Source organism: Trachurus trachurus, assembly GCF_905171665.1.
Source record: "Trachurus trachurus genome assembly, chromosome: 21".
Taxonomy (NCBI): Eukaryota; Metazoa; Chordata; class Actinopteri; order Carangiformes; family Carangidae; genus Trachurus; species Trachurus trachurus.
The window spans coordinates 5,238,739-5,310,827 of NC_139899.1; the positions used below are offsets into that span (position 1 = coordinate 5,238,739).

General features: G+C 44.1%; 2 protein-coding genes across 2 annotated transcripts; both read right to left on the reverse strand.

The window, feature by feature from the left end:
* Positions 1-12,612: 12,612 nt before the first annotated feature.
* On the reverse strand, positions 12,613-37,944 carry efnb2a (ephrin-B2a). The gene is made up of 5 exons (XM_083996347.1): positions 37,775-37,944; positions 26,759-27,042; positions 17,414-17,506; positions 15,575-15,682; positions 12,613-13,132 (listed from the first exon to the last, which is right to left on the reverse strand). Exons 1-5 carry the CDS (start codon positions 37,885-37,887, stop codon positions 12,726-12,728), a joined length of 1,005 nt encoding a protein of 334 aa, XP_083852473.1. The 5' UTR covers positions 37,888-37,944; the 3' UTR covers positions 12,613-12,725.
* A 5,693-nt stretch (positions 37,945-43,637) lies between these two features.
* arglu1a (arginine and glutamate rich 1a) lies at positions 43,638-53,916 on the reverse strand. The gene is made up of 4 exons (XM_083997503.1): positions 53,332-53,916; positions 48,665-48,890; positions 45,821-45,904; positions 43,638-44,544 (listed from the first exon to the last, which is right to left on the reverse strand). The coding sequence occupies exons 1-4, from the start codon at positions 53,661-53,663 to the stop codon at positions 44,380-44,382; spliced, it is 807 nt and encodes a 268-aa protein (XP_083853629.1). The 5' UTR covers positions 53,664-53,916; the 3' UTR covers positions 43,638-44,379.
* Between the last annotated feature and the right edge of the window lie 18,173 nt (positions 53,917-72,089).

A 72,089-nucleotide genomic window follows, 5' to 3' on the forward strand; every position in this document is an offset into this window, starting at 1 on the left:
GGCATAGTGAGTCATACGTAATCAATAGTGCGTTGATAGCACATTTTGATGATAGTGTTGAGAAGCGATGTCACAGTGATCAGTGCTGCATCACCCAGGTCTTAATAAGGGCTCTCTTCTTTCTCCTTCGCATTAAAATGTAAACAGTAGGGGTGCACGGGGGTCGAGTGGTAGAGCACATCCCATGTTGGAATATGCCTAAAGTGCTGATTGCTGATTAGACTGCCAACCGAGTACCCCAGTCTCCCTCCACATGCTGTCATTCCGACATCCCACCACTCTGACCTACCACCATTCCGACATACCGCTATTCTGACAAGACTTTCATTATAAGGAAAAGTGTGTTAGTCAACAGGTGACTCCCTCCTACTTATCTGGACACGCTCTATCTATCTGGCCTGTCTAGCCTCTACCTGGTCTTTTTACTAAACTTAACCAACTCCTTTCTTCATTGCCTAAACTCAACCAGTGCAAAATCTTTGGGGGGGGGGGGGGGGGGGGGGGGTACGCTATTAAAGGAATTGTTGGAAAGGCAGGATGTTTAAAAAAAGAAAAGAAAAAAATACCGTCATTCCAACCATAAGACGCAAGAATTGTCGGAATGATGGGACACTTGATAGAAAATGAAGTGTTGCCATTTAGACAATTAGAGACCTATGTCGGACTGGTGGGATGTCGGAATGGCGGTTGCCCCCCCCCCCCCCCCACCTCCTGCTTCCCCATCTCTCTACACTGTCCTATCAGAAAAGGCAAAAAATGCGGGAAAAAATATTATAAATTAAAATGATGTATAATAATAACTGTAATTTTTTAGTGCTTTTCAAAGAACCCAAGGTTACGTCACAGTGTAACAAACAGATGTTATAAGAAAGTCCATTTCTTCAGCGTCCATGTTGTTTACCTGTGTAGTTCACAGGCTTATTTCCTTTTCTGCGTTGCTAGCCAAACCGCGTTAGCGCTTGTGGGTTGTTTTCACGCAGACAGAGCAGGTGTCAATGCAGATATCAGATACGAGTCTCTTCTAATAGAACATATAAACAGACAGTCAAGAAAAATCTGATATAGGCAACAAATCAGAACTGGGCATCATGACCTAGTAGTGTAAAGACAATAAAGTGTCCACTGAGTGTGTTAATATGAATAAAACTGCTCCGTCGCTGCTCCACGATGAGGTCTGCTGTCATGTGAATGTGACAAATGCTGCCTGTCCCATGTGAGGAGGTTGAGGAGTCTCTGTCTGGATTATCTTCTTACTTTAACATGTTGACACATCCTCATGATTATTTGTTTACTCCCTCCACACAACAGAAACCCGGGATGGATGGAATCCCACACACACTCACACAACACAACTGTACACATGACTGACTGCTTAACTGACTCAGTGGAGCTTATCTGTGCAGATGAGTCCAGCTCCTGTCTGTCTGTCTGCAGACTGCAGCAGCAGGAGCCGTGGATCACACAAGGAGCCGTCTAGCAGTGATCGACACCGGCGCTTAACTGTTTTGAAGTTGTTCTGTTGGTATGCAAAATGTGTGCACTTGCAATTTCCCTTTATTTTACACCCTTAAAACAAGATTTGAAAAAAATATGCGGCTTGCACACAAGCAGCCTCCAGAGAGATTTCATCCTACTCAAACAAACTCGGAGCAAAGTCCCTGAGTTGTCTTCCTACCACACACGTAATCACCGCTGACACAGGAGCCTCGGGGGCATTTAAGACACCGGCCCTTGGGTTGTGAACAATGCTAAATTACAGATATGTGGGGAGAGGTTAAGGGCCTCAAAAAAAAAAAAAAACCCTGACTAGTCCCACGATGATAAACTCCTCAGCCTCCTCAAAAACGAAAAACCCATTACACACCCGCAACGCCTCGTCGCCTCTCTCCACAGCGCCAGGCATAAAAGCAGGAAAGATAAAACGGAAACGTTAAATAGGAAAAACACGAGGACCCCGCCCCCTCCCCATCCCCCCTCCCTCCTCCCTCCCGTCCCCATCCACTCTGATCGAGAGAAAGCGAGTGATGGAAGCTTCACAATTTGTTTTTCTCTCTTTCTTTCTTTCTTTTTTTTTTTTGATTCCTGCTCTTTCCCTGATAAACATTCGCAGAGAGTCTCAAAACAGAGCCGAGCTCCGGCGCCGCAGAAAGATTTTTTCATTTTCTGCCGCCGCCTCATAAACAGAGAGCTGTGAGACAATGTGGTTAGAAATGATGAATATATAACCAGTGGCTTTAATATCTTTAATACTTGCTGTGGATGTGGCAGAGAGAAGGGGGGCGGTGTACGAGACAATGATGAAAAAGAAGAGGGAAAAGATGGCAGGCTCTGCAGCTCTGAGGTTTCTGTGCTCCATTAGGATCAGTTATATTGCATGGGTTCAGTCCCAATGCTTCTCTCAGGGCTAACAAGGCAGCTTTTATTACACTTACTGCCACATTGTTTCCAGGAGCTGAATGTCACATAGTGGAGTCGCCACGGTGACAGAGGAGCTGCAGTCAGTATGGTGCAGATGTTAAAGCCTCTGGAGTTGTACATGTGGGGGAATGCATGTTGTCTCTGTGTGGGGGAGAGTTACACACCTCATGTGTGTGTGTGAGCTACATGTTTACCACAGTTCAGCTGCTCGGATTAAATAAACAAGATCTAGTGTGTTTACTTGGGAGTTTTTCAATTTCCTGTGCGCAAATGTTGTTACAGACTTAAAGGGACATTGTGTAACTTCTCCTGTTATCTATTCACGAAAATCGATCATTTTGTTCAAAAGTCTGTTTTTCATTAATCAGTAATCCCCCCCATCAACAAAGTGAAGTGTTCCTTTCAGGTCTGAATGAGCCGTTCATATCATTCATATCTCCATGGAGCGGGTAAGCTCGGTGCTGGCTGCCATGTGGTGTCTCCATGTTTTTACGTTCAGTGGCAGCGTGACGGTAGGAAACCACGGAAACTCAGCGGAGACACCGGAGCTGTCGGCTCAGGTCGAGGTGGCGTCTGTGAAAAGTCACCGTGGTAACGCAGTGAGGAGGAATGGAGCGTTACACTGATGCTGCATTCACCTGCAGTCGGGCAGACAGCCGTCGGTAACAAACCAGATGTCATTTTAGTCACAGAAGTCCGAGAAAGACGGTAAAACGTGGGTCAGGTAAACAATACGACATCGCCATGACAACATATTGTCACATGTATTGTTTTGCCTCGTGCTGACGGACCACTTGTTTACATAGAGGCTTGTTTATGCCGTTACGTGCAGCGGCTGTCTGCCGTCTGCCCAATTTCATGTGAATGCAGCATGAAACATACCATTGAGTTGCTTGCTGTGAATTCTTGCCGTGTCCTGGTCGAGACTACAAGTCTCACCTCGACCAGTCCTCATCAGGTCCATGCGCGGGTTCAGACGTTGTCAGGGAGGTGGATCGCTGATCTTAGATCATGTCACACTACACCAGGTAAAGACAGATGTCTGGTCCCGACCCGCAATGACAGTGAACGTTTGTCTGCGATGTGTCTCTCGGGCCAAAATCGGGCTGAACTTGTGTTTGTGTAACCAAGACATAAGATATGACAAATAGTTCACTTGTCATATAAGATGTGATAAGTTGAATATGTAGAGAACTGTAAATTCTCTATACTATAAGTTGTGTTGACTTAATTTCTACTGTTTTCCTGTATACTTAATTTCATAAAGTTGTTCCAATCTAATATTAGCAAGTAACGGCTGTGGACTGCCTTTTGATCTTGGGTGCTGCCTGGTCAGCACACGTTTCATTGATTGTTTCCATGGCAACACTGGCCTGGGGCTGGTTTCCCACAGATATGTCAGACTGGTCTGTAGTGTTGGTCCAGTCTTAGTTTTTTTTCATTTTCATTTTCATTTTTGTTTTACATTGGTAATATGTTTTGCATATTCCACTGTTTTCTTGTCTGTAACAACATCCTATGTCACGTCTGTCCGTCCTGGGTGAGGGATCCCACAGATCAAAATGCCTTGTCTTTTATATAAACATGGTTCATTCAACGACAAAGTGCAAACCTGCCACAACTGGTAAATAGTGATGTGTGGTGACAGCAGACGTAAGCTAAATAAAAGGTTTCTACAGCCCATGCAGTTGTTACTGACTCATGAAACCAGTCACTGTGGTTCAAGCACAAAAGGTCAGTTCACCACCAGAGCCAGACAGCAGAGTCACAGACGCTGCCATGACCAGACAACACACAAAAGCTGATCCCAGGTCAGGGGCTGCTTCCTTTTTGTGGGTTTTGTGGGTTTTTGTATGTTCAATATTTACAACTTAACATAAAAGTAAACAAACAAAAGATGCAAACCACTTAAACATCTATTTACAAAAAATGGAAAGGATATTGTGGGGCATCAGTTCAAATGTATCTAACCCACTTTCAGCATCTTTCAGCCTGAATATAGTTGCACATTTCTATTTTAAAGTCTTGTATCCTTGGTTTCCGTTGTGAACATAACATTTTCCATACAAATTAAAAAAGTTACAAAACAAAGTTTTCTTCGCTGTTGAGTCCTTTCGCATCATACAGAATATGTCTTTTCTCCAGTCTGGACCTTTAATCCAGCTAAAGTTTACAAAACGGTTGTTCCACTTCTACCTAAAATGACATTACATAGTGACACTGACAGTCACAAAATAAATGGTTGGTATTTTCCACCTCTTGCTTACAGAAGGTAGCCTATAGTTTCTATCCACATTTTTGAATTGTGATGATTAACAGGGTAATTAACCGGGTGGTTTTGTTATAGTGACACAATATCTGCTGTTTGAGTTCCAGTATTAGTTTTACTCATAGACCGGTCTGACGTTAGTCACACTTTCAGTTTCACTTTGTTACCATGGGAACAATCAATGACACCTGTACTTCCCAGTGACACCCACAGAGCAGGAGAACATGGCTCCTAATTAGTGGTTTAGAGCAGAGAGAGAAGGAGTTCTTCAAGACAAAAATCAGGCAGGTCATTTTTTTTCTTTAACTCTAATGTTTCTGAATTTTTAAAGTAAAACTTCCTTGTAACTGTGGAATTTTCTGCTGACGTCAACAGAACTCAGTGATTAAATCTGGTTCCTTAGTTGGCCTTTTTATTTTTTTTTGTTAACTTTGATTATAGTCATAATTTCAATCCAGCAAGAACTGAAGTGTTTGGTGCAACAGATGAATTTACTCTGACTGTTCAGTCTAAAAGACACAGTCAGAGTCTGTGATACAAAGTAGCTGTTTCCATCCACACGTTTTTATGCACATTAAGTTATATTGAACTAAACAGGTAGGTAAAAAGGTGTACTGTCGATCTCATCAGGTTTTCTCCTGATCGATAAAAAGCTAATGTAATAAATGCTGATGGATCAGTTCTTTGCCAGATAAATGTCCATTCTGCTTCATAATTCCGCTTTTCAAAGACATGGTTTTGTGATTCAGTGCTAAAATGAATGGAAACACCTCGAAATGCAAGAAATGTGTGGCATCATTACGCATGGATATTTATCCCGTTTAAAACTGTGAAAAGTGCACTTTAGCGATCTTCAGATAATTCAATTGTCAAGTCAGGACCATCATCAAGACTGCAGCAGGTGGCTCCAAGTGCTGCTGTCAGAAGGGACTGTGTTATATTGTCTCTACATTTAAAACACACAATCACTGATTGAAGTATCTGGACAGAGGAGCACTGGTCTGTGGACGAGAAGAGACAGCTAAGAGCTCACTGACAGGTGTATGTGACCTCAGTCTGAAAAGACAGGCAGGTTCAACAGAAAGTAGGAGAATGAGAGGGGTCAACTGGCCTTTATAAATGGGTTTAAAAACTCTGATTAGACCTGCTGATGTCATTGAAGGGATAGTTCACCCAAAATTGAAATTTCACTCATTATCTACTCACCCTCATGTGGACTAAGGGCTGGGAGAAGTTTCAGAGTCCTCCGTGGCTTCTCTGAGGTACAGGGGGTCTCGGCGTAGCAGTGCATGTCAATATAGCGGTTGCAAATGGATACCAACTGTCTTTGTAACAAAAAGACACACCAAAAAACATCCAAATACCTCCATGCTGCTGGTATGTAATGTCCCTCTTGTCTGTCCTCTTCCCAGTTCGTCCACATTTGACGAACCGGGAAGAGGAGCTTCGAGAAGCTTCTGCTACAAAACAAGCTTGAAATATAGACTTATTTAATTTTTTTGGGGACAATTTCGCATTTCGGGGCTTCAATACAAGACGGACATTACATATGAGCAGCATGGAGGTATTTGGATGTTTTTTGGTGTGTCTTTTTGTTACGAAGACAGTTGGTATCCATTTGCAACCGTCATATGGACATGCACTGCTACGCCGAGACCCCCTGTAACTCAGAGAAGCCACGGAGGACTCTGAAACTTCTCCCAGCCCTTAGTCCACATGAGGGTGAGTAGATAATGAGTGAAATTTCAATTTTGGGTGAACTATCCCTTTAACTCTTAGTCCAACCACGGCAGCCAGATGAGCAGGTACCAGAGGAGTGCTGATAACAACTCCAATGGGGAAAGCTAAAATACTCCCTCAACATTTAAGGAAGCTCCTCTGACAGCTCGACACCTCCAACCCTGCTGCCAGGTTTTCGTCTCTTGGTGCTGGTGCTAAAATAAAAGCCAAGAATCTGAGCACCCTAATCTGGACTTGGCCGAGACATTTTGGCGAGCCGGGCGCTTTGGCCGTGGCAGCTATACAATCTTGCCTGTTGCTTGAAAACCCTGGCCTGCAGGCTGCAGGGCTGCAGTGGCCAGCTGATGGGCTACATGAGCTGATCTGGGGGCTGACTGGCTGGTATTAGCCAGATATAGTGGAGGCTGTCTAGCTGGCTTTGGCTCTGTGTCAGCCCCGGCTCTCCTCCTGACTCACTGACTGGCAGCCTGGCTGACTGGATATGTTGGCCAACCCAAAACAACAGAGCTGACTCACTCAGCTTAGTGACTGTTTGACTCTGTACTGGTTGAGTTTCAGAGAGCAGCCGTCGTCCCGCCGACAGGAAACAGGATTCTTAATCTCTGTGTGCCGTGGATGTTACGCCCACACACACAGCAGACACACCTGTGCAACTCAGCACACATTACACTCAACGTCTTGTGTTGTACAATATACAGTAGGCCCTATAGCCAAAACTATGTGGACACGAACATCCCCTCCCTCTAGTCTGAGGCTGTTTGTCATTGTTTGGGCTCGCCCCCGCCCCCTGTTTTGAATCAAGCACCACTCAGTCTGTGAAAACACAATGATGATTATCTTGGAGACTATACAAGGCATTGTTATGAATTTTCTGTCACTGGGTTGACAGGAAATGACAAGGAGTGGACCAGATCCGGTAGCCCGTTGCACAAAAGCAATCACCAGCATCACTCACATGGAGATCATAAATTCTGCCTGAGTGCTGCTTCACTCAGGTTTGAGCTCTACAGAGAGTTTTGGAGTTTAACAACTGTAAATCTGTGCATGCAGCTTCAAAATGCGTTAATTTGACTTTGGAAATACCAATACTATTCTGAGTCATCAGTAAAGGGCAATTAAGGAAAAAATGGATGATGTGATTATTATTGTCTTTAGAAAAGTAAAGTAGACTAAATTATTCAATGTGCTTAGAAATCATTTTAATGAATTAGGTCCTGCACCTCTTATTCTCTCATGCATATGAATGAGTAACTGATGTCATGTTATAAGACGTAACCCACCCACCCCCAGTCCACTGGACACTAGGCATCTACACATTCATCAAACTTGTGACTGACATTTCTTAGTTTTATTGAACCTTTCACATGAGCCTGAAGTGTTATGCAAGACATACTCAAATGTCCTGCCTCACGGATGATTGACAGGTACAGAAGAATTAGTATGTCCTCTTGCTCAGACATGAGTTGTAAGTTGGCAAATAGAGTCAAACTATACTTTAGTGCGAACGACATCACGTTGTAGGTCACAGTTTGTTGGGAGCAGCAGAACTCAATCCTACAACTTTACACTTTCTGATGCTGCTGTGTTGTGATTATGTGTTATAGTGCCACACATTGACAATAAAGACTATCTATCTATCTATCTATCTATCTATCTATCTATCGGTCTGTCTCTTTCCTTATTTTTCTCTTTCTTTATTTCTACCCCTCTCTATCTCTGTCTCTTTCTACCGATCCATCCCCCTCTCTTTCTTTATTACTTTCTACCCTCTTCGTCTTTTTACTTCTCTCTTTCTTTTTTTCTACCTCTTATCTCTGTCTTTTTACTTCTTTCTTTCATTCTGTCTTTCTTTCTACCCCATTTCTCTGTCTTTTTCCTTCTTTCTTTCTCTGTATTTCTTTCTATCTACCCCTCTATCTATATTGATGTTTTTTCTTCTGCACTTAGATACATAACCAACTAAAACAGGGGTGTCAAACGTGCAGCCCGCGGGCCAAAACCGACCCACCGGAGGGTCCAATCCGGCCAATGGGATGAATTTGCCAAGTTGGAAAATTACACAGAAGACAGAAGAGGAATAATATTGTTGGAGTTGCACTTCTTTTTTTCAATAAACTGCAGGTTGTTTAATATGTTTTGTAAAAGGATAGTTCATTAACTGTAAACATCTTCATACTTGTTTGCACTAAAACAAATGGAAGAATCTAGAGTTCTTGTTTTTTATAGGTAATCATGCTGTTATTCCACTAGTCCAGACCACTGGAGATCAAATCACGCTGAACTAAAATGAGTTTGACAGCCCAATAAGTGAATTATCAACTTTCATGAAATAATAAAGCATCAGTGTTGTTTCTTCATACTGTACGGAAGCAGAGAAACAAAGTAACGCAGACAGACAGCGCGTCCATAGGAAAAACATTTTATTGAAAAACATTTTCAGTTTGTAACAGACTGGTGGAATGTGTGTCATTTATCCTCACTTTGAACTTTGTTTTAAATTTTTGAAAGTTAAAACCATTTTTCACAGCCTGGCCATCTCATACTGCAAGGAAGGGAGGAGGAGGGCTACAGCCACCCAGTAACCATGACGTAACTAACCAAAAACCAGGTGTGGACGAACAAACAATGTAAATATAATACTGTGTTACTTACAAACTGGACTGAAATTAAATCATAAACTGAACAAAGAAGAAAAAAAAAAGAAACTAATTCAATAAATATTTATGGTACACACTTATGGCACAAATATGCAGCAGTCGGTTTGGCAACTTTTCTCTCTTTTTTCTTTTTTTAAACCAAATTACCATGGAAACAGTGCAAAAGGGGAGGGAGTGGGGAGGACATGGGCTTTCCATAGCGCGCTAGCTAAAATACATAGCAAAAATTCAAATTTTATACAAAACATCTTACTTTAAGAGTTTATAAAAAAATGTTTTTATTGGGTTGTGGTCAATATTTACATAAGCTATTTACCAAAAAAGTAGTATGCTCTGCTTTTACTGAAGTGTATTCTGTTTTTTTCTGGACTTTTTTTTTTACCCCCCCATTTACTTCCCTAAAAAGGTGAATAAGGCTATTGTAACAACCCAGGATCCATATACAATACAAACATTAATGTATTTACAGTTTCTTACCTACAGAAGTACGGTGCAAAATTACTGTGTCAAGTGACCAAGGGCTGACCATACGAGCAAGGCATTTACAGTAGCCTGAGGTGCTTCTCCTAGCCCCCGGGCGCTAAGACTCCCACAGCATCACTGGGATGTTTTCCTGACCGGCTGAAACCGGTCCCGGTCACGGCACGGGGGAGGGGGGGGGGAGGAGTGTGAGAGCGTTAGACCAGCGGCTGCTAAGAAAAGGACGCCAGATTCAAAGAAACTAATAAGATTGTCATATTCTGCCGCAGACAGACAGCAACTAAACGGACATTTCTTTGTTGTATAAGTGTGTCTCTTTTAACCTTTTTCTTAAATACCTGTTCAGATGTGATATACGTATATATATGATTTGTAATGGTTTCATTTTTCACAGTTTACCTTTGTACTACGGCACATAGTTCAAAACAGAAAAAAGGTTCAAATAATACTACAAATAATGCAGGAAAGAAAAAAAAACTAACAGCAGGCTTATGTGAAGTACTTTGCTAGTTTTGTGTCATTTCTTTGTTGTTACGTCTTTCAGTGGTTAAGAACACTTTTCCATAGGTGTTTTTTTTTTCTCATCATTGATTAAAAAAATAAATAAGAATTGCATATTTGCAGATTTTGTAGCCTCTTGGAGGCACAAACCTCAGATCATACAAGGCTTGGCTTTTTCGGTGAAATTCCATGTTCACGTTTCATGAACACAATGATGTCGTCGATGATGCTGGCCTGATAAATGCAAACGTGACCGGCCCCAGTCACAGATCGTGATCGTGTAAAGCCGAAGATATTAATGGATGTGGAAATCGCTGAAATATGGACTTTGCTCAACACACGCACGCACACGCACGCACACGCACATGCACAGAGAGAATATGAAAAATGTTTTATGAGGAGGATAAAATGAGGTGCACTGGGTGTTCATGGGAAATATCCTTTGGGAGATGCTACACAGAGTGAGTGTGGGAGACACAGCCAGTCCGCCCTTTGTGTACACCAATGTGAGCTATTTTGGGATCAGATAACTCTACTTCCCCCTCGGGGCGGGAGGGGGAGAGGGGGGGCGGGTCCCAGGATTCCCAGGACCGAGCCCCGCGTCCGTGGATTTGATGAGAGCTCATGAAAAATATGGTATCAGTGGGTTGAGAGATATCAAATAATCAAAAAACCTAGATTGCATAATGTGCACTTATACCATAATATATTAACATTACTTCTTCTTCCTCTCCATACCGCCTGACAACACCTGTGCTCTATGTGTCTATCATAAATAAATTCTGCTTATTTTATTTTTATTTTATTTTTTTATTATTTTTCATCTTTGCAATGTCCTTTTTTTTTTAAATGTACATCTATTCCGTAACAAAAAAAAAAAAAAAAAGAAGTAAATCAAAACCTCACAATATGGAAATGCTAATGGAGACTGAGAAACAGTGAAAATGTAAGTAAGTCCCTGTGCTTTTTTTTTTTTTCTAACGAGAATAGGAGAGCACCAGTCACACTGATTTTTTTTTTTTTTGGGCAACCTTTATCATTAATGTACTCCTACATTACAGTACCTGAAGCTGTTTCAGCCAGCCGCGCTAACCTCAACTAGATCTCGGGCCTCTTCTTCTTCACCTGATGCGAAACAATGGCAGTAAGGCGAATTGGATTTTTTTTTTTCTTTTTCTTTTTCTTTTATTGCCCCTAACACTTTCCTGTGTGAAAAGCTCAGATTCCAGACACATTGAGGTGAGCTCTTTGCTACTAAAGCTGACAGGATACAGCTGCTCTCCCATCTCCAGCATTGACCGCCTGTCTCCCTGTGGATCTCTGTGAGGAGTGGAGGTACCAAAAAAAGGAGGGGTTAAAAGTGCTGCTCTATGTTTTTGAAAGTCCTCCACTCTTCCCAGGAGCCACCTGGACAGATGGTTTTTGCACCCTCGCAGGGGGGTAAGGGTGCAAAATTACCCAAAAAAAACAAAACATCATCACTCTTTCTTTTCATGCTCTCACCACTGCTAACCCCCCCTCATGGGTAACTTGTGTTTGAATCCTCACACATGACATGTCACAGAAGGAAAAGAAAAAAAAAATCACGTATTAAAACCAGACATGACCAAAAAAAAAATAAGATTAAAGGTAAATGTTGACAAAAAAAAAAACAGTTTGTTTCTGTCTTTTAAAACCTTCAAGTAACATTACATGAGGTTTTCAGCCGAGCTCAGCTGGAAACATCTGGGAATGAGGAGGAACGTCGTCGCGATTCCACACTTTCGACCCGAAGCGTCCACATTGACCTGGTCAGTGTGTCTCTATGTGTGTGTGTGTGTGTGGGGGGGTGAATGTGTGTATGTGTGTGACGGTGAGCGTGTCGGGGTGAGCGGGGGTTGATCTCAGAGAGTCAGTCAGGAGAGTCCTCCTTCCTCTTCCTCATCCGCCGGGTAAATCCATACAGTTCCAGGTAGAGTGAGCGCCGAGGGAGGGAGGGAGGGAGGGAGTCCACAGTCAGCCCGTTACCTCTCCCGCTCCTCACTCCTTTATTGTCTCTTTCCCTCTTTTCCAAAGCAGTATAGTCTCTCTTTAAGGTCGGGTCAAAAACAAACTAAAAAAAAAAAATGAAAAAATCTTTTTCCTCCTTTCTAGTCCCAGGAAAACCTTCACATCCGTTTGTCCTTCCCAAAAGAAAACGCCACGCTGTGCATCTTTGTCTGACTTTCTGGTTCCACAACACTCAGTCCCTCCCTCTCACCCCCCTCCCCCGTTCCAAAAAAAAAACACACAAAAAAAAACAAAACCAGGTATAGCGACACCGGGGGGGGGGAGAGAATTGAGAGATTGTTCTCTCTACTTCCCAGAACTCCCAGAGAGCAGCAGCAGCAGCAGCAGCAGCAGCAGTTAGGAGCGGCGGGCTCGACTGCCCCAATCCGCGCCAACTGTGACCACACCAGACGGCAAGGTTATCAGCACGACTTTGAGAAAAGACAGGAATAGTGACACAACATCAGAGAAGAGGAGGAAGAGTCGACAGAGTGAGAGAGAGAGATAGAGACAGAGAGAAAGAGAAAGAGAGAGTGTTTGTTCGCGGGCGTGCCAGAACCAAAAAAACCTGCTCTGCCCCGTTTTTTGGGCTGATCCAGTTCCAGTTTTTTGTCTCTTTTTTTTTTTTTGCCTCAGACCTTGTAATAGATGTTGGCCGGGCTCTGAGGAGGCATCTCCTGGACGATGTAGACCGGGTGGCCGTAATCGCCGCTGACCTTCTCGTAGTGCGGGCAGAAGACGCTGTCAGCAGTCCTGAGCGGGATGATGATGTCGCTGGGCTCCGAGCCGTTGTTGTTGCCGCCGCCGCCGCTCCGCTTGGGCGTGGCCAGGGTGCTGAGCGACAGCGTGGCGGCGTGCTGCGGCGAGTGCTTGCGGTGCCGCCGCCGGTACTTGAGCAGCAGCAGCACCAGCATGATGATGATGATGATGAAGATGACGCTGCCCGAGGCGATGCCCACGAAGATGGCCACGTCCGAGCCGATGATGCTGGACGACTTGCCGCCGTTGTTGTCGTTGCTCTCGGCTCTCGACGCTACATCTGAAAAGACGGAGGAAAACAAGGTTAAAGGGATAGTTCAACATTTTGACATTTGACCCATTGCCATAATCCCTATAGTCATAGCAGTAGGTTTGTTACCCTTAATTGTCGGTGCAAGCTGTTTTTTAGAACGGCGGAGCAGAGCCGTGAGCTGCTCAGAGCTACGCTACGGAGGCTAATGGGATTTCTCCGTTTCCCTCATCAAACTCATCAAATACACAATCCAACAACTCTACAACGCTCTGGTGGACAAGTTGTGACCTGCACATTCACCACGCTATGAGGTTTTGGAGGTAAATTCATGCATCGCTGATGCGCGTTCCCATCGGGGGCAGTTTTTCATCAAGCAGTCTCTGAATTTAGCCTACCTCTAAAACAACTCTGTGTGGTAACATTGTGTTATTATCTCATAGCGTGGTGAATGTGCAGGTCACAACAACTGGATTTGTTGGATTGTGTATTTGATTTGTGTCTGAATTTTTCTGAATTTTCTATTTTTTGTCATGCTTGTTGTTGTGCAGCTCTTTGGTCAACGCTGTTGTTTTTTAACGTGCTATATGTATTGTATTGTACTGTATTCTATCCATCTTTTCCTCACACCATAGTGAAGGTGTAGAGAACAGGCCGGCACCACGGCGACTGAGTCCCATTATAAGACTATAAGAGGCTCAGGAGATACACAACAAGTGGCACTTTAATAAAACTGCATTTTGAAAGACAAAGTGAAGCTCATCTTCTAAATAACAAGCTCCATATGGAGGAAACTGAGGGAGAAATATTTGATGTTATCATGACATCAATTATGAAAGCCAAGCTGTGTTCTGACTCCCAGCGATGGACACTCTGGTTCACATCCAACACTCAAGGGTGGTTGTTTTTTTGTTTTTTCTGCGTGTTCTCCAGGCCTGGTTCTCCATGGCTCTGACTGCAGGGCCATGGAGAGATGTGGACTAACTGCCAGACTCTGTAGGAGTTCTATAGGACGGTTCTGTCTTCTCTAAACTCATCTAATAATACATTACTCCATAAAGTATTTAATTTTAATCTTATTATCTCTTCTACCATGGACTATAGGGACTTTCTACTTTCTACTCCGACAATTTTCTATGTAAATGAGTCACTACAATGGCTTAACACTTTTTTGTTCAGGCAGGCATTCTTAGGTTGTCCCTAGATGTTTTTACTATTGTCTCTGCACTTTAATCTGCTGTTTTCTTTAATGTACTTTATTACCTGTGTCTTTTTTTCATTTATATCTTCTTCTGATTTTAACGTGTCTGATTTATTCTCTTTTGTTTATTTTGTTTCTGGTTTCTGTAGCACTTTGACATTACTTTATGAAAAGTGCTTTGCAAATAAAATGTATTACTATGTAACTGGCAATGTCAGTTTATAGGGGTTATGGTCAGTCAGTGCTGCACTGAGAGTTTTGACCCTGGGGGTGCAGCGATTGTGCAGCTGGGGTGGGGTTGGGGGGGAGTGGGGGGTCGTGACATGAGCGTGTGAAGCCTGCGACCCTGTAACAGCGCTACTGTGAGATTTACAGCCAGAAATCAAAGGTGAACCAATGAGAACTGATTTTTTCTGTTTGTGAGAGAGAAAAAAATCTGCGGTGTCATGACGACCACCGTGCCTGGTGTGTGTCTGTGTCTGTGTCTGTGGCTCTTCTTGGATGGCAAGAAGCCCAAAGCCAGGACCCTTCTATTGTTTTACAAGGAGCATTATGCAACCACAGCACAGCCTATATGCTCCAGCTCAGGGTGGGAATGGAGGAAACTCCAATTTTTTTTTTTTTTAAAGCGCAAGAAAAATACAAAGAAAACAAAAAAGTTGACATGTGCCAGAGATTTAAAGCGCGACATGTTTCATGTCATATCTAGGAGTGGAAACAGACGAGGCCACGCCCACAGTGAACCGGGACACAGGGGGAAGGAGCGGAGGGGCTGTTTATGTAGGTCAGTTTGTTTTTGTTCTCAGGCCTTTCCTGTTTCTTTTTTTCTTTTTTCTTTTTTTTTCTACACACACACAGCTCATTGCGGAAATTGCCTGATTCAGACTCTCTCTACTCGGGCAGATTTCTAACTGCAGTGTAATAGCAGAGATAAGAGCGGCGTGTAGCTGCGTGTCTGAGCCTCAGCGACTCTGTCTGCTGCGGGAACAAGCCGCGTGTCATTAAAAAGATGGCAGACAAGCGATCGGATCACTCACTCCCCCCTCCCCCCCAGAAAAAAAAAGTCACTTAAGAGGAGGTGGCCGCAGGCTGGAGAAGATACCTCCTGAGTCCTTGAGAGGCCATAGGAGATGCTTATCGCTTTTACGGGCAACATTCAATTACTGGCTGATGAATCGCTGACCTTTTTCTTTCCTTCGCTCTCAAACACACGCACACGAACAATTGTGCACCCAAATGCCAAGTTAAATCTCAATAAATCCCGCACTCACCTGGTTTCTCCAGCACGTCGTTGGGGTTGTAGGTCTCCTTGCCGTCCGAGTGCTTGGGAGAGTAGGGCACTCTGGTGGGGTTGTCTTTGGGTGAAACGTCAGTGGGATCTGGAAGAAAGCAGGTAAGAAACACAAGGGATTATTAGGCAATTCTTTTGTTTTTGTGTGTGTGTGTGTGTGTGTGTGTGTGTGTGTGTGTGTGTGTGTGCACGTGTGCATGCACGTGTGGGTGTGTTGTTTTATGTTAAGGAGCAGCTTCGGATCAACTGGGTGTGGGCCTGTTCATCGTGGTTTCATGTATTTTTTGTCTCAGCAGCAGTAAGTAAGGCTGAGGAAGGTTTATATTGAAAAATCATCAATCAAGAATTTCAATTTTGAAAGAAACGCAAGTTGCCTATAACTTCACCTCTTGATTTCATTGTCTTATACAGTCACTCTTCACTTCAGAGCTACAGGCGGAAATTCCTACATTTCTAAAAAGATACACACTCTTTTGAAAAAAAAAAAACCCTCTTGAACCTCTAAACAGGGCCGTATAGGGGAGAAAGGTGATGGTAATTCCAGGGGCCCAGCGCCCAGTAGGGCCCACAAAAACCCCACTAGTCTAATCTTTGTATGACTGAATTACTCTTTTTTTTTTGTTAATTTAAACCTGGCAATGATCAAAGCTATCTTTTTTTTTTATATATATATACTATATATATATATATTTTTTTTATCCCACATAAGACGCTCATATGACAAACTACAAAAAATGGGGGAAATAAAGTAGATAAAACAGCAAGCAGACAAAGTCCAGTATGACTGAATTACTCTGCTTAGACCCTGACTAATACTTATAGTAATGCTGCATTAGCATCAAAACAAAGTAGGCTAAATAAAAAATGATAATATATACGTAGTCTAAGACAAATCTAAGGAAAAGTCAGGGGCCCACTTTAGTATTCTCTCAGGGGGCCCAGAATTCCTAGCAACGGCCCTGCCTCTAAATGTGTTAATTGCGCTCCAAGAATCTTGTCACTGGCTCAGACCCGATTCACTTTTTTTTTTTTTTTTTTTTTAAAGCAAAGCGGCTCTTCGTGGCCCAGATATTACTGCGATCACCTCTGAACGGCGGCTAATGATGGGCGCCGGTTCTGCGGAGGCCTGTAAACTCAGCACTCTGCTGAAAACGCATCTCAGTGCAGAACAAAACAGTCACCGAGCATCTGCTGTTATAATCACTGCTGCTCTGGAGCTGTGCACTGTATAAAAGCTCCACTGTATTAGATGCGCACTCAATGATGCCTTACGTCTAATAAATCCACTGGTTTATGAGCGGCTCACACCAACAGTGGGGCTGATGATATCCAGCCGCTGTTAATACACATGACTCAGTGAAGCCTCGGAGGAAGCTGATATCTGAATAATTACGGCTATAATGAAGCAAAGGGTCTGATATATTGTCTGGAATGTCACACTATGCAGGTTTATGCGTTTCCGTGCGTCTGAACTGGACCTGCGTGTGTGGGAAGACTTCCAGCCCAAAGAGCATATATCAGCAGATATTTCCTGTGTATGTGTATGTGCAAGCCGACACAGCTGTGTGTGTGTGTGTGTGTGTGTGTGTGTGTGTGAGAGAGAGAGCATGTTTCAGTGCATTAGGCTTCCGCTAGATTAAATCTGCTGCCCCCCTCACAGCCCCAGGTGTCATGGAGACGATGGAGCTGTATTGTGCACAGGCTCCTGTGACCTTATTAGGATATTTTCTGAGGCCTGCACTGATTTTTTTTTTTTTTTTTTTTTTGTGCACAGAGTACGAGCTGCATCACAACTGTGATTCAGTAAAACAACACTTACTTTGTCCCACTTTCATGATTATTTTCATGGACTTGGTTTTGCACACTCCCCCTTCCTGGTTGTCGATGCCGTCCATGGTGCCGTTCGAAGTAGCTGCAGCAGAGAAGAGAGAAGAAAAAGAAGAAGAGGAAGGTTAGGATTAACTGTCGACATCTTCATCTTCATTGTGGTGGTGTGGGGGGGGGGGGGGGGGGGGGGGGGGGTTATTGTTGCTCTGCCTGTGCCGGCAGCAGAGGTACAGCCACGGTGGGACGGACGCCAACACTGTTGTTGTTGTTACACGTCACGCTTCTGATTCCATCGTCTGAAAAACACACACGGGGGCGGTGATATGCCCCGCTTTGTTCGGCCGAGTGTAAACACGCAAAAGGCGGCGTGATGAAGGTTGGTGGGTGGGGGGGGTAGGAGGAGGGGGGAGAGTCCGTTTGACAACAATTTAGAGAGATCTGCTGTTTTGGAACGGCTAAAAAAAGATGTGATGGAGAAATTGCGGTGTGGTGCTGCATGCCTTGAAGCCTATCTCAGAGAAACAGGCAGTTCCCAAAGACAACAGAGACGCTGAAAAGCTCCTCCGCCGAGGAAGGATGTGACTCACAACTCCTCAATAAAATTCACCATTCACCCGTTCATCGCGTCAGCCGGGCGGAATATTTCACATCCCCAAAGTCAATTAGCTTGAGTAATTGTGACTGTAATATCTCTAAACTGTGCTGATGGGCCTCATGAAGGAGGCAGTTAAAGGGGGAGTGAGGGGAAGGAGGAAGGAGGAAGGAGGAGGAGGAGGAGGAGGGGGGAGGATGGAGGAGGAAATGGTCATGGCTGCAGTGACAGTGGCCATCTTGGTGAAGCTGCCAACGAGGCTCCAGAGAGCGCTAGCTGCTTATTAAAGAGCACGCGTTGGGATTTTAAAAGCTCTGAGACAGCGATGTCCCCGTCCACACTGATCTATGAGGAGATCGACCACAGCCACTCATTCATTATTTCATTTCATTAAAATATCCTTTATTAAAGGTAATAAATCCTTACATGTGCTAAGTTATGTAAAATCATGTAATTACTGGCTGGCTGATGACTGATGGCTCAGCTGACTCTGCGTGTCCGCTCCCTATTGGGAAATTGCATTCAGAGCGGGGTATTTAAACTGCTAAATAAAGATTATTTTGACAAAAGTGGTCCTGACTGAAACAGTACAAATGGTAGGAATGGGGAAATAATCAATCCAGAATAGAATTGCGATATTTTGCATGGTAATATTGTACTGATACTGATTCAAAGTATCTGTATCTGAACAGACTAAGAACTTTATTTTATTAGAAAAAACAGATGTTGACAAAGTGTTCAGTTGGAGACGTCATTTGCAGCTAATAAACCAGAATATATTGCAGTAAATTGTAAGATTCCAATAACATCATATAGTGATCATTTCCTTATGGGACAATAAAGGCATTCTATTCTATTCTATTCTATTCTATATCATATCATGGGGCCTATGGTGATTAAAGAATAACATGATTCCAAGTCAAAGTGTGGGTGTTTTACACATGGAGACGTTCTAGCGGCTGACGTGTTGTTTGGTCCCGGTGGCCGGTCACGAGCCGCCGCATAGAGCAGCGTAGGAGGCAGCAGAGTATTAACCACAGGTGATCGCTTTAAGAGGATTAACGACTAGAAGCCTTCATTCCTATTTACCAATCACCTATTTGTAATGAACATTGGCTGATTATGATCAGTGGCTCCTCGGTCGGAGGCGCCCCCACCTGAAACACTCCCGTCTAAAGGCAGCACTTGCTGCTATAAGAGGAGGAGGAGACTTCAGCTGACAACATGAAAACATTCAGGGATGTAAACCGGCTGGGATGAAAGGTGCTTTATAAAAAAAATACTGACACTCTGACAGGAGAGGCAGGGGAGAAATTAAAAGAACAGAGGAGGGTGATAAACACCTCCACTGCCCGGAGATGAAAAGAGCTTCAGGGATGTGAAAAACAGGAGAAAAGAGGTAGAGATGTTGTAGCAGCGCTTTTAGAAATGTAAACTGCCCCTTTTTGATAAAGAGGCTGCTGCAGCCACACACACTGTCTGGTAGAGGAGGAGGAGCTGGAACAGTTTCTATGTGTGTGTGTGTGTGTGTCAGAGTCATACAGATGTGGCCCACACACACACACACACACACAGTGGGCTGCTGTAGCGAGGCTCCATCAGCTGGATGTCTCCAGACCCATTAGCTGCTGCCTGCCTGCCTGCCTGCCTGGCTGCTGCTTTTATCTGTGCTGCCCCCGGAGGCTCCGGGCCGCAACTGCAGCCTGCAGCCTCCGGATCAGGAGTGGGACGGGGGGGGACGGGTGGACGGAGGGTGGCGGGTGAGGGGAGGGGGGGTAAGAGGGGCTTGTGGTCTATCAGGTCGGTAACACAGAGGCTAACGAGCTGCCAGGGCTTAGCGGCTTGGCTTCCCGCCAGTGCACAGTGGCCCACATTCACTGTGACTGCTCCCACCACACCGACCCCCCCCCCCCCCCCCCCCCCCCCATTCCCCTTCAGCCTCTCTCTCTCTCTCTCTCTCTCTTCCTCTCTCTCTCTCGAACAAAAACCCTGATCGTCCCATCATGGGATGGGATGGGCCACCGCTGCCACCTTCTTCCCTTAAAACCACCCGGCTTGCTCCTCCACCTGACCCCCCCCACCCCCACCCCCACTCCTCCTCCTGCACCTAAAGCATCACACCATCACTCCCGATTCCAAATGAAGCCGAGTATTTTTGCTACTTTCCCTTTTCCTCCACCTTCCTTGTCTTCTTTTCTTTCCTCTCCTCCCTCTCAAGCCACCAATCATTTTGATACAACCCCCCCACCCCACCTCCCACCCCTCTCCTCCTCGCTTCAATAAGACGGTGATGGGAGTGGACACAAAGAGCATGTTAACAAGGACTTCCTGCCTCTCACCCTCTGTCTGGCCTCCCCCCCCTCTCTCCCCCGTGTCTCTCCCTCTCTTTCTTGACCTCTGGCTTGTTTCAGCAGAGACTGAAAAGCACATTACAGACAAAGCTCCTTAAAGGCTTGTTGTGCCCCCATGCGTGTGTATGTATGTATGTATGTATGTATGTGTGTATGCAGATATATGTGCATCATGTTTATTACATAATACACCTGCTGGCAAAACACACACGGTGACTGATACAGTGGTGTGTTTCTGTGTTGCTCAGGTGTGTGTGAGAGAGAGGTCAGAGCTCCACAGGTGTATGTGAGTTTCATCTGAGGGGGAAGAATCACTGCACCCCACCCCTCCACCACCACCAGTCTTTCCCTTTGCCCTATTAACCAGTTTAGCTGCACTGCACTGCAGCGCTCCAGAGTAAATACTGGGAAAAAGAAAAAGACAGAAGCATCATTCTCCAGTAACAGATTCTGTTTCAGATTCGGCTGCTGCAACGTTTAAAAATACATCAGGAAAAAAAAAAAAATCCTCCAATCTGGAAGTCAGTTTAAATGTTTCATTTTCTCTTCCCCTTTAAATTCGAAGCAAAAACACACACACACACACAGCGCCCCCCATGCCAAGGCTGCAGTCCAGGCAGGCCTGACTTGGATTTAAACAGAATTTGATTGTCAAATCTGCTAAGGCCCCCAGCTGAATGACTCCTCGGCCCCCCTCGGCCCCCCACCAGACAGGATGACAAGTCTAGCTGGCTAGAGTTAACCAGCTAATCCATAATGCTGGGGGAGGGGGGGGGGGGGGGTTGGGTGAGACCTGCGTCTTATACTTTAGGACCCTCACAAATGGACGCCGGCTTTACAGCACATAGATGGGTGCTTCATTCACCGCTTGTGTGTAACAAACAAACGACAGAGAAGCAGCGGGAGGAGAGATGGTTTTCACTAGAGCTGCTTTCAAGTTAGCAATCGCCTTCAATCACAAACAGCTGACACGTGGTCTCAAACAAATGGCTGCAGCGTGTCAGAGAGCTGCTGCAGCCTGGTGTGTGTTAATGTTAAAGTCACCTTGTAAAAATTAACACTGCCGTGCAAGGAGCAGACACCCCCCCCCACACACACACACACACACACACACACACACACACTCTGCAAACACAACAAACCAACACCCCAGCCCCCACCACCACCACCACCCTCGCACCCTCCTTAACTCAATTTACCCCTCCTTAACTTCATTTTCCTTCCTGTTTATCAAATCAAGAGGCCGGGAAATCAGCCAGCCTTTAATGAGACAGTCACTTGTGAGCTGTAATCCAGGTAAAGACTCAGCAGCCAACTCTGCACACTGAATGGAATGTAATGTAATGTAATGTCAGATCTAAGGCCAACATAGGCAGGTAAAAGAACACCGTCCAGGTCAAGCCCTTGTGTTTTCTCTACTGTAATTTTTTTTCTTCTTCCAAACCAGGGCACAAAGAGCTGAAAATAAAACCAACTAACTATTAGATTTAAGCAAATCATTTACAAAATAAGACAAATTAATGACTGCAATTTGCACTTAGAGCAGATGAATAAATAATAGAAAAAAGAGCAAATTATAAAGTAGCCTCTACGCTGATTTCTTGTTGTTGTTGTACTTTGATTTGACCTGAAGTGGGACAAAGTCTCTACTGTGGTCCAGAATGAGAAGCGGGGGGCTGCTGCTTCGCTGACATTGCCAAATTCTGTGGGTCTAATTAATTCACAATGCACTGACTGCTGAGAGATAATGTTGGGGCGGTTCATAAATACTGAAACGGAGCAAAGACACGGCAACGAGGAGAGGAGGGGAGGGGAGAGGAGAGGAGAAGAGAGGAGGGGAGGGGAGGGGAGGGGAGGGGAGGGGAGGGGAGAGGAGAGGAGAGGAGAGGAGAGGAGAGGAGAGGAGCGCGTTCATGTTGCGAAGAGAGAATGATCAGATGGAGAGAAGGAGGATGTGTCCCAGAAAAGACGGGATGATAGGAAGAGGAGAGACAGCGGCAGCCATCGTCAAACCTCAGAGTATAATTGCCGTAGATGACCATTATCACAGCGCTGATGTTACAGAGCACTGACTGTGACAGGGAGAAACACAAAAACTGTTTAGATCCACGAGAAGAACAAAAGCTGGAGTCAATAAGGAACTGATGGTTTCAATCAGACACAAACCTGAGAATTCGTTTTAAACCCATGTGGGTGTTAATGGGAGAGATGGAGAGCAGAGTGGGGGGGGGTGAGGAGGGGGGACAGGGGGGGTGTTGTGACTGAAGGAGAAGGTGATTAAAGTCCTGATGAAATCCTGCTCTGCATGTCTGCTCTGACTGTGAATTCTTCCCTGTCCTTCTTTTGCCCTCCTCTGCTCATCTCTATCACTGCCATGCCTCTGCTCCTCTCTGCTTACTGCCCCCCCCCTCCTCCTCCTCCTCCCTTCCTCTCTTTAGCTCTCTTTCCTTCTCCCTCTCTTTCTCCCTCCCTCCCTCCCTCCCTCCCTCATTAGCCGTCTTTCGGTTTTTTGTCACTCCTGCTGCCCCTTTTTCCCTCTTCATTCAGCTCTCTCTCTCTCTCTCTCTTCGCTCTCTGCTTTTTTTCCCCCAATTTCCCTCTCTCTCTCTCTCTCTCTCTCTCTCTCTCTCTCTCTCTCTCTCTCTCTCTCTCTCCCTCTCTCTCTCTCTCCCTCTTTAGCTCATGTAATCATCAGGCTCACTAGGTTTTCCACTGCAGGCCACGCTGCCACAAACAATCACATCAAACTCATCTGCTCTCAACTGGCACAGCATTGCATTGCACTGTGCATGGTCACTATAAAAAAAGGCACACACACACACACGCACAAACACACACATGCACACACACACACACACGTGCCTGCACAAACACAAAAATGTCCACACAGGCTGAAATCTGCACAACACAGCTGCCCCGATGCAAGGAAAAGAAAACATATGACTATGACATACATGCATATATATGTATATATATATATATATATATATATAGGCCATATAATACAGGCTATAGCACCTCTGAGCTGCACAACTAACAGATCTGACCACCTGTCAGTCTCTGCAGTCACAGTTGTTTGACTGTAACAGGGTTAGTTCTTCAGTGGAGGGGGGTGTCAGCATCTAACCTTGGTCGAGCCTTGGCACTATAACACTCAACACAAGGCAGGACTAATCCAATTGGTTGAGAGTCCGATCCGTAGCGCTGATGCGGGGGCCTTGGCGATTGTGACTAGAAGCGGAGGATTAAACGCTGGTTAATTAATTACATATCGAGTGGTTTGCTCCGAAAAAGGCTAATAAAATCCTCGCTGTGAACTTTTCTGAGGCGGCGTCACACTCCGATGCGTCTTGGACAACAATGCTGTTGGGGAGGCGCGGGGGGTCACCCGCACAGATAATAAGATGCAGGGACTACAAAGACCAAGTGTGTGTGTGTGTGTGTGTGTGTGTGTGTGCACCACCAGGGAAGAAGATGAGGAAGAGATGAATCCAGGAGTGCCCACGCACACCTCATCCACCAATTTCCTTTTCCCTGCGTGTTTATTTGTGCTGTTACTCCTGGTGTTTACTTATGCAAAGCTGGAACTTCTCCAAGCAGCCAATTAAAAAAAAATAAAAAATAAAGAAAGCAGCAGCAGCAGCGCTAAGCACACATCATAGCAGTGGGCTGTTAAAGCTGCAGAGCCGAACCGGGGCCGGAGCTGCAGCCGAGGAGAGGCAATTAACAGCAAAACATGACACGCTCCAACGGAGAACACGCCGGCGTTTTGGGTGTATAGGCGCATAGGGGGGGAGGCAGTGTGACGGCAGCAGGAGGTGGGGTAGGGGGGGTTCGGAGAAGTAGGGGGTGTCATTGGAGGGGAATTTGCAAAAACTGCAAAATTGGATTTTTCCAAACCCTCTTTTTTTTTTTTTTTTAAAGTTCCACATTGAACTTTGGCTCTGCTCTGCTCTGTTCCAACTTGTTGACTCAGCAGGCTGATGAAGAGGAGACGTTTTCTGGCGTTGAGCTGCTGTGAAATTGAATATTTTGAATATTCCCACCTGCGCAGGCTGCGGTGAAAAGAGCCCACGGATTGGAAAGAAAGAAAGAAAGAAAGAAAGAAAGACACGGGTGGGATGAAGTGAGTGGATGCAGCGATGATGTCACACCACCCGGCCTCCGTCTCCTTCTTCCATATCTTCACCTGTGTGAACCTGCAGCTTCTGAAACTGTAGACTTTCTCATCTATACCCTTAGCAAAAAGTAGTATACTTGAAGTTCATTTTTTTTAAAGACTTTTTGCCATGGGTATTCTTCATTAACCTGCAGTTAACCCCGGCTCCTCCTGGATTCTCTTCCTCCCACAGTGTCATGGCGTTGAGCTGCAGGAGCTCAGGCTCGACACCCAGAGAACCAGGGGAAGTAAACACCAGCATCGGCCCATCAATAATTAACCACTGTGTTTGGGCTGAGGGAGGAGGAGGAGGAGGAGGAGGAGGAGGAGGAGGAGGAGGAGGAGGAGGAGGAGGAAGAGGAGGAGGAGGAGGAGGTGAGGGGCGGCTGATCGTGTCTGTGCCTCCTCAGCCAGAAGTCTTTGTAGTCCTGAGCACACACACACACACACACAAAAGACACACCTAATGGTGTGCTTTTCCTCTGCAGGTCTCGGTGCTCGTGCTTGTGCACACACACACACACACACACCTGTGCACGCAACTGTCCCGATCAATAGGCTTCTCTCCTGCCACCAAACATACTATTTACAGCTAAATGTAAATTGCAGGGTTGCCTGGTTTGACACAGTGAAGCACAGTGAAGCTGCTTTCTCTTTCTCTGCTGCAGCTTATTGCCTAAAAATACATGTCTGACCTGCAGGACCACTAAATGAGCTAACACAACTCAACATGCCCCGCCATGGAAACGCCCTGCAGCCATGACACACTACAGTGACAGAGCAGCCACTTGTGTCTGCTCAGTCGGAGCTCAACCTCTGCAGACCTGAATGAGCGTTTGTTTTTTTTTGTTTTTTTCATGAAACAGATCTTTCTAGTGGGACCTGTGAGGAGCTCAGAGGAAAATTTTAATTTGTGTGACTCGACTAACTGCTGGCTGTTTAAAGAGAGGATTTACAGTGCAGACAGCGCGGTATAATTAGTTGTTAGCTTCCATGTGTGATTTTGCAAAAAAATCCACCGTCTCCTGCTGTAACGTACATGTCAGAGAGGAGGACGCAGCGTTTCCTGCTCCTCTCCTCTCCTCTCCTCTCCTCTCCTCTCTGCTTTCTTCCTCTTCCTTCTCCTCACTCAGAATTATGGCCTTCCCCTACTGTGACAGCTCACAGATGGCTGTGGCAGAGCCTCACAGATGGTCCTATCTGCCGCACAACCCCCCATCAGCGCCACACAGATGGTTCAGTCCACCTCCAATGTTTCGAACCGGGGGGGCCGTCGCTAAAACCCCCCCATCATCACTTCCTCCCAGGATGACGGCATCGGTGCGGCACAGGTGAATCGGGCCGACACCCGAATGACGATTTGCACCAGGTATGGAGGCGTAGGAGACTTAAGAAAGATATGAGAGGGATGTGGGGGTGTCTATGGGATGTCGTTATTTTATACTTTTATACTAACGGCACTACTTTTCAGTAACAGTAATCAAAAAAGTTACTGTTTCCCCCTTTATAACGCTGTTGCTGTTGCTGGCAATAAAATGTGCCATTACTTGACTCAAGAAGTTCTGTCACATAATAATACACCTGTTAAAGTGTATGTATATTATATGCTAATCAGAAAAAAAGCGGTTTATCTGGAACTAACCAGTTCACTCAGTATTCCTCCACAGGGTGCGAGGGAAACAGCAGAGCAGCGGAGGAATACTGAGTGAGTTGGTTAGTTCCAGATAAACGGGAGGTTAGGGGTCCAACTTATTTGACATATTTGAGCATTTTATTTAAAAAAAATGATACAATTTTCCTGGTAATTAGTTACTTTTTCAGTTACTAACTCGACTACTTTTTGTGGAAAGTAACTAGTAACTATAACTAATTACTTTTTCAAGGTAAAGTGCCCAACAGTCCTTTCAGATTCTCTCACTCTGTGACGATCTTGGGGTCGTGTCGATATATTGAACGTTCCGGCTCCACATGGGATGTGGTAAATGGCAGAGCTGCAAACGCTGAGTACAAGTTGTCCAAAAAATAAATACAAAAAGTTTCAACTGCAGCGTGGCAGTGTGGTACCAGCTGTGTCTGGCCAGTTATTGACCACAACACACAAACATACAAGGAGCTCTAAAACACCAGCTATGTCAGAAACAGCTGCTTCTTCAACCTCCCTGTTTTTACCCCTTTAAATTATGCACAGCCCCTTCATTTATTATCCCTTGAGGGATGGAGCGGACAAGTACTTACAGATGATGTAGTAGTCCTTCCCCTTGAAGAACTCCAGGCCCCACAGGTTGGGGCTGAACTCCTGAAACTTGAGGGTGAACTTGACGTCCTGGTCGGGCTTCACGCAGTTGAGCAGCGGCGTGTCGGCCTTGGTGATGGTGCAGCTCTCCAGCTGCTCCCTGGGTACCATGTACACCTTGTAATACTCCACGCCATCACTCCCCCCGCCGTCCACGCGAGGACATACAATGTCCAACTTATCCCCGATCTGAGGGTACAGCACCACGCCCTGGCCCGGCACGAATCTGGAAGGAGACGCAAACAGAAGAAACTGATGAGCCTCTACATCACACAAGGAGGAAACAGAGAATTATTGATGTGCTATAGGTTGCGAAATTCCGGGAATTTTCGAAGTTGGAAACTTTCCATGGGAATTAACGGGAATATATGGGAATAAATCTGAAATAAATCTGAAATTTACTAAATTTGCCAAGTAGCCTAATCATTTCAATAATGAGAACTGGTGTTGAAAAGGGGGAAAAAAAAGCGATCACGGACTTCATGATTGATTGGCAACGGACAATTTTTTTTGGGTCAGCCCTAGTTGAAATGTTTTTTAATTGTATTATTTTGCATGGATGTCTTCTTATGACAAAACAAAATATTAACATTTATGTTTGGATATGATACAGTTTGTTTAAATTACCCCCGATTTACAGTTAATTCCCGTAAATTCCCAATATTTCCCATAAATTCCCATAATTCCCATGGAAAGTTTCCAATTTTGAATATTTCCAAAATTCCCCATGGAATGTTTCTGGAAATTTACCAGATTGCAAATTTTCCACCGCTTTGCAACCGTATGTGCTAATCACTGATTATGTCCATTAATTGCACACGATGAAGGATAGTGTGTGTGTGTGTGCATGTGTGTATGTGTGTGTGGTATCAAAAGATGACATCACAGAGCTGTCCAGGTACGGGACGGGTGAGAACTGAACAGAGGGGAAATGGCAGAGCAGCGTTGGCATACAGAACCAAAAGATTAACAGTCGATGAAAGACAAGATTGTTGAATTCACAACAACAGGATCATCAGCAGACACACACACACACACACATAACCAGAGAGCCTGGAGGGGTTTGTCTGGGAGAGTTGTTGAATTTCCCTAAATTCTTCTCAATAGTAAAATAATGTTGCCATTTAGTCTCTAGTGATGAGAACCCTGCAGCGATCCTGTGGTTGCACACAAAGAGTTAGAGGTGAAACCTTGTACATAGCTGCTACATGAATTTGCCCTATACGCTTGAATGCATTTTGAAATTTTAGAGAACTGACAAGAGCATAGATAGATAGATAGATAGATAGATAGATAGATAGATAGATAGATAGATAGATAGATAGATAGATAGATAGATAGATAGATAGATAGATAGATAGATAGATAGATAGATAGATAGATAGATAGATAGATAGATACTGTATAAAAAGACTTCATTAAGTGTTAATGAATGAGTTATTTCTGCAGATGAAGCTGCCAGTCTCTGCTCCAGTAGAAACTGTAAATAGGTCTGTGAGTGCGAGCCAGCTTTGGATCTCAGGTGAACTTTGACCTCTTTCCCTCCAAGAACGCACACAGGAGAGGAGACGCTCATTTGAAAAGCAATGAGACAGAAAACCCGACCGTCGCCTGCTCTCTTGGCGAGGAGCGAGCACCCGGCTCCAGGCTTTTGTTTTTGGTCTTTTTTTTGGGGGGGGGGGGGTAACTACAAAGCCAGAGCCACGGCAGGCAGGCAGGCAGGCAGGCAGGGTGGCAGGGAGCCTCCACACAACACAGGAGACCACTGACAAGGCACAGACACGTTCACAATTAACACAGAGCAGGAAATAAAGATGTAGCTTTATTTTTTTACTGTGAAGATTTTATTTCTTTCACTCTGTCGTCTTTTTCCTCGACACATCTGACTGCCACAGTTCCTCTTTGTCCTCCACACGGACACAGACGCAGGTTGTTTTTCTAGAGTGCATCATCATCTTCTTCGCTACAGGCCTGATCCTGTGCACGAGTCGCACGCACACGCGCACACAAAGACACATATACGACGACGTGCGCATACAAAGCTACTAACTAGGCCGAGCAAATATTTTCTCTGCCCCCTGGGGACACACTCAGCAGTGGTACAGTGTGTCCAGTGACGGACACAGAGGGAGAGAGGGAGGGAGAGATGTATGTCTATGCATTGTGGCACCATCTGGCATCATATCATCATCTGTGTGTGTACGTGCATGCGTATGACGGAGGGGAGGACGGTGGAGCACAGAGAGGAACGGCCCTTAGAAAAGCCTCAGGGACTTCACATCCTCACTAATACTGTGGAGCTGTATGTATGTATGCATTAACCTTGTGTGTGTGTCTGTGTGTGTGTGTTCTCTCATGTGTAGGGGTGAAACCATGCATTTATTAGTGTGCTTTTTGAATATCTGTGTAATGTGTGGTGGTGGTGGTGGTGGTGGCCATTACAGGACAGGACATGGACGTCTTCTTGGACATACAGTGACATACAGTAGGAAGAAATACAATAATGTGTGTACTGTATTTAAGGGGAGACACTACAGGTGAATAGGGAAAAAAAAAAAACTAATAGATATCACCATGAAACTTCCCAAGTTTATCACTTACATTAAGACAAATATTTCTTGTATTACAAGTTTTGTCAAATTCTATGTTTAAATATGTAAATAAGGCCATATCTGATGAAATATGCACTAATTTGCATACATTTCCAGAAGCGAAAACTGAACAATGGATAAAGCCTCTTTCAAAATTCTTGTTTTATTTTGTTGACATATTAGAGTCAGAAGGTTTTACAGAGGGGATTTTGGATATCTCTTTTTATCACTTTGTAAATGAGAAAATACTGTCACCAGCCCTAAAAAAATCAAATTTCGCCCTGTTTTTAGGAATAAAATGTTGTATAAATCAGGCTGTGAATGAAATATCAACAATCCCCTCCTTCAGAATATAGACAGGAATGAAACTGGAAGGTTTGGTGTCTGTAAGTGCTGCTGAAGTGGAGATTTCAGGCTCAGAGTCTGAGGAAAAACTCATTTTGAGAAAACGGCCCAACAGGCACAGCACAATATGTCACAGTAGCTGTTAACTTTTGGTGAATTTAGGAGAAATCTACTGGCGAAAGAGACAAAATGAAGTAAAATAACCACCTTAATGTGGTTTCTTATAAATGTTAAGGAGGAAAAGCCTAGAATCTCAAAAGTGTGCGTCTTATGACACAATGTGTAAACGAAACTGCTTTGCACAGGTCCACACCTACTGTACACACACACACACACACACACACACACGGTGAAGAGATGCAGGTTTACCTCTGATAACACTGTCAACCACATCAGAGCCGCTCTGCTAGCATCAACGCTATCTGGCCGCCACCACAAAGAGGTCAAACATGATTAAAGCAACACACAGCTAATGCACACACATGCGTTCTGTGTATTTTATTTTTTATTTTACCGTTGGTTAACTTTATCGACACACCCTCTCTTGTATTTCACACGGCTGATTTACGGTTAGAGAACTAATGAAAACATCTAACAGCAGTGAGGACGACTCTGAGCTGCCAGGAGGCTCATTAAGGCCAAATATGAAGAGTTGTGGAGAAAAAACACAACAAAGACAAAGACTCAGAGGAGGATGAATAGTGAGACACTGCTGAGTGGGACACTTGTCAGTTTGTCCTGCACTGAGTCGTCCCCTGCCTTGTGTGCTGAACAACAGACACCTGTCCCGGTAGAACACAACACCAAGGTCACACAAAGGCTGAGGAGCAGGAAGACTGAAGGGGGGGGGGGGGGGGGGGGGGGGGGGGGGTTCTAGGATTTTATTCTCAGCTCATTGCACTCATGATGACTTATTTAGTTTCTGAATGTTTTAATGCATTTTGTGTTATGTTTTACGATATGTTTTATTGGATTTATGTATATTTTTGTCATATGTGCAATACTGTTGTAAACCAATTTTCAAATTAATGGAAACTGACCTGTCACCTCTCTGTATTGAGTGATTGATTCTGTTTATTTATGTGTTTTAAAAAATTTGCATATTGCACCATGTGCGTGCATTCTGTATTTTATTGGGTGTAGAGCCAACAACAAATTTCCCTACGGGTGGGACAATACAGTTTATCACATCAAATCATTGACGCATGATTGTACATGCATCTGGCATAAAAAGCTGGTAGAAGAACACACCTGAATCAACAAAAGGAGCAACTGTAACTTTTGTATTTCTATTTTTCGCTTTAGTCAGAGCTGAGGTTTGACACATTTAGGTATTTTCACTCTCTTTATTTCTAAAATTTCTGGTAAAGCGCACTTGTACCTGAAATGTATTGGAGTCAAAAACATTTGTATTCTGAGTGTATGTGGAGGAAAAACCTGAAGTTTTGAATAAAAAAAGAACACTCCAAGTATAAAGAAGAGATAAAAAATATATATATATACTCAAGGACTGTGCTCAGGTAAATGTATTTTGTTCATGTCCATACCTGAGTGGACTTAAAAATAATGGACGGCAGTGTGAGAGCGCACAGCGGAGGCCTGTCTCACCACGCTCAGAGGAAAAACTACAAGTCATTTAGTGTGGATGTGGGGACAGACAGGTCAGATGTCTTTCAAAGCGAAGCATGTGGGTTTTTAAATGTGACTAAATAATAAAAGTACCCAAAGCTGTAAGCTGCACACACACACACACACACACACACAGACGGGCCTCGCTGTCACGGCTACTAACAACGTTGTAGACGTGAAAAACAAAGAATGAGCAGCTGATCTCAAAAGCTTCAAACAACAACCATGTGACCGTTCCACTCACAAATGTCAGCGAGTCGGTGTTTTTGGAGCAGGAATGTTTAGCTCGTTTAGTTGGATTAACAGCAAAGAGGAGAAGATTTATCGATGATCTCATTAATAATCCAGCAATTTGTCATTTTTCAAAAGTCATTTAAATATAAATAAAATAACAATTATTCACTATTTTCTGAGTTGAAAATGTCAGGTTTGAATAAAACATAATTTAAAGCTGGAAGAAAGCTTGTCATGGCCCTTTATTTAATAGTGTAGAAACAACTAGAAAGCAAAGACTGAGAAAAATAGATAATAGATAAATAACATATAAACTAGAGAATGCATTTCCTGAAGGAAATACGTGTGAATGCTGAAAGCTGGAAGAATAGATAATAGATAAATAATAGATAAATTAAATAAAATGAAATAATAACGTCAGTGAGTGGCGGGCCGGCTGCTGCTGCACTCTCTCTCTCCTCCACCCCCGCTTTTCTGCCGTGTCATGCACCATTTGTTCTTCCCCACAGCGGCAACACTTGTCGAAAAGTGTAACCCTGCAGAATTTACAATCACAGGAGGTGGCAGGAGGAGGAGGACACACACATCATCACTGCTCTTCCTCCTCTCTCTGATCACTGTAAACACAAACACCGACCTCGTCTTCCTCATCTCCAACCGTCGTCGGGGCCGTTTGGTGGGAAGGTGAGAACAGCCACAGCCCAGAACTCTCTCATCTCATCTCATCTCATCTCATCTACATCACAACGTTACAAAATAAGACAGACACAGAGCGCAGAGAGGGATCCACAGTAATGACTGGAGGTCGTGGTTGCTCTTTGGTTGATATTTAATTGTGCGCCGGCGATGAGATGATGTGTTTTTCTGCGAGGTGCATGACTGACTGAGGTGGAAGGTGCTTTTAAAAAGCAACAGGAAGTGAGATGACTGACAGTCTGTGCTGATGCAGCCACTCACACAGATCCAGAGTCAGTCTGACGCCTGACATCTGCTTGTCCTCTGACCTCCACACCTCCACACCTTCACCTTTAGGTTTGGCGTGTAGGCGTTTAGGTTGTGGGAGGGGGAGTGAATGTAAAAAAAAAAAAAGAAAGAAAAAAAGTTGTTGTTTTTTTTAGAAAAAGCCAAGTAAAAAAAGGAGAAGGAAGAGGAAAAAGGAGGAGACGGACTGTGGACCTACGTATATCTGTCACCAGTAAAAGAAAACAGCCAAAAAATAAAAAAAGTCTGTTCTTTTTCCTCCCTGTTTTTCCTCTCCCTCTGTTTTTTTCTCCCAGCATCCTCCACTCTCTGCACATCTCTATATAATATGACCCTTCATTCTTACTCTCTCTCTCTCTCAGACTTTGTATTTAAACCTTTGGATTGTTGGATTTCTGTGTGTGTGTGGTGGTGGGGGGGACAAAACCGAGCGGCCGGCCGGCCCTGCTGTAATCCTCCATTCTCTCCCTGTGGCCCTGAATTTATGAGAAAAGTGAAGTGAGGAGGAGGAGGAGGAGGAGGAGGAGGAGGGTGAATATTTACTGCAGATCAAGAAGCAACTGTTTGACTCAGAATCCCCCGGCTGCGATGCGAGGATTCATTATGATGGGCTGGACAAAAAAAAAGAGGCCGAGGGCCGAGGAAGGGTTAATCCACCCCACCATTCTTCTTGGCGGCGTCCTGCGTGGCTTTCGCCCTCTGTCGGCCGAGGGGACGGAGGTCTCTGCGTCTCTCTGTCACCCTATCCCCCTCTTTGTCCTCTCTCTGGCTGTGGCTGCGCTCCGTGCCTTCAGCCCTTACCTTTCATCCTGTAATCCAGGCCTATGGGATGTGAGCGGGCCTAGACATAATTATCCTGCTCGCCCTAAGGGGCCCCGATGCTTTCTTCTCTCCCTCTCTGTTTCACTTCTCTCGCTATTTTTTTTCCCTCCTATTCTCTTTCGCTCCCTGTTCTTTTATTACACTATTTTAATCATACACTTTTCTCTCGGCAGTAATCAGGAAGGAGCCACACATCAACCTCCTCTCCTCTCCTCTCGGTGTGAACTCTCGCTGCCCAAACATGGCAGGATTTCACTTCACTTTCCCTCCTTTCTCTCCTTCCATTTTTCCCCCCTCGGCCTCGGTGTGCAGTGTGCAGTGCCGCTCAACGCAGCTGAGTGGAAGCAGCTAATCTTTCCTCTCCCCAAAAAGCTCCAGAAAGAAACGGAGGGAAAGACAGAAAGACGACAGAATTAGCAGCACTGGTGGGGATTTGGTTGGTCGGAGGGGCATCGTTACAACGTTCAGCACCGGGACTCATCAGTCATTCATGATGGACATCTCCATTCCCCCATCCCACCTCCCTCCCTCTCTCTCTCTCTCTCTGCCCCCCCTTCCAACTCCTACATTCACAAAAGTACCCACGAGGTGCCCCCGTCACTGCCCGGTCACAAAGGGCCTTTGGGCTTCTATGTAATCTCTTAATGAACTGCAGTGGAGGAGCGGGAGCGCTCCTTTTACATAAACCATGTAAAGCAGGCCTCGCTTTTGTTTCTCCCTCCCTACTACAAAATGGATTACCACAAGGAGGAGGAGGTGTGTGTGTGTGTGTGTGTGTGTGTGGGGTGATGTGACTTGTCTATGTGTGTGTTGGGGAGCAGGGGGGTCATTCTCTCCTGCTTTTTTTTTATCCTAAGGAGTTTCATGCATAAGGGCTGTAAACTAGTACGACCCAAACAATAATGACATTTAATTGACATGGCCACAGGCTCTGTGGGGCTGCTTTTTTTTTTTTTTTTTTTTTTCTTGAACAGATGCACACACACACTTCATGAACACACATACAGAGTGAGACAGACAGAGAGAGAGTGCCTAGCTATTTCTTTATCCTCTCCCCCCAGCCCGCACACACAAAGGCATGAGACTGGCCCCGAGCCTTCACATTTCTAACATTCATCCTTCTCTGAATAAAGAGGAGGACTATAACACAAACTAAAGCAGCGGCGGAGACGCAGCAGCGGCCGGGGTCTGTCCAGCATATTGCTGACCTGCTGAATAAATATTCCTGCTCTGAGCGAGGAGGAGTAACTGATGATGCGTCTGCCCCAGGAAGGTTAAAAAAAAAAAAAAAGTTAGCGTTTTGGATTTTTGGGCTGAGGCTCACAGAAAACTTAATGATCTGACAGCTGAAATATTCTACTGATGGATTTGCTCTCTGTTGTATTCAAATGTTCCTAAGGTGGAAAAATGGACTTAATGAAGTTATTGTTCTCCCTCTGCTTCTTAAACAAACCCCACTCAGTGACTGAGGGACATGGAGACACAGAGAGACACATGAGACAGAGAGACAGAGGTGTCTGAGCACACACTGATACCACTCTGAACTCCTCACCCAGACAGAACGTAAAGAATGCGCACATGCACAGCTAATTCTGCGGAATGCACTGCCACATTTGTGGCAGCCTGAAGCTTTTAGACTTAGAGGGTGGACACACTGTGTGTGTTTGTGTGTGTGTGTGTGTTTTTCTTTCCCAACATCAGAGGTGACTGGACAAATGAAATGACAGACTCTAAAATGGAGAAGGATTTCTGTCCAGGAGGTGTTGGATCAGGAGCATCCACACAGCAGGCCAGGGGCAAACTACTTCATTTTTTTTTTTTTTTTTACAAAATTGTCCAAATAGATACAAAATAAGCTTTAATGCACTGAAACTGAATGTAATTTGCCTTTTACTTTGAGATAATGATTTTTAAATGTCATTTATATAAGTTCACAAACACTCTCCCTCCATCTGATACTAACTGGCCCGTCAAATTTTAAAACTCACCGTGGCCCCCTGAGCCAAAAAGTTTACCCACCCTTTGATCTAACCTACTGTATATATTCGCTGCAGGGTTCGAGCTATAGCCTGGAGTCTCTGCACACACACACACACACACACTCCTGCTCAACCCACTTCTGAGTGTTTTTGTGTGGCAGGCAGGTAGGCTCTCCTCTCCTCTGGGTCAAACGGTAACACGGTGACTGGAGGCAACAGGCGGCGGTGGACGAAAGACATTTTCTCCTGCGGTGCTCATAGGAGACACAGGAGGCCGAACGGACCGGACCGGACCGGACCGGACTAAGATTATCCTCCAGACCAGAATACACCGAGACGTTTGACAACACCGAGCGCGCCACAGGTTTACTGGTGGTTCTGCAGCAGTTGGGATCATCACCATCATAATGTCTCTATTGTAGCGTCCTCTCCAGAGAGGACAAGCAGGGAGACAGAGAGGGAGAGGGAGAGAGACAGGGGCTTTCTGCCTGTAACCGAGCCAAAAGCTGAATTATTGAGTGACTTGGAGTTTGGCCGTGACGAAACCACCACAAAGACCAGCGCCCCCCCGCCGGGCTGCGACCAGGGGGAGAGAGACGGAGAGAGAGAGAGAGAGACCTAGGCCTTTTTATTATTATTTGAAGAAAGGAGTCGAACCGCCTTTTCTCGGCCTGCGGGACCGTGGAGCCAACGGATGGTCTGCATTAGCCTATCTCAGATCTCAGATCGGTGCTCGTGATGGATAGATAGAACAAGGCAGGAGAGGAGCGTTAAGGAACAAGGCCCGTGTTTGTTCTCCTTTCACCCTGCACCCAGGTCACACCATGCATTAATGGGGAGAAAACACACACACACACACACACACACACACACACATACAGTATATAGGCTACATAGGCTTCACCGAGCCGCCCGCCCGGGACGTCCTGCTACCTCAAATTCAAACGCACCCAGCTCCTGACGAGCTGCAGAACGGGACTGGAGACACTTCTGTTCAAAGTTCTCCTCTCACCGACCACTAACACTGTTATTCGCTTTTGAACAAATCCCAATTTTATCAATTAACTGTTTGATCCACACACACACACACACACACACACACACACACACACACACACACACACACACTGCTTGGTGGACCAGACGAGGCCCGGTGAAGCCGCGTTCCGCCTCGTCATGTTGTTGACACACAACCAGGATCTATTTCTATCTAGTTCTCTCATTAATTATTCTTCATTATGTTGGAGGGTGAAATGAATAAATAAATAACATCCACATTTCAACCCTGCGCAGACATAAATGTTACAGAGTGGGGGGGGGGTAGGGGAGGTGGTGGAGGGAGGGGGGGGGGGGGGGCTGCTGATGAGCTCAACACAGCTCCGAACGCCTGCTCCTCCTCAGACCTGTTACTAATATGAATTATAATGCGCGGAAGCCGAAGTTATTATTGACCGACGAAGCGACGCGTAAAATTACCTTCGAAATTTAATTTCACCCCCCACAACCACCACCACCACCAGCAGCAGCAGCAGCAGCCCCAACCACCCCGCGCACAAACCAGAGCCAGACATATATCTCACCAACTGCACAGAAATATGCCAATAAGCAACAAATAATAGATGAATCCCCTCTAACCCCCCCTCCCCTCCCTGCCTCTCTCCCTCCCTCCCAGGCTGCCTCCGCTCCGAGGCGGGTTATTTACTGCCGAGTGGCACCAGGACGCACGGCCGAGCGGCCAGCCGCCGTCTGCCGCGCGCAAACCCCCTCCACACCGCCACACCAGCAGTCCGTGGATCAGCCGAGGCTGTAAACTCACCAGTAGATTCTCTTTATCCTGACAGGTGTTTGATTATTACATTTATTTATTTATTTATTAAGATGAGTGCGCTTTAACTGATCCTGTGTGGCCAGTCTTCAACTGTAACAGACTGATCACTGATTTCGGGTGTTTTTTTTATTATTATGATTATTTATTTAGGACTATAGCTCACTGAGAGAAAGTCTGCAAACAGATGAGATGACCAACCGATCTCCGACCAGAGCCTGAGACCTGGCCGTCCAGCAGATCGCCACCGTGCACGGTGGAAAACACAGATGAAAATACATTCAAATGTTTTCCAGGCTCCTCTGAGAGCTCTTTGTTTTGTTATGTTTTTTTTTTTTTGCTCGGTGTGCTCAGCTGCCTAGTGTAAACTCACGTTCGTTTTTACGCACGAGAAAAAAAAAAAACATCGGCTGCGTGGAAGAAACGTTCAATTGTATGATTTTTTTTTTTTCTGATGTGAAACCCGTCTCTCCACACGCGCGCGCGGAGGGCGTACGGCGCTGCACGGGGGGAAAAGGCAGCACTAATCAGCGCGACTTGTGTTCCACTTACTTGGTATTTGTTGTGTTCCAGTAGATGGACTCCAGGATGAGCGCTCGGCACAAGTCCACTTTGAAGGCAATGAACAAAACTCCAAAATAATATCTCCACATCGAATCCCCCATGGTTAACCCTTTGTGCCTCCGGGGTGGCTGCACAATCCGCCTCACAAGAACCAAATCGGTGCGTCAAAAAAAAAAAAAAAAAAAAGAAAGAGAAAAAATATGACGACAAGCTCTCCAACAAAGGCTGACCGCGGCGATTTCTTTCACTTTATATCCCGAACCAGTGGGGAAAGGGAACACGCACGGACCACAAACCTCCGGTCAGAGCATCTCCAGATGAGAGACCTGCTACAAAAACCAAAAGGCGCACGGCAAGTAGTTCATTCAGCAGAGCAGACAGTGCGTTAATATTCTCCCCCTGCTCGGAGCGCAGTCTTCAACCCGCTGTAATACATCCCTCAGAGAGAAAAAAAAAAGTGGCGGTGTCCACTGTGGACCGGGCTGCAGATGGAAATCAATACAAATATAAATCCCCCTGCGTTTAAGTCCAACAGTACCGACGCCAAAAATCCAGAGCAGCAGCAGCAGCAGCAGAGAAAAGGACAGTGATGGCTGGTGGTGGAATGGTGAGATATTCCCCTTTCAGTTGGTGCTGGTGGTGGAGGTGGTGGTGGTGGTGGTGGTGAGCAACAAACTGTGGATGACAGCAGCCGACAAATGAGAAAGGCTTAAAAAACAATGAGGTCGGATGGTCAAAATCAAGAAAATGGTAAAAAAGATGAAAATGAAAGAAATCAAAGGAGCTGGAATGGAAATTCTCATACTAATATAGGCCCCGAGACAAGTGCCGCGGCTCGATCCTGCAACATCCGTCCCAGACGCCCGCAGACTGTGAACGGAGAGACTGAAGCCTCAGCGCGACGCTCCGAAACCTGGATGGAAAGTAACTGCAAGGGACCGCGACTGTGAATATTTGCTGGAGTTGGTTATGCCCAGGCCCCGCCCCTCGCCGCCGCTGATTGGTCCCTCGGCGGGAAAGTCAATAGGAGCTCTGCTGTCAGTCAAAGGGAGGAGGGAGGGTGGAGAGAGAGAGAGAGAGAGAGAGAGAGAGAGAGAGAGAGAGAGAGAGAGAGAGAGAGAGAAGGAGGGAGAGGGGGGGGGAGTGGGGGGGGGTGCAACCGGTTCAGTACGATGACTAGTGGTGAGCGCGACGACACACGCCGCCGAAAACCCACTTGTGTTAATCGGCAGGTTGATTAATGACGTTATAACAGGAGAGAATGTCTAATAATGACATAATAGAAATGCATGCATGGTATTAACCTGTAATATCTGTAATGAGGAGTGATGATGATACACAAAGTGATAATAAAGCAGAGTGACACTACGATTAAAAACAATATCTATCAGTGATAACAGCTGCACATACAGACTGTACATTTAATCACTTTAAAATACTTACAATAATAATAATTATTATTATTATTATTATTATTAATAAATAAGCAAATAAATAAATAAAAATCAGCAAAAAAAAAAAAAAAGTCTAGAGATCGTATGGATCAGCCGCGATGAAAACAACGAGTCAACGTTTACTTGCATCAGGGTCACAGCCACAGAGCCGCATGTGTCTCCATTGACTGCAATACAGAGCAGCTCAAGTTCTACCGAAATACACGAGCGCCCACTAGCGGAAAATCCTCCTTAGAGAGTCACTGGAAACACTGGGAAAGTCTTCACTTTTACATCTAAATCCAACTTCAACATCACTAAATTAAGTTTTTTAATATCTGAAAAATAAAGTAGAGTATTATAGTATTTTAAACTGATTTTTCCCACTAATTTAGAGATCATCTTAAAGGGAAATTCACTCTATTTTAAACTTTGAAGTTGTAGAAAAGGGTGAAAAGGGTATTTTGGATTTTTAATTTTTAAACTGGATTTTTTTTTTACGACATGAATTTCAAACATTATTATAATAATTATTAATAATAACACTACAATTATTATTATAAGGGACATTAGTCGGATGTGTATTGTTGCTCCCTTGGACTGGTGAAAGGTGACGACCTGGGGAAAGTTCCTCTAAAGCCTAATTGGAAGGACACACATTGACACCTCCTGCAAACACTGCATTTTTAGTTAGTGGCCTCTAATTTAACGAGCATGCACACACACGCACAGACACACACACCTCTGCCAGGCTGTAGATTGCAGCTCTTCTCCATTGTGTGAAGTTTGTCACTATTTAACGACTTAATTCGATCAGGGCGTTTTGAAGGCAGCCGCCGCGGAACACTGGCTGTTTGCTCAGCCGATAATCAGGCTGCTGTGACACCGGCACCGGCCTCACCTCTCCCTGCTCTCCCCTGGAATGGAATACACAGAGCCGCCACTCACATGTTTATTGCAGCTGCAAGGATAGGCTATTAGATTTATTTAATTATCTAAACGGCTATTATTAGTTTAACGAGACTGGCACGTGCGCGTCTCCAGCTTTCCGAAATATTTATTATTTTAATATTAATAATTATATAAAGTTAATATTTCACCCTCTTTACTGGCTGCAAACCAGCGGTAAGTCTCTCAGTCTCTCTTATAACCACATGTAGCCTATTAAGTAAACTCTGTTTTCAGTGTGTTTTCAAGTGCGTGCGTGCGTGTGTGTGTGCGTGTGTTTGTGTGTGTGTGTGTGAGAGAGAGTTATAATAATAATCATAATAGGTCTAAAATTGATCAAAATCTGCAAATTCACCAGCTTCAACTGACAATGCAGCTGCTTCTAAACTTTCACACTTAAAGCTGCATGAAAGCTGTCCAGCCTGCAGACTCACAATTAACATAAGTCAACTTTGAATAGTTTAACCACAAAGCAAATGAATTAAGTGGCCTAAAGAGGAAAAAACTCTTACCTCGAGTGAGTTTTTTTTCCTTCTAAATGAGTGTGTAGCTATGTGTGTGTTGCATGTGGTAAAAGCGGCCGTGCAAATAGAGCAGGTCTAGTTACTAACAGGCTCAGTGTCATTTAAAGTGTCTTTAACTGTCTGTAGTATTTCAACTCCGTGTTAACTTGTACACTTTTACTGTGTCCCTAAATTATTTTTAGTGAAAACCGTGGACGACAGCGAAGCAGCAGCTCCAGTTTCTTTATTTTTAAAACTCTTCCTTCCTTCCTGGCCGAGGCTGCAGCGAGCCGTGCGGCGGCTGCAGCGACACACACATGCAGACAGGAGAACACGGTAGGCTGCCTATTGTTCCTCAAGTCGGCAAAACTCTCCTGATTACTCACCTGAGATAATTCACCTCAAGTGAAAAAGTCAAACATGTTCCAACAGGCCGAGAGCCTTAGTGGCTTTTCTGCTTTTGACACTTTATTATTATGTTACTATAATAATCATATTATTAGCCTACTAGGCTGTTTTATTATATGGAACCGAGGCTAGTTGACATTATTTTGTAAAAGCCCACTAGGAAAAAAAAGAAAAAAAAGAGGGGTCCACTTTCCACACATCTCCTCCAGACTCACTGAGCTGAGCCGAGCAGCCGAGGCAGGCTGCAGACAGCCGGGGACAGGCGGCTCACAGGCCGCAGTGCAGATCCTCTTTTCTCAGCCAGGACCGCAGAGACCCGGGCTGCGCTGCGCCGGGTCGCGGAGTTCTCGGGTGCGGGACTCCTGTTAGGTTTGTGACGGACGGAGGACTGATGGTAGAACGGACGGTTCAGCTGCGGGACACAGACACTGGGGGAGTTAAATTTCTATTTTTTTCTAATTGGTAATTATTTTGCACCTTAACCCGTCCAGTTTGCAGTGCTGCGGACTGTGATCCAAAGCAGCAGGCCGTGTTTGAAACCGTTTCAGTCCGTCTCTGTCACATCAGGCTTAACACTGTGGAAACAAAGCAGCGGCGGCGGGACCAGGCTCCAACCAGACCCGAGGACCCGAGGACCCGAGGACCACATCCACCTGTCGCTGCTCAACAGCTGCAACTGCTGCTCCTGCACGGTGGCCTGGACCGGACTGCTCCAGCCGAGGTACAGGTGGGTTTGGTGAGTTCACGGTCTGTCTGCCGTGTTCGGTAAGAGAGGGCGACAGCACCAAGCTACTGATCAAACCCATAGAAAATAAGACAACATTTTATTATAATAATAATAATAATTATTATTATTATTATTATTATTACTGAAGTAGCCCATGTATTTACATGTAGAGAACAGTACATGGTTTATGAGGTGTGTGCATCATCAATCTCCTCAATCTTTATACTAGTTTAATTACCAAGTAGGCTAATTCCTCAAATTAGCAGTCATTTCAGGGTGGTAGGCTACAATTTGGATTTTCCCAACTCAAGCGAGTATGAGAAAAGGAGAAACCTACAAAAAAAGTGGGGTCATTCATACAAAACTTAAAAAGATTTTTTAAAAAAAATCTTTCCTGCAGCCATCACTGCTTTTTCCTACTGCGATGGAGACAGTGAAGGCGACATGCAGAAAGTAGATGTATTTTTGAGGACTGGCAGGTGAGCCACCGAGGTGCACGGTTATTGCGTTAGTGCAGGAGCGGCATCGTTGTGTTGTAGCCAGGGCCGTTGCTAGGAATGCTGGGCCCCCTGAAAGAATACTAAAGTGGGCCCCTGGCCTGCTCCCTTTCTTTTCCACTTTTACGTAGGTATTATCACGTTTTATTAATTTTGTTTTGATGCTAATTTACTCTGAGTATTAGTCAGGGTCTTATGCAGAATAATTCAGTCATATTGGGTTTTTTTTTGTGGGCCCCACTGGGCGCTGGGCCCCTGGAATCATCATCACCTTTCCCCCTATATAACGGCCCTGGTTGGAGCCTAACCTCTGCTGTGGCGACGGTGACAGCTGTGGAGCAGCGGACGCTCGAATGACTGAGGACAAGTGAACATTACACAGGTCAGACCCACCGACTCAGAGTAGTGTGTAGTTTATTCATATTTTGGGATGGATCTCCTCAGACTTTTATTGAGTGATCAGCAGATGAAGAAGACGACACACACAGAGCGGTTTGTAGGCATTCGATGAATTTACTCAACTGTTCAGTCCCTTGACAATTGGGGAGAAATTACATGACAAACTCAAAAGTCCCACAACATAACAAAAGGTTATTATACCCACCTCAGTCATAGTCTTTCGCACACACAAACGCACACACGCACACAGACATACACACGCACACACAACTTGATCATTCACTTGCACTTGCACAACCACACTCTGACCTCAAACCTGATCTTACCTGCACTTGTCCATCCACTAGGAATCAAGACTTACCAAGCGAGGCGCATTGCCACGTTAATTTACTACAACAAAAACTCGGGGGACAGAACATCAAGTATATAGTCGGGAGTTCTCGTGCAATTCACCGTTTTCCCAAAGAGTCTGATAAAACAAAGCTCAAGTATTTACCATGACTGTCGTGGTTTTTTTTGTTTTTGTAAGTGTGGATCAATTTCATAACACAATCATAACTTGGGAAGCAAGGGGGGGGAGGGAGGGTGGGGTGGGGTGGGGAGAGGGGGTGGGAGTGGGAGTCAGCACATCACAGCAAGGCTAATAACATTACATCATACAGGAAATGTCCTCTCTCCTCCGTTACCCACAGGCCACCTTATCATAGACGAGACATGTATCCTGGAGGTTTTTGTGGGTCGGGTCGGTCATGGGCAGCTTGGGAGTTGAGACCGTGTTCACTTGTACTGTACAAACTCCAAATCTTTAAAAAAAAAAAAAAAAAAAAAGCTTTACGCGTCCTCTCGGGACGATACGCTGCTATGTCATTTTACAAAAATAATACACATGGCGGACAGATGGACCAGAAAGAAGAAGGTGTGGATTAAAAAAAAAAAAAAAATGCAGAGCAGAAGGTAACGGGCACAGGAAGTTAAGGTGGAAGACGCATCCCTGACGGCTGGGCGGGAGGTTAACTGTGCTTTTTAAAGGCCGGGCTGTGATTTGTTACCACGGCTTCGGCCACTTGAAGAATTTTTATTACAAAAAAGGAAAAGAAGGGACAGGAAAACCACATGCCAACTCCCAGGCTGCACATGCGCTTTTACAGTAAGCTGAACTAGACACACTAGACAATACTCCTATATATCAGGGACTGGCGTTCTATTGTAGTTTTGCTGGCTGCAGAGACGTGTAAGAAGAGCACAGGTGTGGCGGCTGATCGCTGTCACACCAGAGTTAAGACTTACAGGGCAAAAGGACATGTTATGTTATAGCATTCTACATCAAAAAGTTCAACTTCCCTAAAAATGAAAATAAACCTGGAGAAAAAAAAAAAAAAAAAAAGCTAAACGAGTCGTCTGTGCGGTCGGGATGAGGAGGGATGGAGGGAGCAGTCAGGACCTTTGAGGGCAAAACAACCGCCTCCTCTTCGAGGCCAGAGAAAGACCGGGAGCCTTCACCGGGGACAACGAGTTTGGTCTGGACCCCCTTTTCCCTCGGCCTTCCTTCTGCACTTCCAAAACGAAGCGAGCGTTCCACGGAGGAAGAGGAGAGGTGGGGGTCGGCTGATGAGGGAGGAGAGCTTAAAGGTGGGGATGAAGGCAGGGCGAGACGTGTGGACGAAGAGGAGGGGCAGTGTCATTCAGTAGCCTTGAGGGAGAAGGAGAGCTTGGGCCTGGACTTGCCCTTGCCGAGGATTATTTTCTGCTCCTCCTTCTGCTGCTTCTGACGGTCCTGCTCCAGCTTCATGCGTTCCTCGTGAATCTTTCTCTGCTCCTCCACAATTCGCAACTGCTCTTCGGCCTGTAAAGTAGAGGAATCAGACAGGAAGGTCAGACGAGGACGGAGAACAATGTCCCCGCAGAGCCCCAGCGCTCAGAAGCTGAAGGCGCTTTCTTTATCTCCCCTTAAGATCTGACATTAGACTTATTTATGTGTAGTTATTTACTGCTGCCTCAGCTTCTACATATATCAAGTCACACTGCGTTGCCAGCTTGTATGTATTAAACAGTGAACTGTTAACCACAGCTGATACCCATCAATTCAGAGAAGTGCTTCTTCACACAGTACTGTTCAGTTTTGGTTTGTTTTTCCAGTCTTGTGGTCTCCATCAGTTTTGCATTTACACATACCTGAAGCAGAAACCACAACATGTGGCGGCTTTTCTTACCACACTTAACCCTCCTTTTACCCCAGGACATTTTTGTCCACTTCTCACACTTTCCCCAACTCCTCACGGTCAAATAAAAGGTCACTGGGGCCTGATTTTTGGCAAGGCGGTGTATCTTTGGGTAAACTCTGGATGTCCCGAATTTCAGAATGAAAGTCCATTTTTTTGGACCCGTAATGCATTTTAACCACACCAATTACGCTTCGCCTATGGGTTTTTTAATGTATTCTAAAGTAAAAATTTTAACTAACAGATATCACCATGAAACTTTCCAAGTTTATTACTCACATTAAGACAAATATTTTTTGTATTTAAAGTTTAGTCAAATATGTAAATGAGGCTATATCTAATGAAATATGCGCTAATTTCCAGAACCAAAATCTGAACAATGTATAAAGCCCCTTTCAAAATACTTGTTTTATTTTGTTGACATATTATAGTCAGAAGTTTTCACTGAGGGGATTTTGGATATCTCTTTTTATCACTAAAATACTGTCACCAGCCATAAACCCCATAGAGCCCTATGGAAATTTTGTGTTTTTACAGCAAAGACAACTAGCCAGGAAGGGGTTAAACATTTTGAAACCCATGTCAAAAGTGATTTTCATGTTTAGTCAAGAAGACCCAGCCCTATATGTTATCACAAATATTTTTGAAATTTGTCCAAATTGAAGGTTCATCCGAGGGTTTTAATGAGCTATTATTTGTGTTCACCAAAACGTGCAAATACAATACTAAAATTTAAAATAAATGAAAGAAAAAGAGCATAATGTTGTATAATAATCCTAAATGACAGTATTGTGTTAAAACAGTGCTGCTCAATTGTGTGTGACGAGAGGGGGGGGGGCAGTGTGCCAGCATTATGAGTCTGACAGAAGAAGGGAGACGTGTCAGAGAAGCAGGGCGTACCAGTTTGGCCTGAGCGTCGGCGATCTTGCGGTTATTCTCCTCCAGGATTTTTTCCAGCTCCTCCCGCTTCGATTTTTCTTCCTCCTAAACGGGCAACACAGTGCCATGTTAGCGCACGAAGAGGCCACAGCCACAGAGCACTTCATGTATATACGTACACACACACACACACACACACGTCGCACGCACGCTCGGCCCTCTAATTGTCAAGACACGCACACCAGCAGCAGCAGACGCACGCGCACACCAACTCATCATGCCACAGAGAACTCTGTTTAGCCTCTCGCACGTGACCACACTGTGGCATTCTTTTTGCGGCCTGACTTTGTTTTAAAAATACATAGTGGAGGCAAAGAATTATAAAGAAACTGTGGGTGAAAATGGACCCGCTATGTTCCCCCGCCCACACCCCCCACCACCCTACCTCTACTGCCGTTAACACCCTCCTGGAACACATTAAAAAACTAAGCCACACCTAGAGCATTCACTGGCATTACTGTGAAAGACATTAAAGATTTACACAGGAATTCAAAAAAGGGGAAGGGGGGGGGGGGGGGACCCACTCATCACACTCATAAAAACAGAAGACAAGACAAGTACAATCTAGAAGAAAAATACAGTTGCTGTTTATCACATCATTAAAAGCAAGAAAAAAAGGATACAAATATAGGAGGGAATAGTTTTGGCTCACCAATGCACGTATACCTACGCATTTTCCTTTTGCCTGTGTACCTACACAACTGGTGAAACCATTCGGCATTAAACGGTTGAATATTTACTGTCTCGTCCGGACTGTGTGGCCCCTGCAGAGACAGAGAAGCGCTCCTGGGGTGGGAGGGAGGGTAAGTAGGTATGGGGGGATTCTGCCGTACTGCCGTACCGCACCCGCGGCATTCCTCTTTCTTTTTTTTTTTTTTTACTCTGATCTCTGCACTCTTTAGCCTGTGTCTGCGGCTCGGTTTGTTTAGTTTTTTTGTGTGTTTTCCTTCCTCTTTACAGTGGTTCAGCCCCCCCACTGAGACGATGCCAGAGTGAAGGTGAGGACGGAACAAAGTGGTGTCTGTGTGCGTTCGAGGAGGAGGAGGAGGAGGACCGGACCACGGTACACTTACAGTACAGGACACAAGTCACAGGTGAGCTGAAAGGCTGCAGGCCAGCTCAGGTCAAGTGCTATAGTTAGGAAGGTGGTGAGTTGTGTTTCCAAAATAAAAACAACACAAATGTATTTACAAAGAACAATATCAAACTTAGCAGCAGCCCTATAGGAGAAGCAAGTCATCAGTAGTAAAAAATAAAAATAGAAGAAAAAAAAAAACACAGTACATTAGTTTTTCTAGTGAGAAAAAGGCTCTTTATCTGAGTGAAATAATGAAAATTAGAAAGAATATATTAACAGATAAGTTAGACCACACATATTTAATGTTGTCACAAACAGGAAAAGGGAAACGTAGTGGTCCGTCATTATGTAACCAAGAGCAGATGAGGAAGATTGTCAAAATAAAAAGAAAAGCTGCACGGGGAATTAAACAAAAATGTGATTAACATTTTCTACACAGAAGATTGAGAGGAACAGGGCACAGAAATCGGCTCTCATACTTAAAAAATCCAAGTGTTGTGCTGATTTATTCAATCAACTTGAAAACTTCAAGGATTTCAAAGGATTCTGACCTTTTGGTTCTAGAGTAATCTTTGTTTAAGCTACTGGCTGCATAGATATGTCTGTGTCTATGAGTGAGAGTGGTCAGCGAGGTAGCAGCAGAGCTAAAGGCTGGAGAGAGAGAGAAAGGGGGGGCCGGATAAGTCTTAGGAGGTAAAGGTGGCACGCTCCCACTACATTTCTCACCCTATTAGTACCAGGCCACTGGCTGCAGCCTCGGCAAGTCAGGGTCACTGGGCTTTGGCTGTGCCTCTCATCTACAAGACATTATTAGTGTTGGCTAAACAAATGTCCTGTTCTTAATAACAGCTGGCGAGGTGGGACACAGTGTCTGTCAGACAAATGACTGCCACTGCCTTGATCTAAGATAGTTGTCAGATTATAGAGATTCAGGGACAGCCATGAGAATTAAAAAAAAAAAGGAGAGCTCTTATTTACAGAAATTAATTGAGGGAAAAAGTACAAATATCAGAGTAAACGATCAAACTCAATTAGAAATAAAGACAATGAATGAGAGTCAGAGAGTTTTTTGTAACCCTGCCATGGCAAATTCTCACCGGCACGTTAGGAAATCCCCTCATCGACAACAACCTGCTTCAGGTACGAAGCCAGGCCTGTGCTTCGAGCTTCTCACTTACAACTTTTTAACAAATGCATGAAAATTCGGTTTAAACAAATTAGGGAAACACTAGCTGGGGAGCAGCTGCGACTGTGCGCACGCTGGAAAAGTTCCATTTACTTGGAAGAAGCTCCACAGTGAAGTGACGAGCGTTCTGACTGAGTTTCTTATCTCACGTATTTGAAGTTGTGAGAAATGACTATGTATGTATGGACACACACATGCACGCACACACTCATACACACTGGTACGTCGTTTAAACACACCGACATGAAGATCAACCAGACTACAGGCAGCAGTGAGGAGGTTATCAAAAGTGTGGTATGTTTTGTGGAGACGAATCGTGGGTGACTACCCTCCCTGCAGTGAAACTTGGACCATGGCTGGGTTACATTCAGTAAGGGGTAACAAGGATAGGTGGGGGGTCCCTCCACCAACCCTGCATGTCCTGTAGATAGGCACCGGTCACAGCAGGTGACCGGCGGGGGTGCGGTGGGTACGGGGAGGTGAGTGGGTGCAGGGGGGTGAAGGAAAAGGAGGGGCTGCGTTCCAAACGACCGAGCGTTACCTCTCTGGCCTTCTGCGCCGCCAGCTCGGCCTGCCGCTGCCGCTCCAGCTCCTCCAGCAGCTGCCGCTCCATGATGCGCTTGGCCTCCTCCACGCGCCGCAGCACCTCCCGCTCGATCTCGTCCTTCCTCTTCTCCAGCTCCTCTTCGACCCGCTTGGCCACCAGCTCCTCCACCCGCCGCGCCGTCTCCTCCTCGATTAACTTCTCCTCGATCTCCTGCTGCCGGCTGGAGACAAGAGCAGAACTTCTCCTGTTATCTATTCACGAAAATCTATTATTTTGTTCAAAAGTATGTTTTTCATTAATCAGTAATCCCCCCCCATCAACAAACTGAAGTAGTGTTGGGCGATTTTGACATTCTCAGATCGTCCCAATCGCCCTCCCAGGAGATCGCCGATAGACCTATCTATCGCCGGGGTACGGGGGGGTTGGTCGTTCCACGTGTTCGTCGGCAGCGTATGAGTTTCGCTTTTACCGTGCCCTGCTGTCATGCATGCGCGCTTCTCTCTCTCTCTCTCTGTGGTGAAACAGTCATATGACAGAGTATCTTTTGGAAGCAGCGAGAGGAGCGGCTTCATTAAAACAAAACAAACAGATTGCGCATTGGATCAATAAAAAAAAGTAGCGAGTATGTGTGTGTGTGTAAAATCGGCAAGAAAACAAAACATCGCCGATCGTCCTTCCAATCGCCGATAGACGATTGGATCGCCAATCGGCACAACCCTAAACTGAAGTGTTCCTTTCAGCTCTGAATTAGCCGTTAATATCATTCATATCTACATGGAGCGGGTAAGCTCGGTGCTGGCTGCCATGTTGTGTCGCCATGTTTGAATGGAGCGTTACACTGATGTTGCATTCACCTGCAGTCGGGCAGACGGCCGTCGGTAACAAACCAGATGTCATTTTAGTCACAGAAGTCCAGAGAAAGCCGGTAAAACGTTGGTCAGGTAAACAATACCACATCGCCCTGACAACATATTGTCATGTGTATTGTTTTGCCTCGTGCTGACGGACCACTTGTTTGCATAGAGGCTTGTTTATGCCGTTACGTGCAGCGGCTGTCGTCCGTCTGCCGTCTGCCCAATTTCACGTGAATGCAGCATGAAAAATATGATTGAGTTGCTTGCGATATACAACCACAACGCTAGATGGGAGTAATTCCTACACAATATACCTTTAAAGCTCATGTTTGATTCATCTGTGCATGCATTACACCCAAACTGGGAACAACCGTGCCGTTTGTATCCCCCTGTTAGAGATGAAGCAGTTTTTTTACACTGCATCACAGTAGAATCACCATTTACATTTTTATCATCACTATAACCCTGGTCGATTACAGTGGCACTAAACCACTGTGAGACTTCAGTTGGTGACTGTGTTTGAAAAAGGGCTGCAGCTACTGTTTCATGGCAGTGTTGAGGTTTAACAGCACCTGCTAAGTAGGGGACAGGTAATATCGCTGTTTGAAACACATTACAGCACCAAAAAGAAAAATTGCTATTCCCTTGTGTACAAAGTGGACATGCAGCAGGCAATCCAAGTCCGGCCCCCAGTCCCCCATGACTCACACCTGTTAGACATGTTATCATCTCAATCACCCAATGCAAATATTCACAGGTTGGTTTAATACAAATATAATACCCAGTTTCTCCTCGACACCAACTGAATGCCACATACTTCTGACTTCTGTTTTGTCCACAAAAACAGGATGGATGTACAGACAACCAGACTGTTTCCAGCCATCACCAGCGCAGAGTCATATAATAATATGTGTGATTTTTTTTTAGCTATTTTGCGCAAGGATCAACTATGTCAGTGTTTCCCATACGTACGATCGTTCCGCTCGCATCTGTTACCTTTAATTGTCGGTGCAAGCTGTTATTAAAACGGTGGAGCAGAGCCGCTCAGAGCTACACTACGGAGGCTAATGAGATTTCCCTCATCAAACTCATCAAATACACAATCCAACAACTCCACAACGCTCTGGTGGACAAGTTGTGACCTGCACATTCACCACGCTATGAGATAATAACGGAACGTTACGAGACAGAGTCGTTTTAGAGGTAAATTCATGCAAAACCATCGATACGCGTTCCCGTCAGGGGGCAGTCTCTGCATTTGCCTCGAAAACAACTCCGTGAGAGAAACCAAGAAACCCCATTAGCCTCCGTAGCGTAGCTCTGAGCAGCTCACTACTCTGCTCCCCCCTTCTAAAAATAGCTTGCACCAACAATTAAAGGTAATGAACCTACTCCTAAAACTATGGGGATTATGGCAAAGGGCCAATTTGCCAAAATGTTGAACTATTCCAACTAACCTCTAACATCTTCACCATGTCATTTACATGAGACACATCAGGGTTTCCCCCAGAAAACTTGTTAAGCCCGGTGGTAGGGTGGCACCGGCGGCCCATCGGCGGGTCACCGGTGCCCAAGCGTGTTTTTTTGTGACAGGGGCCTGACCCTGACCGATGGCAGGGCCCTGTAGGGAACAGATTCATTAATGGAGCAGTAGCATTTAGCAGGTGTGATTCCGTAAGGCCTTAAGATCAATGTTAAAAGTTGTCTATTGTCTGATGAGCATGATGTCCGTGACGTGTCCCGTTATGTGCGACAAAGTTGTAACGTTGTCAGGTGATGAAAAAGACACCTGATCACGTGTTTATTGAGTATAAAAACTGATTTAAAAATTTAATAAACGATGTTTAGCCTGGCGGGCCGCCAGGCTTATAATACGCTGTGGGAAACCCTGCACATGTAAAATCATCAATCCAATCCGAGGCTGGCTGTATGCAATATGCTTAATAAGAGGAGCACTGATCCTATTGCTGCCACCTGCCTCCTGAATCAGCCTTTTCAGTTCTGCAGCATGCAGACAGGTTAATGCAGGTCATCTGCCATCTTGAAAATGCTTTTAAATTGTTGTTGTTTTCCCTCAAACTGTACCAATCAAGCTGTTAGGGAGTGAAGAGGTGTGTTCGCAAATCGCCCCTGGCAACTAGAAACACACAAACTGAATTCCCTGGATTTGATTTCGTCCCGTCAGCCAACAGGAAACCAGAAACCTTGCCCAAGCAAGGACTGATGTCTTCCTTCTCTAACAAGTCTCCAGTATTTGCGTTGTGTGCTTGTTTAAGTGGCCCTGTGGCTATTACGCAGTGAGAGAAAAGAGAGTCACTCAGGAGACCAGGTGCGAGGACAGTGCCTCAGATCTCAGGTGTCTGTGCCTCCAGCTACCACATACAGAATTGGCAGTTTTCCTGTCTGATAACAAAAGAGCAGCGGTCATTATGTGTGGCAACAACTTAAGTGTTTGAAGATGCAGATTGGTGTCACAGCATCCCCTGATAATCATGCTCTGTGGTACACTGTATGTTTGTATTGCGGCTTTATAGACAAGGATTAAAATTATTATTGCAATGTTTCTTGTGCTTTTTTCCCCTTTGATCTACATAAGACAGTTAATAACATATATTCCACAAAGAAGGTGATTCATGCTTTTCCAGTAGGTCATGCAGTATTTGACATCTACTCATAGCTAAATCATGCAGTGGTTGGGGCATTATTCATATGAACTGTGCTGCTACATACAATTCCCTATCCCAGAGGTCTTCAACAGGGGGTCCGTGACCCCTAGGGAGTCCGCAGAAGTACTGCAGATGGGTCATGAAATTTTTGGTTGATTATACAATTGTTTCCACATCTATGCTTGAATAAAAACGTCAATTAGAATAGCTTGTATGCATGATATCATGCCATTGACAGACATTGTTGATATAAGAATGTTTATAAATGACAGTGGCACAGCCGTCCTACTCACTGTATCTTTAAAATAAAAACATGAATATATTATGAACCTGTGTTTTGTTTGAATAGCTTAGTATTTAATGTGTACAATAATGTCTCATTAGTGTGTTGACATACTGTCTTACCCTGGTCCACTCCTTTTTGCACTAACAGTTGATACAAGAGTAGTACTACCTGTACCCATTACTAATTTAGTAGCCTTTAATGTGAACAGATGGAATCAAGAACAAAATAGAAAAGGGCATTCAGTGCCGTGCTCCCACTACTTTATTGAATATTCATTATGATAAACAACTATTTAAGGGATGGGGGTATTCTGGCTGTTAATTCATTGTTGCATGTGATGCCCCATGGAAAGCAACACGCACACGGTCAGAACAGAGAAGGCATTCTTCTTGCACATAAACACAGTACAGTCACACACTAGATGTGTTCTTAGTCTGGTTTTAAATTGTACTCAAAACACCAAATAGGTCACACTGTTGCCTTGTAAAGGTTACATGCCCTCAGATGAACCTTGACATTTCAATGTGTCTTCCCTACTTTTTTTTTTATTCATTTATGGAGCTACATTATGAGTTTAAACCCAGTCTGGAAGTTGTGTCGTTTCCTGTGACGAGCTGCCGCTGTGACAGTTCATCCCCCCTGTGTACCAGCTAGGGCCTGCAGACTGCAGAGCCGCGCTGACGTTAGCATGCTCCAGTGTTTCGCTCGTTAGCATTAGCTCGCTAGCACAAGGACCTCACGCAGTCTATTCAACACAGCCGGCCTAGCATTTAGCTTAGCTCGCGGCTGCACGTCTGTGTGGTTTGTTATTATATAACGTCCAGTGCACCTGGTCTCAGGTTAAAATATACTCACATCTTCCTTTGTCTCTCCATCTCTGCTTTTCTTTCCTCCTCCTCCTTCCTCTGCTTCTCGTCTAGGGCATTCCTCTTGCTCAGCGTCCTGCCGAAGATGTCGATGCGCTCCGGCGGCGAAGCTGCTCTCTCTCTGCGGGACGAAGTTGTAGTAGACCGAGAACGAGAACGAGACTCTCTGCGCCGGTTTCTTTTAGATTCTCGGGATTTGGACCGCTTCTTTGACCTCTCCCTGTCCCTGGAATGCGACCGAGACCGGCTCCGTTTCTTGCTGTGCTTGCTGCCTTTGGAGTGTTTGGACCGGGACGAGCTGCGGCTCCGAGAGCGGCCCATGTTGACCACCTGCACCAGTCGACCGCTAACACCGAGCTGCTGCGTCTTCTGGCTCACACTTCCAGCAGTATGTTGAGTTCCGTGCCACCGGCTACTCTTCAAACGTGTTACGCATTAAAAAAAACCTGGCGGAATCGCCTCAGCTGCTCTGACTTTGGAGAAATAAGGATTGAAAAGTGATAACAGTTTTGCCCTGATAACTTGCTATAAAGAAAGATGGCGGTTTGTCGAAGTTGTGGCTTCCCAGCAGGCACCGCGGCTCTCGGTATTTTCCGTGAATCTTCGGGTACAGTCGCTGAACATGCGAAGCTTGCAGCCTCAGGAATATATTGGACCATACACATGTACACCATCATGTTTGCATCTTTGGATGACTTGAAAAACAGATTTAATAATTGTAGATGTGTGATAGTATTGTAGCATCCTGTTCATAAATTGACCCATTGCAGCTATTTAAAAGGTAACCAGGTGGGAGTTATGAAGAATAAACTTGGCTACTTATTAATAGGCTATTTAGACAGTATTGTTTATTCTTACAAACCAATAAACTGAATACAACCTGCCATCTCCGATGAAACATGATTTTGCACAAATTAAAAACATATAAAAGCAAACAGTGACCGACATTTTATGATTTTACAGTCATGCCGAAGACACACAACTGTGTTGCCACAAATGCTTTTCAATAAAATGACCGACTGAAATGAAATGAAACCTGTCCATATGCATTTTAAGGCCGATGACATCAGGCTTTTTTAAGAGAGTTAAATTATAATTGGCAGGTATCATAGGCTATTACATAATATTTGTAGACACAACACCCAGGTGAACCTGCATATTTTAGTAGATCTTTTTGGACACATATTGTATTTGACCAAAACAAGCTACTGTAAAGTGAAAGTGAGAGTTATTCAATCAGATCTTTACTTGATCTTCAAGTAGACATTTGTAAGTAGCCTATGTAGTAGGCTACTGTAATTTGAATATACTCAAATATTCAAAGCTACATATTACACATTTTATTCCACATTTATTGATTGAAACAGCCTACTGACTGGCTGCACAGCCCGTTGATCACTAATAATAATAGAATATGATAGTGAGTCTGCAGGTGTGGACATAAAAACATAACTGAATCAACAAAAAGGCCATTGTTGTTCTCCTGACCTGTTCTCTGCATTCGCTCACTGACTAAAAGCTCTGCTTCAAAGTGATGTGGTGGAGTCAAAAGTGCAATATTTTAGGTAAATACATTAGGTGTTGTGGAGAAAAAGTCACAGGTTTCTAAAGGGAATAATCAAGTGAGGTTGAAACAAATACTCAAATGCATTGAGTAGATAAATGGTATAGGCTATAAATATTAGCCACTCCATTACGGCCCACACTGAACACGGAAGACCCATGGTGGGACAGCGTGCTAGCGAATGCCAGCATTTTATTTCAAATCACACACCAGCTTTGTGTTATGTGCCAGCTCTGATTAGTTCAGTGTAAATACAATGATAACAGGGGATCTCTGATTAAAAGAGGCTTTTGACAGCCAGCAGAGCAGAACTTCACACTGATCTCACTCCTTGTCCCTACTTGACTTGTGGCCATTTTTAAATACTGTGTGGTCATGCACTATCAAGGGGCTAAAATGATGCTTTTATCTGAGCTTGTAAATGTAGCAACAGGAGCATCAGATAACCAATGAGAAGACAGAGAGAGGGAGAAAAAAAAACACACAATGTTACAATGACACAGCTCTGCACAAAAAGATTGCCATCCTACTCTGGCAAAATGAGGCCATTGTGAGAACTCTCCCCAGAGTGCTGTGCTCAGAATAAACTACTTTATTTAAAAACACATAACTCAAAAGCCTGGTGATTCAACTTTAAAAAGGTCACACCACTCGAGCTAAAAATGAAAGTGTTCCAACTTCAGAATTTTTCATTTTTTTTTATTATTACCTGCAGCTTCCAGCTTCTCTGAGTCTAATTTTAGAAGAAAGAAATAATTTGTTCACATGGAGACGTGCTGCGTGCTGCTTCAATCGTAGATCAAGAACACTTTTAGTTGCTTTGAACTGATAACGCTTGTCAGATGAGTGACTTTCGTACCAGTGCAGATGAAAAGGGCTTTTGTGGTGAGTAACTGCGCACACGCCTGTGAGCCTGATTGTCACGCTGAGTGTGAGCACCACCACAAAAATGATAAGTCTCCTCAGAATTAAAGCCAAGAGAGAAATTATGTGATTTTATTGTCAGACACTGAAGGAAGGTCTAGGTGCGTTTATCCAGGAACAGCTTCCCCCCCCTGCCCTCCCTTCCTCCCTCTTTCATATTCCTCAGCTTTAAGCCACAGAAAATGATTTTCTGTAACTTGTGGGTTGTCTTTTATTTTAATGATCCACAAATTCTGTTCCTGGAGATGAGAGGAATCTGCATTAAAGAGCTGGAGATGTCTTGTTTTTCGCTTGTGTAACAGGAAGGGAGAAGTGCTTAAAGCCCCCTTTTGATGAATAATAGAAAATGTTTCATGGAGGTGAAGAGGAAAAGAGCTCCAGTGTGGCTCTGGTGGGGGGAAAAAAATACGCTGAATTGGAGAAGCAGTGGATGCGTAACTGAAAGAATTTGCAGAGCTTGTTTGCTTTGCTCCTGGGTGGTTCGGGGTGAGTGTCAAAGGAGTGACAAAAACATGAGTGGGGAAAACGGGGCTGTTAAAGAGAGGGATTGAAGGCGCCCAAAGAGCAGGTTTCAAGTGTCTAATCTGTATTTGAAAGGATGCCATGCAATGATGATCTGAGGAGAAACAATCTGGATAGGTGCATGCGTCAGTGCTGGAGCAATATCTGGTTCTTAGGAGACCAAAATGATGACTTATTTGGTCATTTAGAGCAGCCTTCAGACTTTAAAACACTGCAGCTACAAAAATGAATCACAAAACAAACAAATTCATTAAACCCCCTCTTCAATTTGCTACTCATGAGGAGACAGTTCATTTTGTATTATTCCACAGTGGGAATGAGCTTGTTCAATGTGGAAATTACAGCCTGTTACTCTTGTGTTAGATTTATTTTCAAATGGATAAAACTGCCATTTTGCCAACCAAGCTATAAATATCCATACTGACAAGGGGAAATATAACAGAATTCATCACAAATTAAAAACTCCAAACATAACGTAAATCATCTAGAACTCCAGCTGTGGTGAAATGAACTGAGCAGATCACACCTGTGTATATAAGCTCCCATAATTCACATTGCAGATCAGGGCAAGGAATCCCCTAGAAACACGCAAAGCATTCAAATAAAAAAATAAAAAATGGAAGTGTTGAGCTTTAAGTGCTCCCAGGAGCACCGTGGCCTCAGTGGCTGTGAAATGGAAGAAGTTTGAAACCAGCAGGACACTTCCTACTGTAGAGCTGGAGGAAGTGCCTCGGTCAGGGAGAAGGACCAGAAGCCAGCGGCCGGTCACTCAGCTTTACAGTTTTACCAACACTGTTCAAGGAGCTCTGGGACCAGGAGGAGAAGATCCTCTGCGGTCCTCAAACAAGAAAACACAAATTGCAGGAAAAACACAGGAATTATTTTTAATGAATATGGCAGAATGTTCAACTCAACAACAAAATATTTCTATGGCCCGCCAGTATAGCGCTCACTCTACTCACACTACAAATCACATAATACACTGCAACAGGTGTAGGCCAAGCAATAGATGGACCAACACCAAGATGCAGCTCATGGACAGAACCCCAAAACATACATGAACCTGCAGCCAAGAAAAGAGTCTGAGTATCTGGTATGGACAAAATGATATAGGAGAGAAAAGCAGGCTGAATATGCATTGTTTTTGCTTTTTTACACCCTTTTTTGAAATCACTATAGAGTTTTCACCCACTTGTTCATATCTGATGTATTCTCATTGTGCTTGCACAATTAAGGAAAAACAAAGACATTTATTTTCATTCATTATATTCTTATTTCATTTTATTCTTATTGAGAAACTGTACAGTATGCTGGCTGTTCAAAGTCATAATCCTGATTAAAACAATGTCATAGTTTTGGTCTGTTTAATAAATTCAATATCTGTTTGGCCCGCGACATACTTCCTGTTTTACATTTTGGCCCTCTGATTTAAAGGAGAGCTATTCCCCTTGCTGCTGAGTGCACATCCCTAGTGATCCTACACTGTTGTAGTATAATCAGCTGGTTGTGGAGCTGTCCATATGATCAGATTATGAGATCATTTCATCATCCTAGTGGAAACTGCAGTTTATTCTGTGTTAACTGGCTTATTTTAGTGTTGGACTAGCTTGTTTGCTGTTTGGTCTGTAGTCTTCTATAATAAAGATGATAAATTGCAATATGTGACTGACGAATAAAATTCAGAATGGAGTTGAAAACCGACACCCTGCTCAGTTAATAAACTACAGTGTGTTCATGTTAATTGAACATGGCACCTGGGGCGTAACAGTGCGTCACTGATGTGATCGTTGCCTCAGAGGAAAATTCACGTCATTCACAACATTCACAGTGAGTGTTCAGTGGCTCAAAGCAGAGCGGTGACTTAGTCCATCTAAACTATGTTGTGTTGTAATTGAAGTATTTATAACTCACTAATCTCATCCTGAATTTTTAAATGGGGTTACATCACTTCCTGTTCACATAGTTCTACTGCATGCTGGTATTTCTGAGGACAGCTGAGCTTACACTGATCCCATGATGACATCTGCACCGCAAAAACTCAAAATCTTTCCAAGAATATTTGTCTTATTTCTTGTCAAAATGTCTCATTTCTAGTGAAAACTAAACTCTTTCCACTTAAAATAAGACCCATCACCTAAAGTTTAACTTGTTTTTCACTTGTTTCAAACACATTGTCACTTGAAATAAGTAGAAAAATCTGCTAATGAAAGCAAGTTTTTTGTGCTTGTAATAAGGAAGAAGAACTTGCTCCAATATCAGGTTTTTCTAGTTATTTCAATTGAAAATATCCTTGAAAGAAGGAAAAAAGTGTCTAAAAACAAGCTACTTTTTAAATGGGATGAGTCTTGTTTTAAGAATAATGAGATTTGTTTTCACTAGAAATGACATTTTGACTAGAAATAAGACAAATATTCTTGGTAAGATATTTGAGTTTTTGCAGTGTATGAATTCAAATAAATAAGTTAGAATATCTGTATGCACACAGACTTTTCTGTGACTCTAAAAGCATCTGGTTTGTAGGCGATTTGTACAGGTTTCTTTCAAAATTCAGATTTAATCAAATTTAATTATAGATAACTTCGAACTCAGACCTAAAGAATCAAAAAGTCAGTCCCTTTCATGGTTGGCGGTCTTCTTCCAGGTCCTGTGACCCTGCCCCTGTGGTGGCTCTTCAGGGGGAGAAACACTTAACACAGGATCTCTTTTTAAAAAGTCCTGCTACATTGTCACATTGTCATGTGGCCCGGGGGTTCTGTCGTAAAGATCCCTCCCCCCCCTCCCAACCAGAGCACTTCATTCATGGGAGAGGTGAGGCGAGGATTGAGACAAAGACGGAGGAGGGTGGAGGTAGAAATTCTAGGAGGGTGAAGAGATTGAAGATGGGCAGAGGAGGAGGAGAAGAAGAGGGGAGGAGGAGGGGAGGAGAGGAGGAGGAGGAGAAGAGGGGAGGAGGGGAGAGGGTGTTTTTTCCACAGGACTGAGCCCAGTCTTAAACAGATGCATTACACAGGTTAATAGCTGCACTGGTTAACTAAAAGTGATGCTTTGTCTGACCACATCATGTGGGGTGACTATTGAAGCTGATTCTGTGAGTCAAATTCATTTCAGATACTTTGATATCTGAGCCAACTGGCTTAATTGGCATTTTTGTGATTTTGAATCCTTTTTCCTTTAGAAAATAAAAATATCATAGAAACAAATAATTTGAGTAGGGGTGACCCCAAATAGTTGATGACTCGTTGATTCCATTCGTGGAAGTCTGATTGGACCGCCAATCTCACCGTCCAGTCATCGTAAAGTGTGCTTATGAAAAAAACATTGTCCATTCTGACTATATGGGGTGCTGACATCTGATTTTACATAGATTTTCTTTGTTATCTGATAATTCATTTTATTTAGCCTATTTTGATACAAACATCAGCCTAATTCATGTTTCCTTATGCATGAATAAGCCTGTTTTCACACAGTGTGGCCGTTTTGGTGTGGTACCCGTGTGGGAACAGCATCTTCAGTGATTCCTATTGGCTCTTTTGCAACTTATTGGCTCATCATGTCCAACTGACCCTAACACCATAGATGGTAGCAGAAAGCTCATTGAAGACAAGGGGTATACTGACAAAACTGAAAGAACTGGAGAGCTAATCATTTTACACTTATTTTTAGAAAGGATTTCATTTAGTATGTTTATAATCATGGCTCTATTTCATATTAAAGTTATATGTTGTAATCTTTTAAATTTTATGGAATTATAGATGTATGACATGTAGATAGTATGACAATGTAAGGGGGGGCTGAACTTGACAAGCTATGCTTCCTTCAGATCAGCCCCTTCTCAAACTTGCACAGTGTGTCATTGTTGTTGTTTTTTTTGGGGGGGGGGTTGTGTGTGTGTGTGTGTGTGTGTGTGTGTGTGTGTGTGTGTGTGTGTGTGTGTGTGTGTGTGTGTGTGTGTGTGTGTGTGTGTGTGTGTGTGTGTGTGTGTGTGTGTGTGTGTGTGTGTGTGTGTGTGTTTTTACATAATACTTTTGTCTTTATGCTGTGCTTGTTTGAGACAAATAAAAAATCAAATAAAAAAAAAGGCCCAGGGGCCCACACCAAAAAATATTTAAACCAACATTTTCATGGATAAGGAGAAGAAAAACAGATTGGATGAAAAATTAAAAGTTTTTTGTGTATTCTACAGCTGATTTAAAGGGATAGTTCACCCAAAATTCAAATTTCACTCATTATCTACTCACCCTCATGTCAACTAAGAGCTGTGAGAATTTTCAGAGTCCTCCGTTCCTTCTCTGAGTTACGGGGGGGTCTGCGCAGCAGTATTTGTCCATATAATGGTTGTGAATGGACACCAGAGCTCTTCGTCCAAAAAGACACACCAAAAAACATCCAAATACCTCCATACTGCTCGTCTGTAATGTCCCTCTTGTATTGAAGCCCCGACATGAGAAATTGTTCCGAAAAAAATTAAATAAGTCTATATTTTAAGCTTGTTTGTAGCGGAAGCTCCCAGTGTCTCAGTTCACTGCTCTGCCTGTGTAAGTGCAAATCTCACGTGATTTGCACTGACCGGCGGAACAATTTCTCATGTCGGGGCTTCAATACAAGAGGGACATTACAGACGAGCAGTATGGAGGTATTTGGATGTTTTTTGGTGTGTCTTTTTGGACGAAGAGCTCTGGTGTCCATTCACAACCATTATATGGACAAATACTGCTGCGCAGACCCCCCCGTAACTCAGAGAAGGAACGGAGGACTCTGAAAATTCTCACAGCTCTTAGTTGACATGAGGGTGAGTAGATAATGAGTGAAATTTGAATTTTGGGTGAACTATCCCTTTAAGACTTGGGTCCAAACTGACACCTAACACCATAGATGGTAGCAGAAAGCTGACACAAGACGAAGGTTAAAGCCACCAGCCCAGGATCTCCTCCTCTATCATCATCAGACCCTGACAACCTCCGCTGAACCACTAACCAGATGTCCATTGTATGAATGTCTGCTACACAAGAACTGGTCATCATGGCGATACACTCAATTCAAAACCACTAACCCTTAAAAGAGCAGCCGGCAGCGCATGCCTGACGTCTCCCTCCTGACGGGCCGTTTGTGTGGGGCCTGGTGAAGAGCTGCGGTCCACCTCGCCTGTCACAGCCATGTCCCCTTTCCTCTTTAGACGTGTAATTAAGTGTTAGAGGAGCTTCAGAGTTGACCTCTGTGACAAAAGACTGTGTGGGAACTTGGCTATCACCACCACGTCTGTGTGGCAAGCGGTCAAGCAGTGCTGGGGATCAACTTTCTTAAAAGCATTGATGAGAACAGAGGGAGGAGGACAGGGGATTCTGACAGGCCAAACACAGAGGTCAAGGGTCAGGTTTGAAGTGCTGGCCGGCAGGTAAGTTGATCTGGTTTAACCCTCGTCTCTGTCTTCAGCTGAGACGAGCAGTCTGCTTATCCCCTCGTCTTGGAGGTGGCTCGGACCGCAGAGAGCAATTATCAGCTGAAATTAAAAACCACGAGTGAGCGCAGGAGGATACGTCCACGCCTCGATGGGAAAAGACGAATGGAGGAGCAAAGGATTGACAGGAACATGAGCTGCACTCTTATTTCCTCATGTCAAAACATGTAGAAATAGAGAATTTAACTTAAAGGGATACACCAACTTTTTACGTGTCTTGCCTCACTCCCGAGTCCATGACAAGCCGATAGACACCATCCTTTTTAGACTGTGCGTGCAGTAACAAGGGAGAACCCGTATCGCCCGTAATTAGCTTAGCTCAAATGCTGGAAGTGTATAGGTAGTGTTAGCCTGCCTCCACCTAAAGTCATCAGAGAAACTCTTCAACAACTCTAAACAGAAACCGGCGGGCCGATCTTCGTCTCAAAGCTGACAAAACTCTCCGGTAAGGCATCTTGAGTGGTCAAATGCCGGTAACGGGACGAGATCGGTAAAAATGGAGGGTTCAAGCAAAGACGGTTTATTTTGGTTCAAGCTACATCGAGGGTAGGTTAGCTTCCTATTTCAAAGTAAATGCACAAATTTTATCGTCATGGTTTCCTGTATGTAAAGGGCAACGGGTGTTTTATTTTGTGAAAGTAACCGGAAGTGCGTTGGTCACAACGGCTAGCCTGAGTAGCGCCGAATTTGTCCGAACAAAATTGTAAACAGCTGGTATTTAGACAAATTAACGACACACTGCTGATCTAAACGGCTACTTTCTCACCTAAAAATGTTTGAAATGTTGATAAAGTGATATATTTACTGGGTTTAGAGCTAAAATGAAATCAGCTTCTGACTGTCGATTTCGGCTCGGGTAGCAGGCAGGCTAACACTACCTATGCACTTCCAGCGTTTGAGCTAAGCTAATTAGCGTATCTCCCTTGTTACTGCACGCACAGTCGAAAGGATGGTGTCTATCTGCTGGTCATGGACTCGGGAGTGAGGCAAGACACGAAAGAACATGTTGGTGTATCCCTTTAAAAGACTCCCTAGCCCTCCTGAGTGTGTCTTTGGCGTGTCCTTTGGTCTCAATGGGGGAATGAGATTTACTCCTGCCACGCTTTCATCTCCCTCCTCTCCTTCTTCTTCTTACGCAGGCTTTCTCCTGGCAGCGTGTGTGTGTGTGTGTGTGTGTGTGTGTGTGAGAGTGTGAGTGTGTGAGATTCACAGCATGGGAAAAAGAGCAACTCCTGAGAAACTACAAACAGGATGAGAGACACATCCATCACAAGCCTCAGCCTGCCAGCGCGTACACGGTGTTCACAGTTCCCCCCTCTCTCCTTGCCTGCCACTGGTCTCCACTGTAACAATAGATGTTTCCTGAGCGCCGGGGTCACAGTGTGTGAAAGCTCCTGGAGCGGCGAATAGGAAGGAGCCAGGAGCCTCTTACTCAACTCACATGGGCCGCTCCTTCAGAGGTTCTGCAGTCACATCCATACGCTGACTGCTTCCTCACTCAACATTCACCGTCTCAGCAGACAAGGAAGTGTGTGCAGAGCTCTTGGAATACAGCGTGACTCAGTTTAATCAGCGCAGTAGATTCTCAGGGCGGAACGGTTTCACCTCTCAGATATGGACTTTCTGGCTGCTGTTCAGGAGTCACTTCATCCTGACTGGCATTTAGCAGGAACCAGGTTAGAGGAGGGGATAATTATTCACACCGGGATGAAAGCACGAAACGCCGTGGGGCCTTCAGACTCCATCTATTAGTCTGACGTCTTTACAGCGACAGCAAGTGCATCATCAGAGAGAACAAGGTGCTGCGCCCCCTCAGGCCTAGTCGGGTCCCTGCCTCTCTTTGTGGAGCTGTTAGCTCTCACTCACTCACTCACGGCAGCTTGAAGTGAAAAGGAACTGCTCTGTCATCCTCTCACAGCGCTGACGGCTGGAACGGATAGCATGGACGGATGAGTCCCGCTCATGCCGGTCCACCCACACTGCACCCACGTCCAGTCTCTACATGAAGCAGAAGAAGCACTGACTGAGAGGATCTGTTGCTTGACTTGAGTCCATGCAGACACCAAACACAACCGAAACAAAACTCCTGCCTCCACATGCATTCAATTAATGCATTCTCCTCCGGTCCGGAAAGCTCTACAGAACACTGTAACCAGCACAACCAAACAGTTTCTCAACACAGGTCATCACTCATGGACACTTAGACCTGTCATACATTGCCAACAACCATCTGACACCATATCGCCCACTTCCTTTACACACTATTTTAAAATAAAATGCAGATTTTGTTATCATGGATATCATTTCATGTCAGCACACATATCCTGCTGGCTAAATCCTGATATATACAGACATGTTTATCCAGTATGTTATTTATTTTATTGCACTGCCTTATTATTTGCACTATACTGTGTACTCATTGACCACTTTTAATCCACAATATACTTGTATCTTGTAGTATTGTATTCTTGCTCAGTTGCTGCTGTCCTCATTCTGTGTTTTATATGTAAACCTGATTCAGATTTAGTCAAGAGATTTCCACTGGGGAAGGGGACATATGTGACTCACTCACTTGGAACCCGGGCTGAGGTGTTATCAAAAAAGTACCAGGTACCAGGTGGGGGCTAGTGGAAAAACAAAAGAAGTGAATAGAGCTGTGCCGTGCCATGCCGTGCCACACCGCACTAGTGGAAAAGCGCCATTTCTTTCTCTGCAGAGCTCCCCCTACAGTTTCACAGTGCATATTTTACAACATATCATAAAAACTCACAGCTATCTTGTGTAGTTCCTCTTTAACATTGTGAGGGAAATCCTTTTCTGTCAGGTCCCACAGATATTGCGCCTGAAATGCGTCCATTATATCGGCATATTATATTTGATTCCCAGTCAAAAGTCTGATGTTTAGTCGACTCCTAATGTTTCACTTTCCATGCAATCTTTCCACGTCATCCTCTCTGTTTTTGGCTGTGGCAGCGTTACAGCTCCATGTGGAGTTCTGGAATACACACTACAGTGTTTTCAGTGGATTTGTGTGATTGCAGACATATCTTGAAACGATGTCATGTTTTACCAAAAACTTTTTAAGAACGAAAAAGAAAAACAATCATTTTTGGCAAAGGTCTGGACAAGGCCTAAGGGGGGGGCGTCTGAGATCTGGTCAGCCACATGTGGCCACATCCTTTGAGGTGTGAATGCAAATGTGACCTGGTGACAGTGAAGAACAAGCTGCTCTGCTGACGTCCTCTGTCTGAGTCCTAGTCCACACTGTTTCATTATGAACTCAAAATATTTCATAATTTCAAATGGATCAAACCTGATCACTCTTTCTCTCTCACACACGGTGAACAACAGAACTGTGCGTCTGATTGGCCAAAAGCAACACACCTGTTTATTTGTATTTCAAGCAAAGAATCGTGGTCACCAGAGACACGTTTTCAATCCAGGTGTGAAGTGTTGAGCTCAGAGCTGACCACTCATGATGGGATGGCTGAGGACACATTCTGAACAGAGCCTATGTCCCCCTCTTTGCATCTCAAAAGCCGCGTCTTCCCCCCTCTTTGTCCTCTCTGTCACTGTCAATCTGCAAAGGGAGGGAATGGATGAGATGTTGATGCACTCATCAGTCACCTTCTGTTACCACCAGATCACAGCAACACAAAAAGCAATAGGAAGTGATGTATGTATGGCTGTCTCTCCTGTGGTGGTCCTAGCTTTTTATTTATTTAATTTTAATTTATTTATAGGATCCCCATTAGCTGATGTCATGACATTAGCTTTTCTTCCTGGGGTCCTCCATGCAATTTAAAAAAGAAGAAGAAAAAAAAAAAAGAAAGCATACAGTGACAAGGGATTTCTATGTTTCTGTATGTTTTTTCTTAAATCAACATAAGTAAACCCACACTTTCAAGTCTGTAAATTTATTTAAAGTGTCCGTTACACTTTACAATAAGGGTCCCTTAATTAACATAAGTTAGTAAATTATTAAGCATTAATATATAAACTAATGTGTTAGTTAATGCTGAGTAATGTATAATGATAACTAATTACATTATTCAACTTTTATTATTACTTAATAATGTATTAACTAACTTTGAGTAGTAAACATTAATTAACTGCTTACTAATAGACTACATTAATTAATCTGTTTCCTAATCCTAAATAATACATAATAATGATTGTTAATATATCTGTAAAGAGTTAATTAATGCTTAATAATTAATTAAGGGACCCTGATTGCAAAGTGTTACCAAAGTGTTTTGGTAAAACAAGGCAGGTTTGTCTCAAGTAAGTGCAGAGATGAAGCTATAAGATTGTCATATGACTAGAATCTCCTTGTTGCAGTTGTTTTCTGCACTAACAGGAAACACAGTCACAGTCTGTCCTTCCCGAGTTACAGAATTAAATAATGTCCTTTGACCTTTTGGATATAAAATTCCATCTCCTCATTGAGATTAGTCTTGAATTGTGTCCTTATTAGCAAATGAAGCCGTGAGTCACGGCCAAAAACATGTTCTCTGAGGCCACAGTGACCTCTGACCTTTGACCAATCAGTTTGAGTCCAAGTAGCTGTTTGGACCAAATTGGAGTTCCCGTAAGCCGGCATTACTGAAATATCATGATCACCGGAATAGGACAGACAAACAGTAGCACAACCTTTAAATATAATCCCTCTGGCCCTGACTGTTGCTGCTGAGGAGTATAATTAAGAGTCTATGTCTGAAAAAGCCAGACAACACATCCTGCTGTTCCCTACAAACATGACAGTGACTGGCACTGTCCCTTTCTGCAGCAGTAAAAACCTCTTCCATCCACTGTGTTTAAACTTCTGGCAAGCTTCATTTCTACAAAGTGACCCCACCAGGGCAGCCTGCTTTTTTAAGTTAATGCTCTTCTCAGTGTCTCAGTAAATCTGACACAACATCCACACAGACAGGACTCTAATAACCATTAATCAAGATTACTTAGAGCCACTAATGTCAGGAGTGTGAGTTCACACGTTCACTTGAAGACAGACACAGAAGATACAGAAATGTGAGAAAACTGTGTGAATGTCATTGTGTCTAAAGGTAATTTAAACACGTCCTCACTCTGCCAAGTCTTATGGGAAAATTCAGAATTCAGAGAGAAAACACACTCCTTCCACTGTGTTGCAAAGTTTGCTGAATTTGTAAGGTGACAAATCAGTTCTTTCGGCTGTGACATGACTCAGCACTATTCTACTGGTTTCTGATGGGCTTCACATTTGCAAGGTCATGTTAAATGACAGGGCCAGCAGGAAGCAAGTGACAGTTTTAATTTTGATTACAGCCCACCACTGTTAGCGCAGGTGTGAAAAGCAGCTGTCATACAGGACAGCCATTAGTTGCTGCTCGATTGCAAAACGTTGAAATGACCACAGTCTGCCAGATTTAAAGGGATAGTAGCATTTTTTTTAAAGTGGGGTTGTATGATCTACAAATAGCCCCTAAGTACTTTAATTGCAGTAGAAGACTCTCTGCACTCCTCCCGTTAGCAACGCCAGCCCATAGCCCTGCCCAGAGATTTACAACATACATTGTTGTGAATGGACCCAAAGAAACGGCCTATTTTCACGGCTTAAAAGAGGTTTTACCTGAAAAAAAAATACACAGTTCCATTGTTCGCTATAATATAATTTTTTCCAGCCCTTCAACGTACAGGTAAAACGCAGTTTTTATTTGGACCTAACCAACTCACGTATCCCTCTGCCCAGGGTTAGCGCCAGCCGATCAGCAGTTGGTTAGCTCCAAATAAAAACTGTGTTTTTCCTGCACTTTGTAGATCATACAACCCCACTTTTAAAAAAATGCTACTATCCCTTTAATTCATGAATTACAACCTCGTACACAACAGCAACATGTTGTCCTTTCCGTGTTTCCTACTTGAGTGTGATATCAGAGGAAAATGGGGATTTACCATGTGAATAATGGTGTGTTCCAGTTGTGTTCCAGTTTGTAGCCAAAATAGTATTGCTAACAATGGTTAGTGGTGGCTAACAGCTCATAATGTTATATTGTTAGCACCGAAATCTAACATCTTCATTTCGTTATATTGTCTATTTTTTCCGACTTCCTCGTTTGTTTTTCAACTGGAGAGCACTCGACTCGCAGGTGACTTCATTCCAATGCAAATGCACCATAAGCACCATAAGGTCAACCGTTGCAAACTAACCATCAGTGTTAGTGTCCACTGTTCCACACTTTTTGACCCTTATGAGTGCACCATCTGGGCACTTTGCCGCACTTCTCAGTGTGAATGCACTTGCAAACTCAAAATAGTGAGTGTAAGTATGGAAGCATTCAAATTGAGACACAGCTTAGGAGTGTCCATATGGCAGAGAACCTACCACATCCTGGTTGTCATGGGACTGTAGGACAGCCTATATATCCACAAGTTTCCGAATGTCAAAAACGGAAGCCGGTTTTTCTCTTCCGATGGAATTGTATGTTAACATGGTTTCAGTAGGCTAGTTGTCATAGTTGCGGTAAACACATGGATCTATTAACGCTGGCTTTTAACAATGGATCTCCATTTGTGTGATATCCATTGTTAAAAAAGTATGCACTACTGAAACCATGAAAATGTCAACATACAATTCCACTGTAAGAGCAAAACCGGCTTACGTTTTTAACGTTTGGAAGAAGGTGGACAGTCTCACTGCTGTGCACAAGGTCTTCAAGTGTAACTTGAAGGAAATGCTCTGTTGTTGTGAGTAGGTTACTAGTCAGGACCACTGCTCTACTGGGCACAGCTGTGGTTACTAGCGTGGCTGTAGCATGCTAGCTTTACTGCATAGCTGCCTGACTGAATTCTTCAGCCTAGTTAACAGTGATTCGGGGACTAAAGCACAGGTTCACCACATGTTTGCATCCACTTAGTCCCTGAGAAACATCTAAGAGAGCAGATAAACAAACTGCAGTCACCAAGCTGTTCAAATATCACAGCACAGACCACGGTGTGAATCTCTCCTCATGAAACAACATTAAACACTTGCCATTATTTCTTCTATTAACAACTCGGACCAGCTGACCCCCCCTCCCCCTCCAGCTGTGTTAACTGAATCCACCCTGCTGGACCAGTGTGTGCTTGTTACCAGTTTTAATATGCAGCGTCCTCATTCCAGCAGCCTGTAAAGATTCCTATCAGAGGTTAATTGTGGTTATAAAGAACCTCTAACTTTACCCCACCCTCTGTCTTTACATGCAAACCCCCCCCCCCCCCCTCTCTCCCACCTTACCCATCACCCTCCCCCATCCACCCAGTGACTGATGTCCTGATTAAAAGGAGAAGGGTGATTGATCCATCATATCCATCATGCAGCTTGTCTGTGGCACAGTATGGCGTCATTCATCCCCTCACCCTTTTGTGCAGAATTCCAACCTATATAATAAGGCACATGGCGCGTGTGTATGGGTGTGCGCACGTGCATACATCTTTATTCCCGTGTGAGAGTGTGACAAATCTAATTTGGTCATCACCCTCGTTGCTGTTCTAATCTCTTTTGCATACATGTTGGAGTGCTCAGGGACACCATATGTTCTTTGTGCAGGAGAAAGTGAAGTTGGGGGTTTGTGAAGATTTTGTGTGTTCACCAACCAAACACAGTCTAAGATGTCACCGGGCCTAAATAGACTCCCTGTGTGTGTGTTTCCGACCTCATCCATCTCAGTGACAGTGGCAGAAACAGTAGCCTCGCTCGGTGCTCCTGCAGGGCCCTCACTTAACAGTAGGCCCCCGTCGGCCATGTATGGAGGCCTTGTCCTCTGGAGAAAGCCTGTCCACAGTCGGCTTGACTTGTGGGACACCCCACCGTCACTTGACCTGTGTATGGACCTGCATTGAGCTGCCAGGTCCCAAAAGCATTTGCCTGCTGGATATTTAACACCTATCTGTGGCCCGTCACCTTTCTTCACAGCTGTAAGTGATCCCAATACAAATGATCTGGAAAATCCATTGTAATTATTTTAAATAATCATGAAATATCAAATCAGCTTTCCTTTTTTTTAATATTGCACATGAACAAAATAGCCAACATTGCATTGTATATTGTAATTGTAGATATTATTTATATTTTATCCTTTATTATCCTATCTTTTCTTATTTCTTATTCAGTCTTGTGCTGCTACTCTTTTGTCAAATTTTAATTTCCTCAATTCCTTAACTCGTTTTTTTTGTTGTTTTTTTGTCCGACTTTGTTGCTATGTTGTCTTTGTCCCTTTTCAACACTCAAACAAAATGAACAGACCTTTTGTTTTGTTGGCAGGGAGTCAAACAGGAAACTAGCTGAACTTTCATATTTCTATTCATCAATCTAGTTAAAGTAAATCAAATAAAATAGCTGTTGGCATTGGCCAGTGCTCATTGTTGTATCATTTATGCATGTTTGTAGACACAGGATGGGACAAAACCAGAACAGTGGAGTGCATGTTCACCAAAAAACATTAAAGAGAACTTACATTTCCACTCAATAGACAGAACAATCCTGTGAACTGCAAAAACTCAAAATCTTTCCAAGAATATTTGTCTTATTTCTTGTCAAAATGTTTAATTTCTAGTCAAAACTAAACTCTTTTCACTTAAAATAAGACTCATCACCTAAAACTGAACTTGTTTTGAGAACATTTTCATTTGTTTCAAACAAATTTTCACTTGAAAGTTTTTTGTGCTTGTAATAAGTAAGAAAAACTTGATCCACTATCAGATTTTTCAAATTATTTCAAGTGAAAATATGCTTGAAAGAAGTAAAAAAAAAAAAAAAAAAAAAAAAAGTGTCTATAAACACGCTACTTTTTATGTGATGAGTCTTATTTTAAGTATAATGTGATTTGTTTTGACTAGAAATGACATTTTGAATGAATGAATGAATGAATGACTAGACTAGAAATAAGACAAATATTCTTGGTAAGATTTTGAGTTTTTGCAGTGAATCCTGTGAAGAGCCTGACATATATAGAGACAGCTTGTGGGCATGTTGAGGATTAAGGTCAGGATATATAGTGGACATACACGCTGATCTGTTGTTATTTTGTATCACTGACACTGAAGATGAAGTGGAGGTGTTTGACCTACATGTCAGCTCATGAACTGAATGCAAACATCCTCATGTCTGGGCCGTGGGTTTACATCTAAATAAAATCAACAGGAGAAGTAAGAAGATTTGATTTAGAGGGGGGGCATAAAAGAAAAAGAAGGAGAGAGAACATGTAAGAGTCTGGGGAACAGCCCTGAGACAGTGGGTTTGTTTTCACCTGCCTGTAGTGCCAGATGGGTGGGGTCTCTGGAAAAAGGAGTCGATGCAAGTGCCAAGCCTTAAGACAATCACAGGAAATCAATTGAAAAGCCTTTTGGCTGTATTGAAGCGAGCACCCTGAATTATACTAATGTAATATTCCTCAATCATCTGGTGCTCCCAGCAGGTTTTATAAAGATGTTAAGAATAATTTGATAAAAGGAAAGTGTGTTTGGGAAGAGGACTGGGTAGTGAGCGAAGAGCCCAGGGTGCAGGAGGACATGGACAGATGGAGACAAAGAGACAAGTGTCAGCATGTGGCCAGATGAGTTGAAGCAGGAGGAAGAGAAGTTCACAGCTCAGCTTTTAACAACCATCATCAAGCAGAGTGACGCTGCAGCGTTTGCACCGGCACATCTCGGTTTGATCCTAAATATCACATCAGTAGCACGCGGCTAATGCATTTTCATTTTGAAGTTCCTCCCTGCAGCAGGAGACAGATGAGCAGGGCCGATCCCATGGAGGGGGACCCAGAGGGACGTCAGCCTCAGGACATGAAAGGCAGCCTCTTCTTTTATCCAGACAGCTGAGGTGGAGGGCTCCGGCCCCTAAGTCACATTCAATATGGAGGAGGAGGCGTCCTCCGTCCAACCTGCTGAAGCACTCACACCCTCTCTTGGGCGCTACTAAACTTAGCTGACACTTGACTCAGAAAGTGAACCCCCCCAGTGGTATATGTGGACCATCCTGGTCCTGTAAAGACTCTTAATTGGAACAGGAATGGAAAAAAGAAGTACAGAATAGGATTAGGGCCACTGTAAACAAAAAATAGAGTTCTGATTTTAAAGGGATATTTCAACATTTTGGCAAATTCGTCTATTGCAATAATCCCTATAGTCTCAGCAGTCGGTTCATTACCTTTAATTGTCAATGCAAGCTGTTTTTAGATCAGCGGGGAAGAGATGTGAGCTGCTCAGCTAACGCAACAAAATGTTGAAATATATATATATTTGTTTTTTGTATTTTTAGTTGAAT

Bases quoted from the DNA above. Each gene is read 5' to 3' on its own strand.
- efnb2a (XM_083996347.1), bottom strand. From the start codon at position 37,887: ATGGGGGATTCGATGTGGAGATATTATTTTGGAGTTTTGTTCATTGCC. The intron at 27,043-37,774 runs GTAAGTGGAACA...GTCTCCTTCCAG, and splicing joins TGGAACACAACAAATACCAA to ATTCGTGCCGGGCCAGGGCG. The intron at 17,507-26,758 runs GTAAGTACTTGT...TCTCTGCTGCAG, and splicing joins GAAGGACTACTACATCATCT to CTACTTCGAACGGCACCATG.
- arglu1a (XM_083997503.1), bottom strand. From the start codon at position 53,663: ATGGGCCGCTCTCGGAGCCGCAGCTCGTCCCGGTCCAAACACTCCAAA. The intron at 48,891-53,331 runs GTGAGTATATTT...TCTTGTCTCCAG, and splicing joins ATGGAGAGACAAAGGAAGAT to CCGGCAGCAGGAGATCGAGG. The intron at 45,905-48,664 runs GTAACGCTCGGT...TTGCCCGTTTAG, and splicing joins CGGCGCAGAAGGCCAGAGAG to GAGGAAGAAAAATCGAAGCG.